The 60,910-nt window shown below is 39.6% G+C and overlaps 2 protein-coding genes across 3 annotated transcripts; both read left to right on the top strand.

The window, feature by feature from the left end:
• The first annotated feature begins 1,770 nt into the window (after positions 1-1,770).
• On the top strand, positions 1,771-19,116 carry LOC130153236 (inverted formin-2-like). The gene is made up of 12 exons (XM_056347786.1): positions 1,771-1,905; positions 1,998-4,025; positions 4,503-4,564; positions 6,020-6,122; positions 6,764-6,849; positions 7,888-7,988; positions 9,230-9,300; positions 9,395-9,502; positions 10,081-10,151; positions 11,699-11,819; positions 12,424-12,582; positions 17,054-19,116. Exons 2-12 carry the CDS (start codon positions 3,894-3,896, stop codon positions 17,162-17,164), a joined length of 1,125 nt encoding a protein of 374 aa, XP_056203761.1. The 5' UTR covers positions 1,771-1,905; positions 1,998-3,893; the 3' UTR covers positions 17,165-19,116.
• A 9,685-nt stretch (positions 19,117-28,801) lies between these two features.
• ADSS1 (adenylosuccinate synthase 1) lies at positions 28,802-60,610 on the top strand. Of its 2 annotated transcripts, none has more exons than XM_056347441.1 (13): positions 28,802-28,903; positions 44,352-44,454; positions 45,865-45,927; positions 46,702-46,752; positions 47,089-47,155; positions 48,276-48,383; positions 48,730-48,811; positions 49,763-49,889; positions 51,034-51,188; positions 52,362-52,486; positions 54,447-54,544; positions 55,728-55,877; positions 57,300-60,610. In XM_056347441.1, the coding sequence occupies exons 1-13, from the start codon at positions 28,874-28,876 to the stop codon at positions 57,350-57,352; spliced, it is 1,212 nt and encodes a 403-aa protein (XP_056203416.1). In that variant the 5' UTR covers positions 28,802-28,873; the 3' UTR covers positions 57,353-60,610. The 2 variants fall into 2 exon arrangements, with proteins under 2 accessions (XP_056203416.1, XP_056203415.1); XM_056347440.1 differs by lacking the exon at positions 28,802-28,903 and adding an exon at positions 28,919-29,369.
• The last annotated feature ends 300 nt before the right edge of the window (positions 60,611-60,910 follow it).

The following is a 60,910-nucleotide window of genomic DNA, read 5'->3' as shown; positions in this document are numbered from 1 at the left end:
ATAGCTTAATTAAAATAAATAAGCAGCAGAATTTTAACATGATTATTTCTAATAAGATTTTTTTTTTAATCAGCTCATTTTACTCCTAATATTTTTAGTAGAAAGTGGCTTATTTTTCATTAGGCTTTTTCATAGTGCTGAATCCCTCAGTTGTCCTGCTAGGGTAATTACAGACGCCTGTACAAGTTTAGCACAAAGATTGTGAAGTCCTAAAGGGATATATTAAGTTGTTTACATAAATTAAATGTAAGCTTGCTTTACCTTTGGGAAAGAGTTAGTGCTTATTTGTGCAAAAAAACATTTATGGAAACCAATAAATTAATTCAAGCAAACAACAAATACAGTTAATACTAATTTTCTATTGTAGGCCTTTGGCTTAGTTATTTTAACTGTTTCCATTTTTTATGTAAATCAAGTGTTATTTTCTGGTTGATTTAACATTTAGTAATTTTAATCTAAGTAATTCTTACAAAACTAAAATTAAAAACACAAATCAAAAGTTTTATTGTTTTCTTTTGCCTTGGATCCACTGGTTCACAATTTTACTGAGGCTGTTGTAAGAGCTGGACACTATTATCAGTAGGAACTGCTAGATTTCAAAGAGAAACTCTTTTAAATTATAGGAGATGCTTTAGAGGTGTGCTATGAACTAGAGATGCATCATTGTAGGTTTTAAAGCAGCTCCCTTAAAGAGTTTTGCCCGTGTAAGTCGTTACTTAAAATTGCTGTGTCAAGAGGAAAATGGTCATTCATAAGTATTAATCTATTCCTTTGGGAACATAACAGGGTGTATATATTAAATAAGTCTTTGATCCTGCACTAAACATAAACATGAAAGTGCCCATCCAGTTAACTCCATTAAAGTTGCCAACACTAGTAATGCATGTTCTGTTAAAAACTTGTGTAAGGGTTGGGATGATAGTGGTTTTATTTCTGTCTACATAGAGTCCCTAAAAAGGCTGCACCTACTGTGTCGTTTCTGGAGCCTTAATAGTTTGTCATTGCTCCCTCTTTAATGTGTGTTGTTGATGAGCATTGCTATAGAAGTTAGCTAAAGAGAGAAATCACAAAGCAGCTACAGCTGCTGAGATTGTGTCCCAGGATGCTGTTCCTCCGCAAGAGATGCAAGTGTTTGCAAAAGAACGTGTTCCTCCACAAGAGATGTGTTTGCAAAAGAATGGTTCACTCAGTCAAGCAAACAAAACCAAGCCCTGAGCCAGCAAGTACTCTACCAATTTCGGTAGGTCACTTCCATGTTTATAACTGGGCATACATACAAGATGGGAACATCTGCATAGTCTTTTGCAAGAAGCTCTGAGAGAAACCCTATAGTCTCAGGACAAATGTAAAGATTTGTGCTAGATAAAAATTTTGTTGAAGGGCAAAGACCACCTTACTCATGTTAATACTTCCCAGTCATTTCCCTGTGTGCTCACAGGTCCCTAAGCAGCTCAGCCTGAGTCCTCCTCAGCTGTAGCTTGTTTAATTTATTAGGCCATTTGGAGAGTTTTTACCAAAATCCCCACCCTTCTGCACTCAAGGTAGGTTGTGGTAACATGGTTTCTCAGGAACAACTGACTGTGTCCCTGCTGCTTAAGGAGTCCCCTCTGCAGAGTACCTGTAGCAACTTCCATAGGAAGCATCCATTTACCCCTGCAAAAGAAAAATCCCACTGAATGGCTGAGCAACACGGGGAAAAAAGCAACCAGGTAGGTTTACTATGCTGATAGCATTTGTTCTTCTTTTCTTTATGTGTCACAACAGGAAAATAGAAGGATGAAGAGAAGTCAAAAAGAAGCCTTATGGCCAGCAGTACTGCTTCGCTCCTGACTCACACAGCTGAAACCATGATGTGTAACTTGTGAATCAGAAAGAAATATTTCTGCCATTTACCTCAATGGGAAGGTCACTGTTATTTCTGTTTGTCTGTGGGATTAGCAGTAGCCAGCAGCTGCGAGGAACTTTGCTAATTCATGCACCTCCTCATTGTCTTACAGAGCATGACAATGGGACAGGAGCAAGCCACAGAGAACCTGCTATTGAGCATGCAGTGCCTAAACAACCACAAAACGCCGTCCAGAAGATCTGTTCAAAAGGTGAACAAATGCATTCAAGCTGATATGGACTTGGAAGAGAAGAACTCCAGTGTAGACCTGAGCTTTTCTCCAACTGGCCTTTTCAGGAAGCCACAGCAATGTCCAGGGAACATGTTACCTTCCCAGCACAGTGTTCCCTCATCCTCCCAAGGACAGTCTGGCATGCTGGCTATACTGCCACCCCCTCCACCCTTACCCCCTGGGCAGAAGGTGCTTCTTCCACCCCTTCCCGTGCCTGGCACAAATGATCCGTTGCTCCCACCTCCCCAGCCATGCAGTAATCCTGAATGCAAACATCTTCCTTGTGGATATGGGGGGCAGCCCCACCCTAAGAAGATGCCGACAGTGAGGATGAAGACATTTCACTGGCAGAAGCTCCCCTCTGATGTGGTGAGACGTATGTGCTTCTTTGTTACGCTGGGCTGATCAGGTCATTTAGTTGACAACCAAATAAAAACGCTAATGCTGTGGGCTAGGCCTTGACTCAGTAAGTCAGGTCACACAGCTGGTCCCATTACTGACAAAAAAATAGTAATCACAAATAATTATGGAAAGCCAGGCCTTTGCCAATAAATGGAGGAAATGGTAGTTTGGCAAAAGTGCTGAACTGAGGCTCTGTGGCTGCTAAAATTATCTTCTCTTAACCTTTCAGTCTCAGTTTGTTACTTGTTAAAGTGATATTGTGAGGCTGCACTAATTAGTTTGCAAAACCTCTGAGTGCGTTGAGTAGAAAGGTCTGTTCAACAATCGTGCTCTGTGGTTCTTGCTAATGAACTCCTGGTGCATCACTGATGTCTTCCCAGCTGAAGCTTTTACTTCTTAATTTTTTTTTCTTGCACAGCCAGAAGATGCATCAGCCAGGATCTGAGACTGAAAGTTCTTTGTCAATAGGGCTGGGGGATATGTACCCTCAGGGTAGGATGCAGCTTCCAACTTCATTTCATACCAGCCATGTAATTTGTGTGGATTTCTTCCCCCCACTCAATATAAGGTTTATGGTTAACACACAGTCTGCCAAAGAGGTTTGTAAGTTCTGCTCAACCTTCAGGGAGACAGCAAACATGTTTCTATTTTGCTGCAGCTTTTAATATTCATTCCACACAACACAGGTCTCATGGCTGTTCTCCATTGTGCTTATCACCAAGAAAGGGGGACATCAGAGGGTAAGAACTTGCTGCTATGATAAAGTGCATAAATACACATGTAAAAAAAAAAAATGGTTTGAGCCACAGTCTGATTTCTTGGGCAGAGATACAAAGTCAGATTCATTCCCACTTTCTTCAGTGCCGCTGTTGCAATCTCTGCTAAAGAAAGAGGAGGTGAGATCCTTTGTGAAAGATTCAAGTGATGTAGACAAACTCATGTTTTGAAATGCCATGGGTTCTGGTATGGTTCCTGATGATTCTGGTAATAATGCTGGACTTGGGAGTCCTTATCTCTTGCAAACAGCAACATTTACCTAATTGGATGCAACATCCCCTGCTTGGGTACCACAATTCTGCAACGTGTAGCCGGTCAGGAATAACAAGAAGGATTTGGAGCAGCCCATTAAGTTCATCTGCTGTCTTCAGTGAGTTGAATGTGGTGGTAGCTTTCCAGGTTTAATTAGCCTGCAGACCTTTGGGATGCTATCTGTAGGAGCTGCCACTCTTCTATAATTAACGTCCAGATTAATGAGTGTTATATTTCATTCATTCTCTGAAGTGTTTTCCCTTCCACAAATCACACTGCCTCGAAAGTATTCCTCTCTATCTGTGGTCCACCTTGAAGTGTTACTCTCTCCCAGAAAGCCGCTCCATGTGGACTATGATGCCAAGCAGCAGCAAGGGTGTTGTGGAGCCTGACTATGCAAGCCTGGAGCGACTTTTCTCTGTCCCACCAACAGCACCTAAGGAGAAAACTGGGCTAAAACCAGAGAAAACAAAAGAGGTACTCTAGACTGCTCGCTTTTGGTAGAGACTGGCAAAATTCTTCGAAGTGAAAAGCTTATTCATTCTTTATTGTTGTCAATTGTTTATAATAAGAAAGTTTGAAATATTTTTATATCCATTGCCTAAGTTTACCTTAAAGAAGCACAGGAGAAGTTTAGAATTAAACATGTTGAAGTAACTCTGCCGAGGGAAAGGTCTTCATCTGAGAGAGGGAGGACATGGGAATTTCAGTATTAATTCTTGTAAATTGGAATATTCTAGACAACTCAATTCCCTTCTCTATGCTTTTGCCTCTCTCTCTTTCTAAAATAGATCTAATGACCTGTACTGTTGTAAATAGCTATGAGTTTGATCAGTGACGATTATTACCAGAGAAGAAGGAATGTTGCCCAACAAACAAACAAAAGCTCTAAAATGTCTGTTAAAAATCAAGGTAAATGTATTTCTAGCTGACAGGGTTTTTTTCTTTTCACAGATCACATTCATAGGTCCAAAGAAAAGCCTCCTTCTGAGCATATTTCTGAAGCAATTTAAGTGGTAAGATTTGGAGCCTATCATCTGAACTACTTATTTTATGTGTCTATGTGTTTATTTAGACATTAAATGAAAAAAATTTACCAGAAATACTTAACAACCACTATCTTTCTTTAGCAAGGAGTGAACATTTTTCCTTTTTTTTTTCTTTTTTTTTTAACTAATGAAATGTGTCAGTCTCTTCCCAGACATTTAATATCATGTCTCAAACTGGTATTAAACCTAAAATGAACTACTAATTCCTAAAGAGACGGTATCAATAAATAACAGCAAAATCATGCGGAAACATATTTTTCTTTGTTATTATTGACATAAGTATCAACTGCCAGCAGCAACTATTAGTGAAGATTCCTGATTGGAAGTTTCAAGTTAGTGAACTGATTTTTAAGAAACCTCTCCAAGAGTTCAGATCCAAAATTGTATATGGGTTTTATTTGCAGTTTTTCTATAAATAGGAAATAGTTTCTACAATTAAACAAATGGAAATTTACCAAGTCATAGTCCTCATAGGAAGGGGGGGAGGAAACACAAGAAAGGAATCCGTACTAGTTCTTGGCAAAATACCTCTACTCTTCGATTCCCTGAAACTACTGCAGGATGAAGATAGATGTTCTGCTCTCTCTCTGCCCTTTGTGTAACAGCCTGTGTTACCAGGGCTTCAGAAAGAAACTCAGCCTAGAAGCTCTTTTGTGTTAAGAATAACTCAGAATCGGTCAGAGGGACTTTTTCTAACTTATTTTATTGTTTTTTTCCATTGCAAACCACTTCTTCGTGGGGAAGAGCTGTGCATAGCCTAATCCAGTTGCTATTTCCTCTCTCTGCATGACTCCCTGGGCAGCACTTACGCACTCCTGGGAGCAGCTGGTGACCGTGGGATCAGAGTTGAGCCCTGCTTGCACCCCCGAGGGATGAGGCTGTTCTGAGCCAGGTGCTGCCTCTGTCAGCGCTGGTGGCTGCAGGAAGCCAAGCTCTCCAGAGCCCAAACCAGAGCAGTCTGGACTCATTTCAAAGATATGTTGTCTGCCTAAGTTTCAGGCAAGGATTTTGGGTAAAACCTTCGGGGATCTTTATAAATGCTTCTCAGCAGGAGGAGAGCCGTTGTTTTTAGCCTTGGCTTTGCTGCAAGCAGTGGAGAATTTCAAAAGTAAATCTCTTCTCAGTGACGCTGGACACTCACAGGAAAATGAAAGCCTTCAGGGTTTGTTGTGTAAAGATGAACAAAGCCCGGAAAGCACAACTAAATTATGAGGAATATTGCTTTAGGCTTAAAAAAAATCCTTTGCTTTTTCATACCTCTACTGTACTTCTGAGGACTGAGATCCAAAAAGCAATGGGAGGCAAGTACATAAGAATGACTTCGTTTACTCTCACAGTGCTAGCTGAGAGATTGTTATGTTCTGTTTGTCAAGCTACTCCTCCCTACGCTGTTGCTCCATAGTACTTCTTTCTTTCCTACAGCTCCAATGAAGAGATTGTTGCCATGATTCAGAAAGGGGATAAATCAAAGTTCAATGCTGATCTGCTGAAGCAGCTACTTAAACTGCTACCTGAAGACCACGAGGTATCTATCAAATGCTTTATTCTGATTGAGTTTAGTGTGTTTTGTGCTCAGCTTGAAACACTTGCACTGCTAAAACAAGAAGTTATGACTGGATCCCACATCTTCCTGCACCATTTTGGACAATGACCTTCCCAGGCAGAGCGGTAGGAAGGTTGCCCCAGCAAGAGTCTGCCCTCTTTGCACAGAGGTTGGGCAACCCAACACAGTTGGAAGACCCAGCACAGATGAAGGCCAAGTACTGCTCGCTGTTCCCGTTATTATAATTAGGTGGATGAAGTACATGAGCATTTGTGGGTTTAGGTGATTAAAAAGCCTTTCAGAGCAGGTTTCAGTGAGGAGGAAGGACCCATCTTTTTAAAGGGATTGCTGGACTTCTATGGACTATAGCTTGCTGAATCTCTGCCTATAGATCAGGGATTCATCCTGCAAGATGCTGTACAGATGCAGATGACCTCCCAGTCAACCCAAAACCTACATGTTTGCCCTTGCAGACCAGTTATTAAATGGAATTTATTGTTCATCTGCCTCACTCCCATTGCCTGTGCACATAGCAAGTTCAGAAAATCCAGTTTCATGCCTGTGAAAAGCAATGAGCATCAGAAATATTTGTGTGGTTATTTTACTGTTTTATTCCCCATTAGATAAATAGCCTGAAATCTTTCAAAGAAGAAAAATCAAAACTAGCAAACACAGATCAGTTTTATCTCCATCTCTTAGAAGTTCCTAGGTAAGCCAAATTTTCCTTGTCTTCAACCCGCGAGTGTGGTTCTTGTAAGATTATTCCATAAGAATTAAGATCTGTTTCCTGTGAAGAGGGATGTTCCTGATATTCAGTCTTCAGAATAAATCATCTGACTGCTGTTTGTAGAGCTAGTTTGAGAAACTTTTCCTTTCAAAAGGCCAAAGAGGTTTTCAGACACCTTTTGCAAACTGCAGTTAAATTAATCTTGGTATTAAAAAAAAAATCTTGACTGTTGTACAGTTGTATGGCATGAAGTTGCAGACTGAATCCTGCCATCAGGCTGCTGATTCACTCCACCACTGGCTTAGATTCCAGTCTACCAAAGAGAGCCCACAAACCTGTGAGTGAATCACAGCAGCGCCTGTGCTTTCACCACCTCCCTCGTTTTTACCAAGTCAGATGAGGTGCACGCAGATAAATTTTCATGCTGTTCATAAAAACATGGTAATGTGTCATAATTCATAGCAATAGCCCTCCATAAATCTGATCAGTTGCCATGCCACAACCAGAGACATCTTTTTCAAAATGTCCTGGTGAAAATGTGGGTTTTCATCTTTTCAAACTTATAACTAGCTTGAAAAGTACTTTAGAAAATGTTTTCATGGTTCTTCCACAATATTAATCCATGATGAGGCATAAATATCATTAAAGGATACCACTGCAAAAATATTTTGAATTTCTTTTTTGGAATTTAAAAGGAGGAACAAAACTGCTGGCTAAGGCTGCCCAGGAACTGTAAAAAATTATGGCCTCATTATGCAAGGAAGTCACTGCCAGATGTCAGTGCAACACAGCTTTCTGAAAGAGGAGATAATTGTTTCTAGGACGCTTTTGGAAATATCTGAGTATTTGATTTATTTATAATTGAGTTCTCATGTCAGAGCATTAGAGAGGACATAACAATGCTGGTACTGCGCTTTGCCTAAAATAGGTGATTCTTTTGCTGAATACAAGGCAATTAATCAGGCCTGTGTGGAGGGTTTTGTGGTATTTGTTCAGGTTTTTTCCACTGATCTCTTTTAGCTACCAGTTACAGATTGAATGCATGCTGATTTGTGAGGAAACAAAAATTCTGCTGGAGTGTCTGTGGCCAAAAGCACAAGCCATCAGGACAGCCTGTGAAAGTAAGTACCTCGGTGCTGTGCCTATGCCCATGTTCAGTCATAGGAAGCCTCTCTTCTACTTCAATAGCATCAGTGGTAGTATATGCTATAATCTAATCAAAATTAAACTTCTAACTGCTGAATATGTACCAAACTTCAAAATGATTCTGCAGATTCCTGCTTCTAGAATTCATTCTGCAGAATTGCAATTCGTGCTGTCCTGCTCTGAAGGGGAGCTTCAGTTGACATGAATGACACAAACCTCTTTCCTCTCCATGGGTCTGCAGAGAAGAAAATTTCCTTTATGTCAATGCCAGATTCTGTTTGCCTATAGGTTAAACTTTTGTGTGAAGTGGAGGCTTTTGTCCATAACAATGAGCCGGTTCCAGTTTTTCCTCTAGTGCACACAGTTCACAGTCCAGTGTAGCTCTGTGTTGGAGTAGACCACAGTGATGTTCCAGAATCTGGTTTGGCTTCCAAAATGAACATCCCAGATGATGTTCACCAGCGTTTCAGGAACGCCCTCCACACAAAATTAACCTTGGTGTTAGTTTTAAATCAACTCTTTCTTGAAGTTACTCTTGGATTCTAGTTTCAGTTCAATGGTTTGAGGGAGTCATTAACCTGTTGAACATTTAAACTGCAAAACTTCTAAGTTTGCACATAAAACTTGGCTATACCTGGCTGTCTTGATGTCCATGCTATAGTTACTCTTTATTGTGTTGCAATCAACAGCGCTCTGCAGTCCCACCCTGTCATCCCCATCTCCCCTCCATCCTGTTGCATGGCACAGCATTTCTATTCTAGTTCTGCCAAAAACTTTATTTTACTCCAGATTTTCCTGTAAAATGCATTGCTTCTGGTTATCACTCTCACTAACAATGACACAGAGGCAAAATGCTCTTTGCTTTTCTTAACCTAGAATAATATGTGCTGGAAATGGGGGCTATAGACTTTTGCAAGCTTATACACTTTATCATATGTGGTTCTCCCTCACCAGGAGCTGCACAGATGACACATCTACCCCAAACTTGATGGGAAAACTAGTTTTCCATCTATTTGTAGAGAAGAGATCACAGTAGAAACATTCTGCTTCCATTCAGCAGATTTATTTCTGTACTGGTATATTTCTAAATCCATAACAAGGGCTTGACATAATACTGGATAAGAATTTTGTTACTCCCACTGTCAAACCTAAGGAAAATCCTATTTCAGACCATGTAATTTAATTTTTTGAAAATGTCTCTCTTTTTATTCTTCAGCACTTCTTACCAGTCACCGACTGCCAGTTTTCTGCCAATTGATTCTTAAAGTTGGAAACTTTATGAACTATGTAAGTAAATGATTTCTGTAATTGCTGTATTTCTAAAGATAATAGAAAACACAACTGGAAACTGAAGGAAGGACTTTTTTTCTCTATTTTCTAGGGGCATCATACTGGAGATGCTGGAGGTTTTAAAATTAGTGCATTGCTCAGACTAACAGAAACAAAAGCAAACCAAAGCCATGTTAATTTGCTTCACCATATTTTGGAGGTACAAGAAAATTGTGAAATTATTCCTCTGTGTGTTGTCCTCAGATATTCATTCCCCAGAAACTAAGGGCCTTTGACCTCAGTAGCACCCTGCTGTAGGTATCTGGAGGGTGAGCCTCTGTGTGTGGAAATATGATGAAAATTTTTCCACCACTCTCTATACAGATGGTATCAAATCCGTATGTAGTAATGTTTAGAGAGTTACACTGTTTCCTTCTTAAGTTCACTTAACATGTCTGCTTGTGGTTTCCTTTTTCTTTTCCAATTGTGTTGGCATGTCTCCCAAACACATCTGTCAAATTAATTTTAGTGGTATGAAGACAAAATCTCAGGTCAGCTTGCACACTGTGGCAGCACATGGGATGTAAGCCTGAGAAGTTAAAAGAGCCTTTTGCTTTCTTTTTAAATCCCTGTGGGTACCAACCTGAGAAAAAGAATGAATGAAACTAAATTTACCTCTATGTTTATAAGACTGAAAACTAAAGTGTTGATTTTTTAGTCCTGATGTTGTCCAGCTTAAAAACTTCCATACTCTTTGACTGAACTCTGCAAGGTAACCATTTTTCACTTTAATTTTAGGAGGCTGAAAAAAACCACACAGATCTGCTGCAGCTTCCCAGAGATCTTGATTTTGTTTCCACGGCAGCAGGGTAAGACATTGTTTGTTTTTTGTCATGTATGAATTGCCAACCTCTTTAATGCCAACAAGGACCTGAGTCATTTTATGGTGGTGTAACTAAGGTCACAGAAATTCTCTGCTGTAGGAGAGAGAGGTTCCCTTCTAACACCAAACAGTGCTGAGATTTATAAATCAACCTGTTTAAGACCTTTTTATGTGGAGCTCAGTGTGACTTGTCTTTTGAGGAGTAAAACTGTATAAATAGTGAACTCTCACATTTTCAAGGATTGAGTTCTTCTTCCACATATTTCAATAGAAACCTATCTTTCTGGAAATCTCTCAGTCATATTCATGTGCAAGCCCATCAGGAGATACGTGCACAGACCTGGTCTAAGGAGGTAATGATTGGAGTGACTTACCGGCAATTGGGGAACCTTAGGAGTCCCCAAGCTGAGTATAAGCACAAGTTTCTAATATATGTGGGTAGAAAGAAAAAAGTCTGTTTCTGCAGACTTTCCTGCACGTGCCTGAAAGCCTCATGAGTCTAACATCAGCTCTTTCTGTTTAGCTCAGAAGAATCACATGGAGATATGTTAAACTACACAACATTTTCTTAATCCTGTTATGAAGTCATAGGAACTTTTCAATGTTTTAGATTTCCTTGTAACTAGAAGCAGGGGGTACCTTTTAAATCTGGAGATGGATTAACATTTTTTAAGAGGTTGCTAAATTATTTTTTAAAAGTATTTTTACTCAGTAATACAACAGAAAAGATGGCTTTTGTGAGTTTATCTGTGCAGAATTGAAGTTGGATGTTGTTTTGAAACATGAATCTTCTTTCAGGTTGTGTCATAATAGAAATACTTTTGTTACCTGAAGTTAAGTCTTGCTGGTCAATGATATAAATGTGCTCTTTCTTATAAAATAATTGCCCTCTAGTTTAGTCAAACTCTCAAACTTAGAAAATTGATTTGCTAATCAACCTGTGGAGAACTGTTTACAACGCAGATCCTGCAAAGGACTTTTCTAATGCTGCTCACATCTGGATGCACCATGAACCATCGCATCAGGTTTTGTTAATTCAGTATGTTTTATCTGGCAGAAAGAGCAGGTCAGAACCATAGAAGATGTTGGTTCAGCAATGTACCACGTGAGCTAAATGAACTCTGAGAGGAGACACGGTTTTGGACTATAAATAGATTACAGAGAAAAGGCAAAGAAGGAAAAGAACCAACTAAAGGACAGTATTGGCACAAGGGAGATGACTGCATGTTACCTATGAATAAAAATAGGCTGAAATTTTGGGGGGAATTTTTTGAATACTATGACAGTGAGGTTCTTCCACAGCCTGTCCAGGGAGGTAGTAAGGGCAAAAGCACAGATTCTTTCTTAGATGAGGGTTTGAGCACATACAAAAGGGTTTATATAAAGGAGAACTACTTGCAAAAGCAGGGTCAGGGTTGGGCAATTAATTCTACATTCATTTGCAGAGATGATACTGTTCATAATAATATTTTAACTCAATGAAAACAAAAGGCTCACCCCTTCAATTTATTGTCCCTTTTGTGGACCTTTCAGAATCCACTTTGACGTTATACGGGCTGAGGCAGGTACCAATTTCAGGAAACTGTTGGAAATAGAGAAGCGTTTGGTTTTGTCGACAGACGATTTAAAAATGCAGCATGCAGAATCTGTTCAAGTAGGTAACATGGGTGTGACACGCTTCCCATCCTTCTTCCTAAACACTTAAAATCTCTTCTTAAAGGCCCTGTAATTCAGGTTGCATATGGACATAGAGCTCTATGGGAAAGGGATCATAACTATACTCACCCGCACCCTGGTGGAAGGAGCATCCCAAATTTTCCTCCACTTCTGTAATGTGGTATTGTGATAAGGAAGCAGCTGAGGACCAGTCACCTTTGTGTGTGGGCACAAGAAAGGAAGGTCCTAAAAACTTAATGTAGGATGCAACTATAAATATGTACCCTGCAGTACAGAAATATGTTTTGTCTCACTGCCCTTTGGGGGGGGGGGGGGGGGGGGGGGGGGGCGGGGAGCGGGGCAGGGGGAAGTGAGCAGATACACTTTTTGTGTGTGTACATACATCCACACACCCTAGGCTTTCATGTTCTCAAAACAGGATCACTTAACTAAAGCTAAAATCCTGGTGCTGTATCTCCCCAATCTTCATTGTCAGTTTTAAAAAACCTGACTAATCTGTGTTAACTGGCTTGAGTCTTCTGGGCAGCTCAGAATATGCTGCTTCTAAATATATATAAATTGTATTGCCAACTGTGTCTCAGGGCAGCCTCGATGCTTCAAAGAGCCTGTTGAAGGAGTTTGCCACCATTGAAAAGAAGAAGAAAGAACTTGCTGATTATCTTTGTGAAGAAAAATTGTCTTTGGAAGATGTATTCAGCACAATGAAAACCTTCAGAGAGCTCTTCCTCAAGGCCTTACAGGTGGGTGTGCATTTGTGACTGTTTAGAAATAGTTCGAGAACTTTTTTTTTTTTTCAGCAACCAAGAATTTTTTTGTTCTTCTACTCCAAGCTGGGCTACCTAAACCCTGACTGCAGGAGTAAATGAAAGTAGCTGTTCATTTGCTTGCAACCTGCAACATGAAATGACCATGTGGGCAAATATAATTGGGGGTGGGGGATGAGTAGGGTGTTTTGGGGTTTGGGGTTTTTTTGCTATGGAGAGCTAAGAACCCTCTGAGTTGTTGTTCCCACTGTAAAATTATTAATCAGGCCTCAGTTCAATAGGAGCTCGGTGATGTGTGAAAGAATGAGCAACCTGACATGCTTTATAGCCTTCATAATAGGCAAAAGGTAAATTTGCCAACAGCCAGCCTAAGTTTACATGTAGGTATTTCATTGTACTGGCTAGTTCAAAAAATAGGTTTTTTGTTCCCCTCCAAAACCATGAATCTCCCAAGAGATTATATTTGGCACTTCATCAACTTATAAGACTTGACTCCTTGCAATAAGGAGTACAAAAACAGTAGCTTCACCGTAAAAGTTGTGTAGAGCACCTCCCAACTAGTAAGCCCCCAGTAAACCTCCACTTTGCATCCCCTACTACATACTTCAGACCTGAACTAATGTACTACCTCTAGGGTTTTCTTAATGCCAGGTGATAGTGGCTTCACATTTATATATTTTAACAGCAACAATCGTACGCCCTCCTGTGCTGGTTCCAGGAGAGGCCCGAACTGGATCTGTCTCCTATAGAGGGAATCATGCATATTACAAGTAGTACTGCAGTATTGCAAGAATGCAGACAACTATGAAGGGCAATGTCAAGGCAAGAGAGGCCAAAGGAGTGCTTTAGGGCAGATTGTAATTTCAGATGAAAATAAAGGAGCTTCTGAGGAAGTGTTGAAAGATGAAAAATATATCCTGTACGGTTCCCACTACCTGCTTCTCTTGTGAGGCACTGGACTTCAATTTTGCAAGCAATGCAACCCAGGCTCCAAAATGATGTGATAGCATGACAGTCTGGAAAATAAACCCTACAAACCCACAGATCCTTTGGCAATGCACTTGATCCTTAAGAGTTCCTAAAAGTCTAGGCAGGAAGGAAAGAATTAAGAGAGTGAAGAACATAATGGCTCAGTATCTGTGAGCTATACAGGAAAACTGCTGTGAAGGGTAAATCCAGCAACTGCAGTTCTTCAGAGAAACAGTCCCAATAAAGGTTATGTAATGTCCTAGTACAGCTGCAGAAGATTAAAACTACTTTTTTGGGTGCTGCTTGTTCACAGCCAGGTTGGAGCAATGAGAAAGAAGCTTCTTTCTATCTACCCAACATGTAAACTCCCTTTCATCCTATTTTTGGTTCCATTTCCCATCAGTCCCTTACCTCAAAGGTACCACAGCTGTTAGCCACACTGTATGCATCTGTTACCTCCATTGCAGACCTGTAATATAATCTCCTCTCCCTTCTTCCCTTGCTTTCTCCCGATAAGTGTTGTAAAGATACTGTCTGTGCTTGAAACAGCAACATGCTGGTAGGTTGAAGGTTTTAATTTTTAAAGCATCTTTTTGTTCTGTGATTTTGATTTTACACTAGAATCAGCCACATGCATCATCTCTTTCCAGTGTTGTTTGACATAAGCTTTATGGTTAAGGTGTAACTTTTATTTTGAGATGAGTCTTCCATGTAAAGCAGGTCTCTTAGCACTTCCAAAATTGTTAGTGCTATCCTTCCATTCTTGCATCAGCTAAGAAGCAAAATAATTTGATAAATAGTGATCCTTCATGGCTCCTAAGCTTACCTAGAGAGATTTTGAGTTTATTATTTCTTGGTTTAAACCAAATGTTTCTCCATTCCATAAGGATTCTTTATGGTCTGTTATCCTTCAGGTAACAAAAACTGAGCTACACAAATCAATTTACTACAATAAAAATCTGCCCTCTTCCTCTCCATCTACTTGAAGAGGTAAAAAAAACCCAAAAGTTTTTCAAACATCCAAATGATCCCCAAAACTGACATAGTGAAAAGAAACTGGTTTGTCACCCAGGGCTGATGACTGTCTCATCAATTCTCAAAAAATAAAAGGAGCAGATGGCAGGAGGAAGGAGACAGAAAATAGCTTCCCAGCTCAAAGATAAAAAAGAAGAATTTGAGATACACTGTGAACAGAGTTGTAAAATTGTGGGCAAAAGAAACACTGTGTGATTATAGGGGACTGGGAGAAACATTAGATTTCTCTTGGCACTTGCAGCTGTTTGAACAGGGGAGCTCCCAGCAAAGAGGCTGTCTAATCTCAGGAAAAGGGGGGAAAAAATGTTAAACAAGATTTGCTCTAGGAAGTACCCAGTTGATGACAGAGGTTATACAGGCAGCTTTGCACAGGGATAGTTCCTCTCAGTGCTTCCCCAGGATAACTGAGCTGGAACAGCTGCTCCTCAGTAGGGTGCATATGGTGTTGGAACAGGATGTGCTTTAGATAGTGTGGGGATAAACAGTTGTCATGGAGCATCTTTTAATTCAAAGATCAAGCAAGTATCTAACATCCCACAAAGAGCAAATCCAAAGTGACACCCCTCTTTCATTTAATATCATTCAAACAGCTGCCTTCAATAACCCAGGAGATGGAGAAGGGATTGTGACTATTCATTCCTCTGCCTTGCTAGCACTTTACCTTGTTGGGCTTTCTTGTGTTGAAGTGACTCTTAAAAGTGTGTTTACATGGAATTGTTATATGTATATATATTTTTTTAATTGCTCTGAACAATTTGGTTCAGGCTTGCTCAATCCATAAATTTATTCCTAATGTAACTCAGTTTGTTCTCAGTACTCTCTGCATGTGCTGCTCAAGTAGCAGGACAACATGCCCCTCAATTCACCTCCTCTGTTCCTTGTGTTACAGAGACATTCCCCCAGGGCCCACAGATCTGCAAGTCTCTTAACAGCCATAACATCTCAAATTCCTGCTGTGTCTTAGTGTGATGTCTTTATCAGGCAAGCATGTAGGAGGCATACGGTGATGGAAGGCTTTTAGTCTCCATAGGACTTCACCGCCTGTACCTCATTCCTTCAGATGCACCTTTGATTCAGGGCAAATATATCCTTTTCTTTCTTTGTCATGAGTATACCATTTTTCTCCTGTTTTCTAGGCATCCAGTGAAGGTCCCCATAACCTTGAGCCTACAATGTTCCTATATTTCAGAGAGACTAACTATTAATGTTCGCAAGTCTTCTTTACTTGTCTGGAACTTTCTTTGGACCAAAGAATCCTAGGTTTTTGCTTTCTATAAAAGCTCTAAGAAACTTGTGCATGTTTCCTGGGGTGACTTCAGTACATCTAACGGAAATAGTGGCAGATAATCCACAGCAATCAACAAAATCTATCACTATACTGGGAAAATATCTTTCTGCTGCTAAATAAACACAAAGGAGACCTGACATGTCTCATCAAGAATCATATCTGCACCAAATAATCCACATCTTCCTGGAAATTATTAAATTTTATAATATCACACAGCAGCACCCTCCTCTTAACATCACAAATCTTTGACAGTAGGCCCAATACCTACTCATCTACCTACAACACACAGACTAGCTACTGACTGGTTGCAATCAAAAGCAGGCCAGCTTCCAGGTGGTGATGGCAATGTTCTGATGGTCATTGCAGCTCTGGAACAAGGGCTGCATAAGCTTTTAAGAAATGGCTTTTGTCATCTTGGTCCTTTGCTACAGTTGTCCCAGTTGTCCAGAACTATCCTCTCCTATGATTGTGCTACTTATCAAAAGCCAGAAATACTCTTTCACTGAGTAAGGGTCTTCCTTTATTAGGAGTAATTGTTAACTTCTTTCTCCTCTGTTAATCATATCACCTTGGTACCAGCAGCTCTGTGGAAAAGAGAGTCCTGCCTGCCTGCTTAAATCCCAACAGAATTTTGCAACTGCTATCAACCAACATCCAGCTTGGATTCTGCCACTGAACACTAGTGCAGAAATATAGCTGGCAAATTTAATGGGTCCCTGAACAGAAACTGTGAATTGCTGCTTGACACAGTTGAAGAGTTCCTGAAATTTCCGTTAGAAATCCCTGAATACAAACAACATAAAATCAAGGTTGCTATAGGATAAATCTCTAGAATAATAATTAAGCTAAACTAATGTTCTGTTTTGTGGACAAAGGGACTAATTGAGAAAAACGCATTTCAGTCCATAGTTGAACATTGCAGTTAAAGCTGATGAAATAGTTTGCTGGTAACATCATCATATGGAGAAGGTCCAAAGGATTGACCAGGAAGCTTTGTTCTGCTATTTACCCTCAAACCCCAGCAGCTGAGATTTTAGGTGTGCATAGGGCATAGTCAGAACAGTTATTCATTGCAAACTGAGAGTTTCTTAACCAGCTTTTCCTTCAGTAACTCTTTTTAAAATTTTTTTAATTTGTCATTCTGTCTGAATGCAGGAAAATCAAGAAAAGAAGGAGAAAGCTGCAAAGGCTGAGAAAAGGAAGAAACAGCTTAAAGGAGAAGATGCTAAAAGGCTAAAGGGAGAGTATGGAAACAGCAGTACATAAACAAAAATTAATTCTGGTTTTATTAGACAGTCTTTTGTTAATTAGGAAGATTTTACTTGTTTAGCTGTGGCTGATCTAACACAATGAGAGTGATTTGGCCATGGATGTTGTAGTAGTCAAGCAGATAGTATAGCAAGACATCAATTTTCAAGTGCATGGGAATACCTGGAAGAAAACATGATAGGGATGTTAGAAAAAATCACTCCCAATGAGCAAGGTATTACTATTTTGCTTAGAGGCGGTGATAGCCTGCTATTGCTCTGAATAGCTGTTGGAAGACTTTCAGGGATGTACGAAGTTGCACATACTTGAACTTCAAGCTGTGCTGTGTCACTGTGGTAGGCAAGTTGTGTCATGAGTTACTGTCACCACAACATTTGCTTTTCTCTGATTAGAGGTCTGATTCCTTAAAATGGTTATGCGTGTGCTTAAAGGAACATCTGTGCTTTGCTAAAGAATGGCTGATTGACATAAATGCAGAAAAGCATTTGCTGTGCTGGGCCTCCTGGGTGTCAAGCATTGCTAGTGCTAACATTGGCGCATGTGTGTTTTAAAATTTTATTTTGGCAAATACTTGTCATCCAGTTTTCTTGAAGATTTCAGCCAATAACGTTTGGTTATGATTCTTGATTCTTCAGATCACCACTGCAAAAATAGCATTAGTAACTCTGAGTAGAGTTCATGTAAATATTTCACTTGATTTTCACTCCTTGGAAAACTGGTTTTCCATGTATCTGGTGTCTAAATAAAGGGCCTTCTTTTAGCTGCTCTTTCACAATTACTCACCTTTAGAGATACATACTAAAAATACGTAAAATTCAATGAAAACTGACCAAAACAAAGTTTTCAATATTGTCTTGACAAGCTGTACTGCAAATGTATTTTACGTACTTTGCAATCATAACATGCTTAATGTAAAGCTGCAGATTAAAATAATAAAACTTTTTGCTGTAAATACAGAAAAGTTACTTATTATATGGTAAAATAAAATTATAAAGCAACATTCAGCAGCTGTCAGGATTAAAGGTGTGCTTCAACCCTGTGAGAAGAAGGAGCACCAGACCAGAATAACCTTCTGCATTTCCAACACACAGTTTAGATGGAAATACCCTTATTTTTGGTCCTTTGCGAGAAGGTAGATTTAATTCTTGGGATATAAACTTAAACATAACTAAGCATTTAGACTCTGAATTATTTCTCAGTACTTATTTTAGAAAACTGTATGTAATACTGATGACAATGAGAATCAGGCATTTTTTTAATTCTATTTTAATCTCTATCAGGATATGGTGACATGAATTACAGAGGGTATCAGATGGCAAGATGCTGGAAGTCAACATTCTTCAGACGATGTAAAACCTTGTTTTCTTTTTTCTTATCATATAATTAGCAAGTTATTTCCTGTATTTTCTGTACTTATTTTCTGAAGGAGGGAATGAAAAGACAGTAAATCTGGTGAAACCCTATTAGCATGTGCTAACGGGATTATCAAAGCCTGGTTCCATAAAGAATTAGGTACACCTTTAACTTCACACGTATCTCCCTTGGAGCCAGTGATACACAGCACACAGGGTCTCCTCCACACAAATCTTTAAGGCACCAATCCTACAGTCTTTGAAGCTCTGACCTTAACTCCAGTCACATGCTCTGTCAGTGTCACTGTCTGGTTTACCCAGTTGTCTGAGGATCATTTCTCTGCAGTTGACAGATCGGCTACGGACAGCACACAGCAGCAAAATCTCTCAGGGCAGGTAATAATCTTGCTCTCCTGAGGTCAAACAGAAGAGGTGAAGGTAGACACACCCGTCACTGATATATTAACAGATTACAAGGGAGGGCTTGCAGCTACTGAAACTGCTGAGAAATAAGCTGAGTCAGAAGTTCTTACCAAAATTCAAATGTATGGCATGATTAAGAACATATAGCAATATCCTACTTGATTCCACATATTAAAAACCTCCTTTCTGTGAATAAAATTTAAGATAGGATTTCCAAAATAATTTGGTGGCAGGGACTCAGACATCTATGGGTTTTTTTAACTCCTCTGAACATGTTTACATACATATTTACAGTAAGGTATTTTTTTCCCCCCTCTGCTTCATAATGGATTAAGCAACTATTCTGCTTTATTTTCTTCAGCCTCTGTTGCAGCAGTTTCTGTTACAGCGCATTTAAATTCTTCAGAAGAATTGTATCAGATACCTGCAAAGATCAATTCTATACGACATTTCATGAAAAATCTCATATAATATATTACAGTGCTATTTCAAGAGAAATAACATATAGGGGTTTCTTTAGCTAACCAAGTAGAAAAATGAGCTGCTGCTAATGGAAATCTGGGGACACAGCTTATGACCAATGTACGCAACAGAACAAAAACACTTAAGAATAAAATATAGAACTATGCAGTTAAATATCTGGCGAGAATTTGTGTATAACACTCTAATACTGTAACTGCAGCAGAAAATGAAATGCTATAGAAAGATGAAGAGCAAGTAAATTTTGATGATCAGTACAGGAGTTCCACAGTATAACCACCATCATTACTTAAAGAAACCAACTGCAAAAGCAGACCCTCAGTCCAATTTCTTATGTTGATATATTCAGGGTCAAATACGAGAGCTTTTCTTCGGCAAAATTCTTATTGTCTGTACTTACAGAGGACTTATTCATTTGGCTGTAAGTAACAAATTGGTATATAATAAAATGTCATCAGCATAAATTGCTCTTGCAATAATAAATGCATCTAGTGCTTAAGAAATGGAAAAATAAGCAAATGTTCTGCTACTAAAAGCTTCCTGGTTACTGGGTTACTGTTGTATTGCTTGGATGTGCTTTTTTAAAGCACGTAAGAATGGTTTTAAAACTGTATTAAGGGTAAGTACGACTTTCAATGCAACTGCATTGTACTCCAGCGTGTATTTGTAATCCAGGATGTATTTCACTTTTGTATGTTAACTTTAGTAAACCGAGCTAAACAAATGTACCTGAATCTGTGAGGCTTATTAGTTGTAGTTTTACATCACATAGTAGCAAATAAGATCCTGAGTAACTGCTTTCCCTGTGCTGCTTGTGAATACAGTCCTGGTATTTTTATTTTATTTATTTTTGAGCACAACTGAAAGGACAGACTATCTGGCTCTTAATCTCTGAAAGAAGATGGTGAATAAATGAGAAAAAGCTTCTTAATTGCATCTGGCAATATAAAAGTTAAGCAGTTAATTCCACATGAACTCTAGAAAAATGCAAAGATTTTTAATTAATTTATTTTTTTTTTAAGCTTGACCCTGTGCCCTGGAGTTCAATGAGTTTGCCACAGTCCTTTTACTGGGAGTCTGGCAGACTTCAGGTCATGCTCTCACAGGCATAAAGGAGCATAACCATATAGCAATGCTCCTTTAATCTTTTTTAGAAATATACATCCCCCTGCAGAATCTCCAACTCCTTATATTAGCTGGAGAGGATTCAAATTGATCTCATTTCATTAAAACATGTTTTAAAATCTTTCCACAGGCTTTATGCAATCTTACTTCTGTACACATTATTTAGTCAGCTGACATAATGTGAATAAGTTTCTGGTTTTGCTATCAACTTGATTATTTTTGGGGCAGAGAAAGATGCTACATAATTCAACTGTTGAGGGCTCACTCAAGGATGCCAGAGACTAAATAAAGTTCCTGTTCATATCTCTAGTCAGGAAAAACAGATCTGAAGCAGTGTCTGTCACATCCCATCTGAGATCCTTAATTCCTCAGTCAATCTGCAGTGACGGTGCAGATAGTGTTTTTGTGGGGCATTTGCTCTAGTTTATACATTTGCTGTTCATGAGAGAGGGACCTGGCAGAAAAGCAGAAAACCTGATGTGAGACCCCTCTCATAGCTTGACACAACAGGCTGAACCATGGGATAAATTGCATGTGCCCACTCACAAACATGTAAGTGATTACAGAGTCAGGTGGCAGCTGAGCAGCTCTTTTAAGTGATGCTTAAGTATTCGACCTGGGCATCTAAGCAGGTGAACATGTACTTTTTGAGGGTTTGGGCCAAGGTCTTCAGAAAAGATCTACAGCACTGGGATGCACACAGTTAACTGTAAAGTTGGTCTAACTCAAAGCAGTTTATGTTGAATCATTTTTGCCTAATCTCTTCTCAGAAATGTCCAAGGACACAGGAATCCTGCAGCCTGGACAAGCTGCTACTGTGCTAAGACAGTGCTAAAATGCTGCTGTGCTAAGATGCTGCCCTTAGGAGTAGTGTTGGAGCAAAGCTGGTCTTATTCACAGCTTCCGTTTCAAGCTTAATAAAGCTTTATATGTCAAGTTAAGTCCATGTTCATCAGATCAGTTGGTTAGTCTAATAAAAGATGCAAACACTTTTCACCCTATCCATCACAGAGGAAACATGTTACCACTTTGTTTTAATTTGCAGCATCCTTTTACATATTTGGAGGCTGCTACCACCTCACTTCTGGTCTTCTTTTTCCTAGACTAACAACCCCAGTACTTTCAGATGTTCACCCTGGTGGCTTTCCTAGTTCTTTCATCCTAGGGTTTTCCAAATCAAAAACAAGTGTTCATGCACTTGTGGCTCTCTTCCAGATTTTCTTCAACTGGATCTCATCTTCCTCACAGCACAGTGTTGGATCTCCAGCAGGGCGGTTCAGCAAGGTTGAGGAGAGTGACATATTCCTGAATTTTACAGGTTGTTCTTCCATCTCAGCATGATGTTTGACTCCTTTTGCAACCATGTAACATTTTGACTCCTATTCAGAGAAGCATCTTGGTCTCCAACACAATACTTGTCACTTCCAGCTTTGTGCCATCTGCACATTCAATAAATGCACTCCATTGCACACTCCAAGTCTTTCATGGAAACAGAAAAACATGAACCTCAAACAGAATGTCTGCGATTTGCAATGCACTTTGTCCAAATAAATGATTCTTTACTACTCTCTGTGTGCTTCTGCACCTGTCATGGTCCACTCAGTGGACTTGTGATGGTCTGTTTACTATGACCTCAAAGCACAAAAAATATCAAAGCGACCACGCCAAGGGGTTTTGTTTTGATCAAACAGCACAACATTACTGTTTGCCCGTAAAGCGGCGTGCTATAGATAAAGTGACAGAAAGGGAAGAAAAGGTAAAGCAAAAAGAAAAGGAAAGAAGATTATAGCTACAACCACGGGTCCAAGGCGACCCTATGGTCCCAGGTCCAGGCAGTGTCCTGCCGGTCCAATTGTCGTGATCTTTGCTGGGGAAGATTTCCAAAGTTCAGTTGCTAAGGAACCATCTTTTATGCCAAGCAACACACCTTGCTCCTCCTCTGGCCCATGGATTGCTGTCAGTCTCCATCTTCTCAAGCAAGGTTACCACGCATGTCCAAAGAGGAGTGCCCGAGGCATGGTTTGCCTTAAAGGCGGGTAGCTTCAGACCAGGAGGTGTGTTTTTGTATTATAATGCTATTATAATGAAGAAAAGTTCACCTGAAGTTCAAGTTTTCTGGTTCATGCTACAACAGTGGTTGTGATCCATCTTCTGGACAGCAGTTATGCGGCCTTATTCTAGTTGTTCCTTTCAATCCCAGGTAGCAGGGAACGGCACAGTACTCCTTGTACCATGCAGTTCTCTTCCCAGAGTATAGTTGTTGCTTTCAGTCCCAGGTAGCAGGGAGTGGCATAGTACTCCTTGTACCATGCAGTTCTCTTTCCCAGGGTCTTTGTGTCTTGGCGTCCATGAGGGCCGCATTCCATCTCCAGGTCTCTGTTGGCAATGTTGAGACAACATTGTTCTCTTTGGACTGACTCTTACAGCACCATTTTGCTCTTTTTATCAGGGCTGTGAATAAACAAGTACCTGGTAAAAATGTAGTGCTGAAAAGAAACAGTATAGTTTTGGTTACTTTATTCTGCAGTAAATCTAAAGTGCACTGCTTTAATCATGTGGACATATTTGGCTCCTATTAGTTGCCTTAAAGTAAAAAGCATTGCATTTTTTTATCTGAGAAGGCAAATACTTGAAAGTTGTTCTGTGAAACTGCAAAGGTCAAGCATTTTCAGGAGAATTGGGTTTAATGGAAGAGTGCTGAGGAGCATGGAGTTCTTCTGAGAGGCTGATACTGATTACTGAACTAATGGTTCATTCCCTTCTTTGTCAGTACCCAGCACTAGTGACTCATTAGGGCATGGGGACAACTGCATATCTGCAGCCCCTACAAGTCTCACACCACACTGCATGACCTCACTCTTAATTTCATGTATTACTCAATTGAAAAGTCAAGCATTTGCTTTTAACTGAACAAAATCTACCTTGAAGATTTTTTTTCCATCTCACACATCAAAACGGATTTAAATCCATTGATTTCAGCAGACTTGAGTTTGCTTTTAAATTGGTATAAGAAGAATAATGAATCCCTTCAAGTAATGAACTGCTTCATATTATTTCTATGCTGAATTACATAGTTTGAACTTTTATAAAGAGAAGTGTTCCCCTGGTTGATTAGTTTGCTTGCAAAGTGCTCAGTAATTTATGTAAAACTGTTTACAGAAATGGAAGCTTTGACATTGTTGGCACTGGAAAGAAAATACAGCTGGAGTTTTTGACCATCTCAGAATGACAGTGAATCTGACTACAGAAACGCTGAAAAGAACATAGAAAACTTTTCAAGTTTGCGACATCTGAAATAACATAAGAAAAAAACCCAGAATACTTTAGAATTCTTTCTGGCTATTAAGAGGAAAAGAAACTGCACCTTTCTTTGCACAAAAAACCCACAGAAATTTCCACCAAGCCAGTCACTTTGAAGATAAATGAAAGTTATTAACATATTCTTTGTGGCTAAGGGTCACAAAGAACCAATAGCTGAAAACACTGTCATCTTCTGTTAAAAAGGCCAGATTCTCTCCTTAAGCAGGACAATTTACATGTAGTCATATTAGGACAATTTGCTTTTTTTAAAAAAAAAACCACAGGTAAAGAGTAACCAAAAATCAGCCAAGCAAACAAAAAAAACCAGCAGTAACATTACTCTGGGAAAAGATTTGACTTCCTATGCTAATAGAGGTACAGTACAATAGAGAGAAAAGCCATTCAAGAATGACAATGCTGAATGCCATGATAAATACAACTCTAGGATCCTCTCTGACTTCAAAATGTAGCTGTATGCAGCTTCTTCTGCAGACAGAGCATCAGGAACATGTATTTCTTGCAGCAAGGGTATTTTTATATTCTAGCTGTTTGGAGCTGACCCGCAAGCCACGAGTTTTGAGAAGAATTAGTGTGTGTGTGAGGAGGGAACCAGTGACACCACTGCTACATTTTGCTGTCTTTGGTGCTCTTGATTTCAAATTGTAAAAACAACCATAAACATAATGCCTGACAAATACTTATTCCACAACAAGATGGCACAATTTCTATTATTTAATGGACAAAATTATTTTGCTATTATGCAGCATAAAAAATCTGAAATATTTAATGGAACAGTAAAGAAAGCTTTAGAGGAAATTTTGAAAGACAATAGAAGCCAGAAGGGGAATGAAACTGGGGTAATGTACAAAAGGGACAAGCAAAAGTAGAAACAGATCACTCTGGCTTTGGCTTCCTTTACCAGTTATCAAGATAGACCAAAGCCAGCAGACATGGATTTCATTAAGACACCCAACATGGTACATAGTATGGGGTGAGTACGATTACAAAAGGTGGCTAAGGTATCAAGTAAAGAGAATTGAAGTCATTAACAAGAATTTCTGTTGCATAGCAGGACCAGGCTATCTGCAAATGGTGGAGGAGATGATAGACCAGTGCAGAATTTTTTCAGACGAGGTCGGTGAGCTGTGAGTTCATGGCTGTGAAGAGAAACATGGCCATTGCTGGCTGTTCCCATATCAGATGGAACAAGTTCAGGTGTGACTGGTCTGGGATGCTGGGCAGCTCTAGACTGGCTAGTACCAGGGCAAGAAGCCCAAAGAGTTTGGTGTAAAGCCTGTGCTTGAGGAGTTGTGCCCAGACAGTTGATGAATGTTAGACCACAGGAACCAAATATCTTAAAAGACTTCACAGTAACCTTCCATCCTTACAAATGAAATAATGGTTGAAATAAAAGTAAAGTTTAAAATTCTATAATACAAAATTCTGAAACCCCAGCTGGAGACTTGTCTTTCAGGCCATATTAGATCACATATGGCATGTGGCTGTGATTATATACAAGAAATGCCAAGTAGCTGTATTGTGCATGCGAAGTGTCAATGGCAGAAAGAGGTAGCAATATTTCAGTGTGTGAGATACCAAGTAGTGCAGTAGTGTGGGAGAGGAGCTGACTTTCATCGCATATGTGAAACAAGTCCAGGAATATTTTAGGTGAGGTATTTCCAGCTGAAAGGAGAAGACATTAATTCCCATGCGTGGACCATAGTGTACAATTCTAGCTGCCCATATTCAAGAAACATGAATCAAATTCAGAACAGGTGCAGGGCAGGCAGATGGGAACAACTAGCAAATCGAGAGCCAGTCCTTAGAGGAGAACAGTAAAAAATTTTGGCTTTTTTCTGCCAAACAAAAGAAAGCCAGAGACTAGATGCAATTCCTTCTAGAAATATATACACAGGAAAGGGAAAGGAAGAAGTATTTAAACTAAATGGCAATGTCAGCACAGAACATATGAATATAATTTTGCCAGAAAGCTGGAAATTAGCACAGGCTTCTCACTAGAACAGCTCTGGAACAGTTATTCAGTAGGAACAGCAAGGTGGTGTATAATTTAGTTGACCACAGTAGCAGGGGAAACAAGTCTCAGATAGTTGGAGCTCCCTTGCAGTCTTCTCTTCCATATTTATCACCTCCACTGATCAGTGCTAAATACTCAGCTGCAGCATACAGAGTGAAAATTTAAATTTTCCCTAACTCCTTTTCGTAGAGGAAATATTGCAAACACTAGAAATTAAGTAGAGCAAGTATCTACTCTGTTTGCCAACATGAATGCTTAACAGGTGCAGTCTGCAGTATGTTCTATACTATTCCTATACATGCACATATGTATATGCATACATGTATGTGTATATGCATGGGTAGATGCTTGTGTATATGGATACACGCACACATACAGAGCCCACATATGCATGTTTGAAATGTGCTGTACATTCTGCTATATTTTTATTTTTCAGGAGTGCATTCAAGTATTCCAGTATTTTCTTTCCATCCTTATAGCAGAGTAACAGATTGTTACAAGCACTTTTCTGCATTTTGACCGCTGCATACACAATGTATTTCAGTGATCTCATATATATCATGGCATCTCACCTGAGCCACAGTTCGAGAGAAGGAATGTGTCACTTGAAAATGCTGAATTTCTGTCACTTGCTTTCTTGGTAGGAATCACATGCATGCATTTGCTAGGAGGAGTGTGCAAGCAGCAGCTGGCGCAGTTGCCCCTGCCTGAATATGCAACCTGGTATGTTCTGCTGGTGTTTTGCTTCTCTGCATGCTTGTGCTGCAATGTGCGTGCATATATATGCCTCATGCTAACAAAGTTGCATGTGCCTCAGGCAAGTCAGCAAGCTTACACTTTTCAAGTTGCATTTTTTAAGCTCCATGCCTGGAGCTACAGGACACTTTAAAGAAAAAGTCAAGCCTAGGGTATGGCTCATGCATGAGGAAGGGTTATGGGTGCCAGGTGCTGTCTGTTCACCTGTGGCACCAGGGAAGTGGGCACATAAATCTGTCCCTGTGACACAGCTCCACGCGCCTCACTTGTTCATTTGTCTCACAGCGATGGTCCTGTGTTTTTTCAGGTCACTGTGTGAGTGTACATGTGGGTGTGCATCTGTGCCTCATCAAAACAGTCCCGGGTATCTCAGGCCACTGGGACAGGGTCTGTATGTGCCTGTCAGCAGGGTACGTGCCAGTTCAGTAACAACACTCATAGATATTTTAGGCTAGCATGCATGTCTGTCAGACTCAAAGTGCGCCTGCCCATGTTTCTCAGGCCAGCGGGTAGATGTTTGTGTCTCATGATCCACGTGTGCCAGAGCAGCTTGTGTGCCTGTCCTTCTCTCTCTGACTGTTATGTTTCACAGGATACTCTGAGTGTACCTCTGCACATGCCAGGTTACTTTGCATATGCAATTCTCTGTGTGTCTGACAGCAACAGCCCAAAGTGCCTCAGAGCAACATCTTTGTTGCAGTGACCACAGCCCATGTTCCTCAGGCCAGTGTCTGTCTGTCTGGCAGCGACACAGGCTCATGCGCCTCAGGACTCTGTGTGTATCTCACAGTGACACAGCTCCTGCGCCCAAGACCAGCGCATGGGTTTGTCTCATGTCACTGTCACACACACCTCAGCACTGCTCGTGCATCTCACAGTGACAGCCATGCACCTCAGGATGACACATGGCCAGGTGTCCCTGTGACACGGCCCCACGGGCCTCAATCTGCCTCAGAGCCATATGCTGTGTCTCACTGTCACACAGACACATGCCTTAGACCCCTGACAGAGTGACACAGCTGCATGCCTCAGACCCATGTGTGAGTGTGCCTCTCAGTGACCCAGCCCCACATGAACCAGCGCAACACCTACTGCACGTCCATCTGTACCACAGGCCCGGCTGACTCAGACAAGCGAGTCTCGCTGAGTGTAACACAGGCCCATGTTCCTCTGAGGCGTCCCTGTTACAGACATGCCTCAGGACTGCATGTGCTCCACAGTGCCACTGCCTCTGTGCCTTGGCAGCTGGTGTATACATGTGTGTGGGGAGACCATGTATGTGTAAGGAGGCTCTGAGTGTGCAAGCAGACTGCATGTGAGGAGACTGCATGTGAGGAGACGCCACATCTGAGGAGACTCTGCGTCTGAGGAGACTATGTGTGTGAGGAGACTGTGTGTGTGTGAGGAGACTGCATGAGGAGACTGAGGAGACTGCATGTGAGGAGGCTGTGTCTGTGATGAGACTGTGTGAGGAGGCTGCACATGTGTGGAGACTGCACATGTGTGAGACTATGTGTGAGGAAACTGCGTATGAGGAGACTGCATGTGAGGAGACTGCATGTGTGTGAAGAGACTGTGTGAGGAGACTGCATGTGAGGAGACTGCATGTGTGACGAGACTGTGTGAGGAGACTGTGTGTGTGACAAGACTGTGTCAGGAGACTGCATGTGTGATGACACTGTGTGAGGAGACTGTGAGGAGACAGCATGTGTTACGAGACTGTGTGAGGAGACTGCGTGTGAGGAGGCTGTGAGGAGATTGTGTTGTGTGTGTGGAGGCTGTGTGAGGAAACTGCATGTGTGTTACGAGACTGCGTGAGGAGACAGCATGTGAGGAGACTGTGTGTAGACTGTGAGGACACTCTGCATGTATGTTACAAGACTGCATGAGAAGACTGCATGTGAGGAGCCTGTGTGTGAGGAGACTGCATGTGTTATGAGACTGTGTGTAAGGAGACTGTGAGGAGACTGCATGTGTGACAAGACTGCGTGTGAGGAAACCACGTGTGGAGACTACATGTGTGAGGAGACTGTGTGAGGAAACGGCACATGAGGAGACTGTGTGTGTGGAGACTACATATGTGAGGAGACTGTATGAGGAAATGCGCATGAGGAAACCACATGTGTGATGAGATTGCGTGTGTGACAAGACTGTGTTTGAGGAGACTGCCGGTGCGTGGAGACTGCACATGTGTGAGGAGACTGTGTGTGAGGAAACTGCGCATGAGGAGACCGCATGCGAGGAGACTGCCTGTCTGACGAGACTGTGTGTGAGGAAGCAGCGCGTGCGTGGCGGGTCTCTGTGAGGACACTCCGCGTGTGAGGCGACTGCGCGTGGGTGACGAGGCCGCGTGTGCGTGCGCGGGACGGTGCAGCCGCTGGCGGCGGCCGAGGCAGCCGGATCCGAGCACGTCAGCGCGCCGCGGGAGGCGGGCGGCGGCGGCGCCGTTAAAGGCCGGCAGCGGCGCCGCGGCTGGCGCGTAGGGGCTGGGCTCGGCGCCGGAGCGAGGCAGCGTGAGGCGGCGGCTCCAGCCACCCTCTCACCCACTATGTCGGGCACCCGCGCGTCCAACGACCGCAGCAGCCACCCCGGCGGCGGGCTCAAGCGGGCGCGCAGTGAGCCGGGCGGTAACAAAGTGACGGTGGTGCTGGGAGCGCAGTGGGGGGACGAAGGCAAGGGCAAGGTGGTGGACCTGCTGGCCACCGAGTCGGACATTGTGTGTCGGTGCCAGGTGGGTGCCGGGCCGGCTGTGCCCGCCGCTTTCCCGCCCTGTGCTTCGTGCTCTCCTCGGCCCCCGCTATACCCCTCGCACCCCTCGGCCTGCGCCGTCCCTCCCGCGCGGTTTCCCTCTCCCTCCCGTGCGGGTCTCCCACCACCCCCCAGCCTCTTTCCCCCCGCCTGCCTTTATCTTCTGCCGCTCCTCGCTCCTGTTGGTTTTCTTTCTCCCCTCCTTGCTCCTTACTCCTCCTCCCTGTCCCCTCTCCCACAGCCAGCGGTGGGACGCGGCTGTACCCCGGTGGGCAGCCGTGTGCCCCCCACACCCTCCCAACCCTCCCCGGCTGCGCCTCGAAATGCCATTCGGAAAGAAAAAGCCCTGAACTATAAATACAAATAGCTGACCCTTCACGATAAGCGACACAAGATCCCGAGGTACCAGGGGGCGGGGGGGGACGCCCGCCTGGGGCGGGGCGGGCAGCGCTTCCCGGGAAGGCCGGGCCGGCGGAGGGCGGCTCTGCGGGCGCTTCCCGGCGCATCGCGGCTGCGGAGCCGCCGCCGCGGGGCCTGGCGTGGGGGCTGCTGCTTGCTTGCAGGAGTGTAACGCTGCTTGCAAGGGCGGGGTGTGTGTCTGCGGGCTTATTGCTGTTACGGGAAGAAAAGGTTATGAGTCGGCTTGAGGAGCAGCTGCTAATAAACCTCATGAGTTTTCCCAAGTTTTACTGCGGGGGCTTTTTGGGATAGGGAGGTTGTGTTCACTGTGAAACGCCTGGAAGCGTATTCTGAAAATCTTCTGAAATGGAGCGTGAGTAAAATGGAAAAAGCGAGTTAGGTAAAAGTATAAGATTTAAACAGTTTGATGAAAACGGGAAACATCTTATATGCCTTTGCTTATATGGATTTTTGAATTGAGTATAACACACAGGTTCTTAAAATGATTGATTTGCCTAGTATAAACCAAATTAGACACAAAGGTGATCCCTAATATTGGTAATAACTTTTAAAAGACTGTTTTAAAATATTAATTATGAATGTATTAGACCAATACAGGTATAATCTCTTCAGTTGTCCCTGTAAACTCTGACCACATTAATAACTAGTCCGCTTAGTCCAGCTCAGTTGGTATATACCTCAAAATGTATTCTGCTTTAAAGTGGATGATAGCTACTGAAAAGCTCCAGATATCCTTGAATCTGAGATAATAAATCCAAGGATGTTTGTGTAATTGAGTGTATTACATAAAGGTTGTCATGCAAGTTAAATATTTAGAAGGTAGAGGAAGTACTTTAAATTGGGACATTAAACTAGTAAGAACTTGAAACACCTTGGGCAGAAGTTTTCCTGCAAAAGTTAGCTAATGAATATGTATTACTGGGGTTATAGCTACTTTCCCATTTTTATTCCCCCCTATGTGTTGCTAGGAATTTATAAACACGGGGCTTGGCTTGTAAGTGCTTTGGTGAGAAAACAAAATTGAAGTTTTAGCTGAGGTGCGTTTTGTATAGACCCCAATCAAACAGTGCATTCTTGTGGGTTTACTGTTATTACTGCAAGAAGTTGTATTGGTTCTTTTTAGATCCACTTTTGAGGGATGCCCTGAGGCTGCTTTCAGGATAGATTTGCTGTCCATCCAGAGAAGTCATTTGCTAGTGTGGCTCCCAGGTGCAGCCTCAGAATACCCTTTGAAGGATTAGTGTGTTAACGACAGGCGAGATGGCTTAGAGGGTTTGATATGCTGCTGGGCATATCTGCATCATCTTTCTGTAGCCTGATGATGAGACCAGGATGGAGGGAAGGCTGGTGGATCTAGAATACCATGGGACTCTTTTCAGTATAGCATTTGCTGATACATGTGCATACAGACTGTGTATGAGGCCACAGTAGTATTACCAATACACTGATTTAATGGAAGTGTCTTCAGAATTGAGTTTAGGGAAGAATATAATTTGAAAGAGAAAATGAGTAATCATTTACCTTTGAGTAGCAAAAATTATGCAACTGAAGGGAGGAATGGGATTATTTATTTTTTTAATACGTAAGTGTCATTTCTGTGCATTTGGCAATTTTGAGGATGCATTTTAAAAAGATGCCATTTTAATAATTTCGTATTTCATACTTTCAAAGCCAATCATGCAAGCAGATGATGTATGATTTTTGCCTCTGCTAGAACTCATGGGACTGTTAGTAAAGAGATGCACGTATCTGAGCATGTGGACAGGGCTGATGAGTTCTGTCAGTGTGATAATGGTAGGTCATTAACTTACAGATGTAGTTGGTTTGAGAGGGCCTTCATTAATGCTGTGTACTACCATGAAGAACCTCAGTGTCTGAACCAGAATCTTGCTTGCTTTACATTCCTCCTAGGAACTAAGAAAAACTTGTAGTGCAGTAGTGCTTGCTTAAAGGAGATCCACCAAATGTCTAGCCTACAAGATTTAGATAAAAAGTTGGGACAAGTTCCATCAGGAATTTTTTGTGGTTTAGAATATGGTGATTGGCAAGGTTTCTCATGCCCTGTCCACTCCATTTTCTGAGGGATTGATGAAAAACAGTGTTCAACAGCTTGTTTTAGCACTCAGCAAAATGGAAGTAGGGAAAGGTAGAAAATGAATGTCTGAAAGAGGGGTGTTTGTCTTTTTAAAACAAGTCTAGATTCATCTAGATACATCGCAGTAGAATACTCCTTGAGCTAGCATTTTAAAAAAGGTGGGATCCATCCTCCTGTCTGAATGGGAATTTAAATTCAGGACCAAATCTGAGTTTGAAGAGCTTTCTCAGAATAGTAGTTCCTTAATAGTTCTATGAAAGGAAATAATTTTCATTAAATATTTCTCAAGTATTTTTAGTGATTGTGTTGATTCAATGAGAAAAATCTGTGACAGCTAGATTGCTACAGAAGAAATGAAATTGTGTTTCCTGGGACACTGAAAAGAGAGGCAAGCAGTCAAATGGGAAGGGGAAGCCCTTCACAGGCACAAGGGAGGCTTCAAACTCTGTTAAAAAAAAATCTGCATTAAAACCTTGGCCTTTTTTATTTTCCTGAGCTTTCAGAATTTAATTTCACATGTCTTGAGTCTCCATTTGTTGATCATGTTGTTTCAGTTTTTCTCAGTACTTAATTATATATAGTCTAAGTCAAAATGAATTAGTCACACAGCATAATCCACTTTTCACATTAGCAATGCTGAAATATGTGTCATAATTTAAACATGAAATCTGAGTTCACCTGAAGTAATTGATTTCATTTCACCTGTATATTTGAAGCTTTCTTTGTGAAAGAGGCTGTTCAATTAAGGGTAAAAGATCTCAATATTTTCATAGATGATGGTGAACAAAACTTTTCACAGGCTGCTTTCATGAAAATACCAGATACAAGGGCACACATACCCATATAAACAAGCAGAAAAAGTATAAATAAATTGGTAACAGGCAGTTTAGGTTGTTAAGGAACTGAGTAGTTTGTCTAAGTTCAGGTTGTTAATTGAGAATATCAAGAACATTTTACCTCTAAATCGCTCTTTCAGCAGGCAAAGGCATTCAAAAGCAGAAGGATGGAGGCCAATATTTATTTCTTATTGTGGCCTCTTGGGGCGTAGAACTGTCACATTATGCTGTGCAATACTTTTAATCCCTGGTAGATGTTCAGGGAAGGGTACACTCAAAGATTTCAACTGCAGATGTCTCATTTATATGTTACCTTTAAAAACAGGTTTTGAAGTTTAAGTCTTTTAACTGACAGAGTATCAGACATAAAGAGGGAAGTTCACTTTGTACTTAGCTTCTTAGCATGTTGTCATGGAAGAAGTCCTAATGTAAGCTTAAGTAATTTGAATATAACTTAAAAAGAGAGGTTTGGCATTGTTCAAAATGTGGGTTTGGATTGTGATTTCTTTGGTAGCAGCTCATACTTCAGCTGTATGTTTCTCAAATCACCTCATGTGTCGTGTGGCTATCTTCAACTTCAAAACTAGAGCTTGTGGCTGGTTTTACCTACCTGGGTTTTAATTAGATAATTTCTCAGATATGGTTTGGAGCACAATCAAATAGTCAACTGTCACAACTGCTGAGGTGATGTGCCTCCAGAGGCACCACTTAAACTATGTCTGTTCACAAAAAGTAGTATATAGGACTGCTGTAGCAAGCTCAGAGTTAACTGAGGACAGCTGGTGGTTGTGCAGCTCTGTTTCCTTAAAGTGAGAGTACGTAAGGTACACTTGCAATAATAACTTTTGGCTGAATGTATTTATCGTGCCATTCTGTATGGCTGTGAATGGAAAAGGAAATGGCCTGCATTGTCATATATTGCAGAAGTACTAGGCATATTTGTCAATAATGGTAAATTACTCATGAGGCACTTTCTCTTTTATAATTTGTGTGTGCCAAGAATATCTAGAAGTTCCAGTTGTAATGAAGAGTAAGTAATTCTGCCTTTCCTGATGAAGTTTTCTTGTGCAATAAATTGTTTTTCAACAGAACATCCAAAAATACTGTTAGGAAAATGTCCCATAAAGAATTTGATAAAATAATTGAAAGGGAGAAGAGAGAAAAAGATTTTCCAAAGCTCAATGTGAAAGATACAAAAAGTATTACTAGTACATTAGTAGAGCCACTGTGATAATAATACTTACCTGCGGTGGGTTTGATTTCAGTTACTGCATAGATTGGTAAAACAGTTGTGGGACAAATGCATGTCTTTCCTTCATACCAAAACCAGTGACTGTGATTCAGCTGTAGGGACTAGTCCAAGACAGTTTTTAAGATTTTTTTCAAGCCTTCATTTGTCACTGCTGTTTCAATGTTGCCCATGACAGTGCTGTATGTGTCAGACCTGTGACACTTCTGCCTTCTGAAAGTCTGGAAACAATCTGCCTGATGTTATCAGCATTCCCTTCACAACTGGTATTGAAGAAGCAACACCAAATAGTGATGGCAGTAAGGCGAGCTGTTACTAGATTTCTTGATGCTCCTTATATTAATGTGCTTTTATTTTTCACTAAATGTGCAGCCACTTCTTGAAACATTTCCTCTGTTGAATTCTGTTTGCTTTCAAGTGAAGAATTGCTTTGGTTTTAAAAAGGGATCATCTGATCTTTTGAGGCAGATGGATAAAAAATACAGTTTATGTTAATACTGGAGAAAAGCTGAGGAGGCTGAAAAAGGTACCAGAAAAACTTGCTGTTAAGGTCTTTTGTGGTTGAGTAGTTCAGTCATTTGGACCAAAGAGATTTAACCAAGTCATGCACCAGGGATGCTGAGTTGCTAGTTTTCTTGTAGTGGATGTTAACAAGTAAGATTGAGAGGGGCTAACTGGTGAGGAAAGGCTAGCAAAGGTTTGGGTTTCAGATACCACTGCAATGTTAAAGAACAGTCTAGGAAAGGGTGAAGGGATGTGCTCAACACTTACCGTACAGATAAAGGTTGCATATTATTGCCAGTTTTCTTATTCTAGGTTTTAATGAATGCAAAGTAAATACTATATATTTTTTTTAAAATGGTACTTTAAGGAATACAAATGAATGTAGTGTGAGCAAGTAACTGAGTAGTAAAACCCCAGAAGTGGCAGAAATGCCAGATGAGATGTTTTTCGCAGTGGTTTAGGTATGAGACAGGGTGGTTTCCTTTTGTTCCTCTGTTGTGCTGCTGACATGGCAGGGCAAAGCAGCCACGTGTTGTGACTGTCCCTGTTGATCATGGGCTGCTGGAACTGTTTGCAATGGGGATTAAATTAGGGCAGTTTTATGTGATGATTATGTGGGGTTACAGGGGCTTGTTGGGTACTGTTTTTCGCTGTGTGTATGTTATCATGTGTTACTCTCCTTTCAGTGAGATTTAACCCTGATATTTAGCATAATTTCTCTCTACAGGATAAAGTAGTGTGCAAAGACTTTAATCTCCTAATGATTTAGTGCTTGATGATCTTCAGTGAAGAGATTGATGACCTTGGAGTCATGAGTGTGCAGTGACTGCAGGACTGTAATTTTTGATTTCTGTAGTGTGTGGGAAGGTTGATAATCCTATTTGCACATACATGTACAATCATACAGGTGTATTCCTTTCTAAGTATTTTTTGCAAGATTCCCTGCAAAAAAGCAAGTAGGTTTTATTTTGCTATTCAGCACAGGAAAGGGTTCATTAAGTGCGAGTAGTTTCCTTAGCTACAATAAAGAAGTCCACCCTTTCAAAATTGAAACTTCTTTATAGCAGTCTGTCACTTATAAGGTATTTTATCCCAATTTTGTTTTTCATTCTGCTTATACATACTTATGTACTATGTTACATCATTTTAGACTTTAGAACAACATGGTGACTTTGCTATTTTAAACTAGCCTCTCCTTTGGGCATCAGCGAGATCATCTCAGGACCACCAGGATTATAAATACTGTATGAGAAGGTCAGGTTTAAAGTTTCCAAATCTCCATAAGAAAGCAAGCTTAATTTTCAATCCCCTTTATAAAGCCTGATGAATTTATTATCCTCTACAAGCATCAAAAGAAAGCAGTGGAAAATTAAGCTGAAGTGACATCTGTTCTGTTTCATTCCTGCTGTAACTCACTAGCTGTTGTTAACTTTTCTTATATCTGTAAACAAGTTATGTTCATATCCTTGGATCATATTACTTCCCACAGGGACATGACTACACTTCAGAAGAGAGGACTAAAGATGAGCAGATCTGTCTGGGTTTTTCATGTTTGATTTCCTTTATTTTAGGATTCTGCTAACATTAGTCAGAATACTTTTTCCACTATAGAATTTTCTATCAATATACCTTGAATTTGTTATTTTCTTAATACCTTCTGCTGGAGTTAAGTGTGTGTGTGTTGCTGTAGTAGGTTTTTACATGGTTTTACCACATTTTAAATTCAGTTTGAGAGCAAATAGCTAAAGTTTAAGAGTGTCTAGTTTGCCTACACTGACTGCTGGTTAAAATCTGAGTTAAATTTGACCTGCCTTTTCCAGTTGCATTTTTCAGATACTTAGAAAGACCAAAGCATCCATATAAGTTAGGGTCACTTTTCATTTATAGTAAAGGAAAAATAGTACATTATTGCTACAAAATACGATATAAGCTTCAGGTCTTGATATTTGCACTAAAATAATTCTATATATTTCTTTAAAAGGTCAAAAGTTTTGTTCAGCTCTTTTTTCAAGAGTGTCTGCATTTATAATCATACTAATGATCTCATTAAGCTTTAGGTCTCCTTCCATGGAATTCAGGAGTTTTTGAAGAGATCATTACTTTAATAGGGAAGGTGGGATCCTGTGAATTTTGTTCATTGTAAGAGACAGTGAGAAGAGACACAGCAGGAACACCCTCAAACAGAAGCAGGAACGGTTCTGTGCAGAGTTGTTCTTACTTGAAACCTATGCAAACATTCTTTGGAAAGAGAAGCAAGGCAAACTAGGTTTGGCTGCTGATGATTCGTCTTAGGAGACTAATACTTGCAACTCACTCCAGCTCTTTGTCACCACTGTAGCTTTAAAAATCACCGCTCCCTCATTTCTTCTGCTCTAAGTGTACTTTGGGTTATTCCCTAACCCAGTTCTTGCCAATGGCTTGAGTTAAAAAAAGTTATGATCCATTTCTTGGAACTAAGTTGGGTGCTATCAGGCAATAGTTTAACTGGAAAAATTAGCCAGAAATAAATTCCCATAAAGGAAACTGTAACAAGCACCTATGGCAGCAGCCTCCCAGCTGGAATGTACAGTATTCTCAGTCATCTGACTGAGGCTTTCACACACAGGTGATTTTGTGATGTTGTGTCTAAGGGTCTGAGTGTTCAGAGCACTCAATGCATTGCATTTGTCTGTGTTCATTGGTTTAAAAAAAAAAATCTATGTTCTAAACTCATTTGCAGTGGTGTAAATCAAGAGAAATACCATGAAAGGGAATGGATTGATGTTATTGTAAAGTTCATGTCAAAGCCACTTATGTTGGTAACACTTACTAGCTACATTTATACAAGTTCCAGGCAGTTGCTGCTGTAAATTAGAAATAGCCATCATTAGATTGTCAAGAGAAGAGACAATTTCTGTAACAATGCTCCTTCTTGTTTATTCAGAAATACATACAAAATGCTATAAATGGAAGAAAATTACTCAGTCCAGATAAGAAAACTGCAGTATTTTGTAGTCTTTGTAGTATGATGAGAGGTATTTGGCCTGCAGATGCAGCTGAATTTCAGAAAATTGGTGGATGGAATTAGTAGAGCAGGGACACTTCCAATAAAGAGATAAACAGGAATCATAGCAATTGTTTCCAGATGCAGTCTTCCCAAACTGCTGGTTTGTGGCTGGTATTCCAATTTATACATTTTAAATTTATAGATTATAATGCCAGAGGGGATCATTTTGTAATCTTGTCCGAGTACCAAGGACACAGTATTCTAGTAGCAGTTATACCACCGCCAAAAGGAGAGGTAATACAATCTCTCTACTCCTACTTGATACTCCCATTTACACTTGCGAGCTTTGCCTTAGGCGTATCAGCCAGTACTGCAACTGTGTTCAGATACCTCCACAGGCTTCCAGCATAGCTGTCTCCCATCCAAAGTTTGGCCTACCTTTTTGTTTCTAATTCATTTATTCTAAACCTGTTCATGATGTTTTATATGCTCACTGCATGTAACAGTTGGCTAGAGAGCTCAGGCTGCTGTGTGCTGCTGGTATACCACTCAAGTGATAGTCTGTTGGCTGCAGATCTTCAGTTAATGAGTTTGGGGTTTCCCCATTGCATTGATGGATGTTGCTAATGAAGAGGATGAGATCTGATCACTGTGGGACCCATTAGAAACCTACCTGTTCTGTCTTCATCCTCTAGTTACAGTTTGAAACTATCATCAGGCTTTAAGGTGTTCTTTGTGTGCTCTGTTGATTTTTCATACCCATCTAGTTAATCAAGTTATGTTTGGGCATTGTAGGGAGCACTGAGCAAATGAAGGATGTGCTAACCAGTGGAAACCAGTAGAGCATCTGGAAACATTCCTCCCGCATGTGCAGAATGCAGTCCCCTGCAGACTACCTGGCTAGCAAGAACAGGCAGAAACACATCTGAGCATGAGGACACATTTCATTCCTATTCAAACATGTATCGTAAGGCTAGCTGGGAGGAAAGGGTTCCTGCTGCAGGTACTGAACAGCCTCTTTGCTGCTTTGAACAGAAATTCTGTTTCTACTTTGGGATGTTTTGATATCAGAGAATAAAGAGATTATTTTAAAAACAATACAAGACAAAAAATACCCCAGCTTTTAAATGGCTGAGCACTTTGAAAGATGGATTTGTTTCTTCATCTTTTTTGTAAGTTCTGCCACAAAGATTGTGTTCTTTTCTTCCGAAGTGTTCATAATTATTAGTTCCCTGAAAGATAGTGTTTATACCAGCATACAGTTCTTAACACTGGTAAGATGTAATACTTCTCAATTTAGTGTATTGATTCTGTTCTTGTGTTCACATACTATGGAATAGTAATCAAAGCACATCACCTCAGTGCAAGAATCCAATATCGCAAGTAGATCAATACATAAAAAGCATGGAAATGCATTTTCTTTTTAAATAAAGTGATGTACTGAAAAAATATTAAGCTGTTTTATGAGGCAGCTTAAGTTCCTCTATCTCCTGGTACTGGGGACAATATGTAACTTTACACTTCAATTATTGGAAGTCTGAAAACATAAATTAAAATCTTACAGAAAAAAATCCAATTTATATTCAAGTCCAACTGAAACATTCTTTAAAAATAATTAAAAAAAACCACCCCAAACCTTACCATATAGGATTACTTTGCTCTGAAAATAATGTCTAGTATGTTTTCTATTGGTTAACTCTTGAAAGCATATTGCAGCTCTTTCTATTAACTTAAAGGTTGTTTTCCAACCTGGAATGATGGGCATTTTAGGTTGTTGAATTTAAGCCACATTGCTGGTGGTCTGCTGGATTTTAGAAGAAAGGAAGCATAGCTTGCAGCACCACAAGGTAATAGAGCGTTCCTTAGGCAAAATAAGTTGAAAGTACACATATTTAATGCTTTTAATAGAGCCTTAACTTCTAGCACTTTCAAAGTTAATAACTGATCTGTTAAGCAATGTAGGTACTTTGAAAAGGCTGAATGCTAATTTTCTGCTGCAGGCTGTTGTGCTGGGTTGACCCAGGTTGGATGCCAGGTGCCCACCAAAACCACTCTATCTCTCCCTTCCTTAACCAGGCAGGGGAGAGAAAATACTACAAAAGGCTCGTGAGTAGAGATAAGGACAGGGAGAGGTAACTACAGTTGCTGTCATGGGCAAAACAGACTTGACTTGAGGAAAAAGTAGTTTAAAAATTAATGAGAAACAAAACCAAATCTTAAAAATACCTTTCCCTAACTCTACCTTCTTCCCAGGCTTATCTTTACTCCCAAATCTCCTCCCCCTGCAGTGGAACAGGGGGATGGGGCATGGGGCTTGCAGTCAGTTCATGACATATCTCTGCTGTTCCTCATGCTCTTCCCCAGCGTGGGGTCCCTCCCATGGGAGACAGCCCTCTGTGAACCTCTCCAATGTGAGTCCTTCCCACGGGCTGTGGTTCTTCACACACTGCTCCAGGGTCGGTCCCTCCCATGGGGTGCAGTTCAGGAACAGACTGCTCCAGCCTGGGTCCCCTGTGGGGTCACAGGTCCTGCCCAAACCTGCTCCAGTGTGGGCTTCCCTTGGGTCACAGCCACCTTCAGGCACCCACCTGCTCTGGTGTGGGGTCATCCTTGGGCTGAGGTGGGTATCTGCTCCACCATGAACCTGCCTGGGCTGCAGGGGCACAGCCTGCCACACCATGGGCTTCACCATGGGCTGCAGGGGAATCTCTGGTCCGGTGCCTGGAGCACCTCCTCTCCATCCTTCACTGGCCTGGGTGCCTGCAGCGTGGTTGCTCTCACATATTCTTGCTCCTCTCTCCAGCTGCAGTTGCTGGTGGTTTTGGTTTTTTCCCACCTTCTTAAATAAGTTATCACAGAGGTGCTACCACTGTTGCTGATGAGTTTGGACCTGGCCAGCCGTGGGTCTGCCTTGGAGCCAGCTGGCATTGGCTCCATTAAGCGTGGGAGAAGCTTCTAGCAGCTTCTCACAGAAGCCACCCCTGTAGTCCCTCTGCTACCAAAATCTTGCCACACATACCCAAAACAGCAATGCATGACTTCAAAGAAAGTTATATTTTTTGAGGTGCCTGATTTCAGTGTGAAGAACTGTAACACCTACCAAATAGTTAGAAACAAGCATTTATCTGCTCTCGAACTTTAATGTAGTTGATAACAGAGAACAGCAGCTATGGCTGCACAGGCAAAAACTATTGCTGTTTCTAGGCAGTGCCTCAAAGAAAGGATTTTTTTGTGCTCTCTAGAGATGAACTTCCTAAATGATATTTTGATCTTTTTATTGCTATAATGTGTTACCTGTCCTCTTTTCTTTGGCATGCTCAATACTTTCTAAAGTCCTACTTCATTGCTGCAGTTTGCTGTACTTGATAGCCCCAATCACCTGCATCTGGTAGGTTTCCTGCATTTGGTACATCTCATACTAGAGTGGCTAGAGATTAAAGTAGATTAACAGAGGGACACAAGTGTTGCTAAACATGTTGGAATCACTGCAGGAGCAGTAAGGAGGGTTTTGGATTGAAGTGGATGCTAATGTTCAAGACCCTGCTGTCATCCCAGTTGAACTCTTAGCCTTTTGGAGCTTTAACAGCCTTCCTAATGGTTCCTTCTTGGGAACAGAACTTTCCGCACCAGAATAGCTTAATGAGGATGCCCAGGCTTTCCAGATTTTGGAAGTGAATGTTAATTGTTATTTCTGGTCATACCATTTTGCGATACAGATGATGCCGCAGTGGCACTGATGATTAGTCTGTCAGAAGTTGTTGCCTTAATGTTCCCTTCATTGGAGAAGTTCTTGAAGAACCACAAAAGAAGGTAGATACCATCTCTAGAGGTCTAGGAAAGTTCAAATAATGAAAGATAAATAAAATTCAGGGGAGATCAGTGGTGCACAGCCCAGATTCTGTGAGCTGGGTCTGGGTATTAAACAGAAGCTCATGCAGAGGTATATTTGAAGCAAGGTCCAAGCAGAGATGCCAAAGGTCTCTTGATCCAAGTTGAAGCATCTTGGTGGTCCAGAGAATACTTACTGGGGGTGTTAGTGTTGCCATCACTTTAATGAAATACCATTTGAGGAAAAGAAGTGTAGTGTACCAGGTAGTTCTCTGCACCTTCAATCATGTAATCTTTAGGTTAAGCCCATGCAAGTTTTTAGGTTTCCCTTATGCTTTGTAAGCAAAAGAAGTGGCTCGTGTAGACTCTCAGAACTCAAGTAAAATTAGAAAAGGAGTAGATACCTTGTAATATCTGAGCTATTTGACTGCCAATATGCTGTTAGAATAGCTATGAATGTGAGAAATTACTGAGAGGACTAGATAACAAAGTATCTCATCACATCAGTGGTATATTTTGTAAGTTCAGTCCTGTCTGTTGGGCAATTCAGTGCTCTGCTACAACTTTATATTGCAAAAATGTAATGAATTGAGCTGTAAAAATACACTCAGAAGTCACTTTTTTTAGGAAATGCAGACCAACATGAGCAGTGCACGAAAACGGTTCCAGAGTTATCAACGCTAGCTTTAAATTAGAGAAGTGCTGTTTTATAAGGTCAGTCACTGAATTCTTGATTTATATTATCAGTCTAGAGGGACTGAAAGTGGATTCAGAAATTTTGGCAATTAAAGGATGTATCATAGCTGCTGATGTTTCTGTGCTTCAGCATTTTTTTATGTATGTCAGCTTTCACAGCTGATTGATCAAATGTCTCTTTTTAAGCATTTGCCAAGGAAAGAGACTGCATTTGTCTGGGTGTCAGTTATTCAGGAAAATTTTCAAAAGCATAAGCATTCTCACGCAGGTATATCTCACCTTCTAAAATTTTAGGATACAAGAAAACACTTCTGGCTATAATTTAAGAATGCTGTTATTTCAGATTGTGAATCCTCAAGCCTGATTTCGTTTGTTCATATTCATGTTGATTAAGGAAAGCAGCTTGTAATAACTGTAGTATGAGTTGACAGCAAATAGTTTTGATGAAGCCTGGTTCCCCATTTTTTGGGGAAACGTGAAAGTTGTTATTTGTAGAAATTACATCAGTATTAGATGGAGTTCACTCTTCTGAAGTTTCCATCTTGCTGCTGTCTATAGGCAAGCAGAAAAGGAAAGCTGATTGTCTCAGATATTACTACCACTTTCTCAAGCCTGATTCTGCTATAATAAAATTAACTCATGTTTCAACCACTGCATTCCATCCAGTCTCAGGCCTCTTAAATATCACGTAAAGGAGTCCCTTGCATGATTTAATAGCCTGCTAGATAGTTCAGTACCTTAAACTAGATCCGGGTCCTACAACTGACTTAATGTATCTGGGAGGCAGGCTGAATACCCAGGATGGTTCTGCTTTCTTCAGAAGTCTCTGGACAAGTTATAACTCTGTATTAGCAGGACACTTGGGAGTCCTTTCCAGCTCAAGGATGAGCTATGCAGCAGTTTGCTAAATCAAGTGAGATCTGTGCATGCACCAGTTTGTTACAACTACTCAGCTGCCACTTAGCAAGCAGATTATCTGTTTAAACTTCATTGTTGAGCTGGCATCTTCCAAAACATGAGGCTTACTTTTGTCATATTTAAAGGCATATTAAAGGCATCCCATTACTTTAAAAAAAATTGATTTTTTTTTAAATAACCTGCAGCTTTTATTTTCTTAATGTTGTGTTTCATTAGATATCCACATTTTGAAAGGAATGTCAGTTGCTATTTTTCTGTATATTATATGCAAACAAATGGGCAAATGAGTAAATGAAGAGTAGATGAAACTGTTGAAGAACATGTTAGATTATTAATTTTTATAGATGACTGTCAGTTTTCAGAGTTTTCATAGAACAACTCTACGTATTCAGCCAACACTCTTATTTATTTGCAAATTACCAGTGACAGTTTCAGTTCTACTTCCAGTAGATGACTTCATTCTAGACACTTATACATCATTCATGTATAATCCATGAAGATTTGTAATCATTTTGAACAATGGAAGGCCTATAGCACCAGGGCAGACAAGTACTCAGATTTCCCAACCTTATCATTAGGAGAAAAAGTTACATCATGACAGAACAGCAGCAAACATCAAGCCTGTTGAGAAAACCAATTTTTAAAACTCTTTACTCTTTCTGTTCAAATCAGCTCATGATCTTGATTTACTCACCTCTTCCCAAGTTTGTGTGTTCAAGTCATCATTCTCTTTTAAAGCTGTTTCTGAAAAACTAGTTTCTTGAGGAAAATACCAGCTCCCATTCTCAGGTCTGGTAGATAGTTGTGTAAGGTATGAGTTGTAGCAGACACCATACAGTGGTGGTGGTGTTAACTGGGAAGTTCATACCTTGACAAGGAGATTTTGTGAAGCTGCAAAGACTACGTATACTCCCAACTTTATGCAGACCTTCCATCTTGTTAGAAGCAGTAGCTGTTTGCAGGTGGGCAGGCAGGAGGAGCTTCCATTTGGAAGGAAATACTGGGTGTTGTAGGTTTAAACCTGAAGAAATGACCATGCACAGAAGATGCCCTGAAAAGATGGGACTGTGTAGGCATGTCAGAGACAGGACTCTGTGGGTGGTAGTTCGATCCGGTTTTGTTCCCAGAAAGTTTCAGTTCTCTTCTAGCTTCTGCCACCACTCCTGCATTTACTCTTGCTCTGCCCCAGTCCTAATGGTGTCATTCTGCTTTGTAATTCTACACAGTCCTGCTGAAATCTGTCAGCCCCCTAATTGTCCTGTCTGAGCCTTTTTTTCAATACCACAGCGTCTCCAGAACCTATAAGGTGGAGAAAACAGTGACCTAAGACATGAATATATAAAGACAGAAAGATGATCTTCTCAGATCATCTGCTGAGAGTTCAGAGTGGTGATATAAGACTGTTAATCTTCAGGTGTTTCTTTCTGTTGCAGGGTGGGAATAACGCAGGCCATACTGTGGTTGTTGATGGGAAAGAATATGATTTTCACCTATTTCCTAGTGGCATCATTAATCCAAAGGCAATTTCTTTTATTGGTAAGACTATTTTGGAATTTATTAAATAAAATAACATCACATGGTGGGTAGCTGCAACCATATTTTATAGTAGCAAGCAAAGAAAGACATATAGGTAACTGTTAGATTTGCTTTAGCTTCAGCTGTCTGACGTTTATTTCACTGCTGCTTTAACATGAAGAGTTACACTACTTCCAGTATCAGTTTAGTTTCTGCTACTAGAAGACTGGAAGTTTCTTTCTATTGTGTTGTTCTTCCTTATACTTCATGGTACAAGTTTGGAATCCATCCTCTACTTGTGCACTCCTTTTATACTTGCAGAAATATATATGCTATTCTTTGAGGACACAACCCCAGCACTTAAGCTAAATAAATAACATAACTTATGTCTGGCATCTCCTTACTGACTTTCCAGAAACAGGCCCCAAGATACAGGGCTCTGCTTGGAGGGCTGTCATCCAGCCTCCTTTTTGTTCGCATTACCAACTGTTTAAGGTGATGTTGTATTTCACTGTAAAGACACTCAATGCAGATGGCATCATAAAAATGTTTGCATTGCTTACTGGACCTTAAGCTCGTATTTAAGTGGTAGGCAAATTTAAGCCTTTTACTTGTGACAGAAAAATATATACAAAATGTGCAAGAAATGAGTGTTAAGTTTTAGTGAGTCATGGTGTTTCAGTTTTGTTTCATTTTATAATTTCCAAATGGATGATTTAAATGCATGAAACATACTTTTTCTGTCTGCTAGATATGGTGTATTGTCTTGCTTTCTGATTTACTCCCTTGCCGGTTAGTAAAGACTATAACTTAAGTTGTCCTAAATTTAGGGTGAGGCAGGCTCTTGCATATATTTCTGACGTTCCCAAGAAGGAAGCAGCAGCTGTTTCCAGCCCACTACATCACTAATTTTCCATGTCTCATCAGCAATGCTCTGTATTGCTTGTGGATTCGATATTGTAGCTCAAAAACAGGGAGAAGGCATTGCTAATGTATTACAGCACTAGTTTGAGCTGAGTTTAAAACAAATATGTGAATATTGAAGAAAACTTAAATATTGTCACACAGGCTTGTCAGTGTTGTAAGGCCACAGGCTTCTTTGAGCTTTTACAAGTGAACAATTGAGGCTGAAGTTGTGGTTGAAAGTCCACCACAAAGGCAAGAATTCGCTTACCTCAGCTGGCTTCAGAGCAGGCCCAGCATTCACATCTGAAACAGGCAGGCTCTGTTTTCTCTCTCTTTTAGCAGGCTTGTAGCTGCTTACCCAAGATGAGGATTTATCTAAAAAGTTCTCAAGATCGCTTTGTGAGAAATATGAGAAACTTGGTCTTTTTAAATAAAACTTCAGGCAGCAAATGTTTAACATGCCTTACATCCTACAAATGAGTATTTTATTTCCTGCTTTAAAATAAATAATTTATGTTCCTAAAGGTAATGGAGTGGTTATACATTTACCAGGCCTGTTTGAAGAAGCTGAAAAGAATGAAAAGAAAGGTTTGTATAGAGTCATTTTTAACCTTTCTTTATACTGGCAGCAGGTTGAGGGGTTTTTTTAAGCCTTTGTTTCTGACCATAAATACTCAATGCAATAACATTCTGGATTTTAAATAATGAGGAAAACCATATTAAAAATGTTGAATTGTATTGTAGTTTTCAGACAGATTGTCAATAGCCATCTTTTAATGGGTTTTCAGGGAGTTTTATAGCATTTGATAATACTTTAGATAGTTAATAAATTGCCACACACTTTAGAAAAGCTTCCTGTCACCTCAAAGTGAGATGACTTAACCCAGAGTTTCTGTGTCCCCATTTCTGTGCCCAAATGTAAACTCACTTGGTTCTACTTTGGGCAAGGCTTTGGACCAGATGACCTTCTAAGGTCCTTTGCATCGTAAATCGGTTTATGATTGTATATATAAAAATTCTCTACTTTCTGAGGCACAAATGAAGTTTAAGTGATTTATCATATAGTGATTATGCATTAAATAAGAATGTTTCCTTAAAATTAGAATTATGTGTAAGCCACACAATTCTGGCATTAAGAAGAAGTGAGTATCTTTATCCGTAACAAAATGAGAAAGCTGGAAAAGTAAAAAATGAGAAAAGTTTAATAAAAACATTGCTGATATTTGATACTATGGTTTATCCATTTTGTCTTTAAGAAGCTATGTGAACTAGAAGAAGGACATAGAAAAACTGAAAGCAAACCTCAAAAGTCTGGCCAGTCAGCACAGCTGAAATCCTGCTTTTCTTTATATCTTCTGACAGGTTTAAAAGATTGGGAGAAAAGACTGATTATATCAGATAGAGCACATATAGGTAAGTGATGATGGAAGGGGAGAAAACTCACAGAGGTTTGCTTAGCTTATGGTGCTAAACTACGTTATTACTCCACAGAGCGGTCATTTATTTGATCTAATACGGCTTCTTTATATGTTGTGTATCTAAAGCATAATCATAGAATTTGTATTCACTAAAGAGTAATGTTTTACATGTTTTCACAATGTTTAAGGAATACTTGCTTTGTTTTCATGTAGGGGAGGCCTGTGCACTATCAATGATAACAAAGCCTTTCTCTTGGAATTGTAGATGTCTGTGATTTAAATATTGTTTTTCTTTGGTCTCCCACTGTGTCCATTTGATTTTCCATTGCAGTGTTTGACTTTCACCAGGCAGTAGATGGGCTCCAGGAAGTGCAACGTCAAGCACAAGAAGGAAAAAAGTAAATATTTTGAGCACCTTCATTTAATGAATAAGTATGCAAATTTGAAAAACTGGTGTGATTTTGGAAAGCAGAAATGTATCTCTAAAGAGCCTTGCTGATGTTAGTAATTCTGTGACTTTGTCTTGCTCCTGTTTATGTTAGTGAACAAACTGAGGTATTACTGAAAAGGCAGGGTATGAATTCTTTTATTTCCTTTTTCCAGTTCCCTGCAGCGTATAGAGAGATTTTGAAATTCCTACCAAATCCTCACAACTGATTTCCATTAACATGATGCTAAACATCCAGTTTGATATCAGGCTAGTGATGCTTTTTTGAATCAGGCCCCTGAAGCATTGATGCAATTTACTGTATATTTGCTTATACTTCATGGAGATAGTAGTTTCTATTTCAATTTTAATCTTACACTTTAGCAGAGTATGTAACTATTTGTACTTTGTTATTCTGGTTTCTGAGAGACAAAGGGTAATGTGGACACACTGTATTTTTCTCTGTCTGTTAGGTTTTGATCCCATTGGACAATTTCAGCCAAACTTAAGATACAAATAGAGATCTCAAAATTACTGTATTTCTAAAATGCACATGAAAATAGGCATGCAGGTAGGGAAACAGTTTCATTTTTATCCTCATCAAGGTAAAGACTGCAACAGTTCATAGGACAGAGATCGTTTGAATAATGCAAAGCCATAGGAAACCAGTTTGATCGCTCACAGAACTGGTTGTTGTTTATAACTGTAGGCAGTGCTGCAACTGTGAACATGTGAAAATTACATTTGTTTCCTCTTGTTTGTGGTAAGGGATGTAGTAGTACCACAGGGAGAGTACAGTAACCATTATTACTGTATAATACATGTATATACACACATCGTTTCAACTAAGCTTGTGTCAGTCAGACCCGAGGCTTAATGCTTTACTGCATGCTGTGAATATTAGCAATATTTATGCAAATCCACTGGAGCATGAAAAATGCTATATATTATTATAGAACTGTAATAATTCTTTTATGTCTCAGACTTCCTGCCCAGTATATGATATACTGAAGAGCTTTAACAAAATTACTTAGCATAGAGTATATTTTTAAATATATTTATACATGTTTGGGGTGGTTCTTCTTAATCAGTATTGGCACAACAAAGAAGGGGATTGGACCAACATATTCTTCCAAAGCAGCACGAACAGGCCTTCGAATTTGTGACCTCCTTTCTGACTTCGACGAATTTTCTTCAAGGTACAACTTTTTTAATTTCTAAATGTTAATGTTAGAGTGATACATTTTGGCTGATAGATGTGCTTTTAAGAAGATGTTTTTAAATACATCTGAATTTTATATATGAATTGTCTAGAAGGAGAAGAAAACTGAAAAGAATGTGTGTATATTGATACTACTTCACAGAGTTTCTCCTAATTTAAAATACAGTTTTCTACATTGAGAAATACACTGGCTGATGTATTGAAATTCTGGGTATTTTTCTCCCTATAGCTCTCAGTATATACTGTGTATAATCCGAGTTCTTGCCAAAAGTTCTATGAACAGTAGCTATGTCCTTCATAGATACAATTTCAATATTTTACAGATTTAAAAATCTGGCACAACAATACAAGTCAATGTTTCCCACCTTGGAAATAGATATAGAAGGACAATTGAAAAAGCTAAAGGTAAGGATTTAACACTTGTAATATTTGTTCAGTTTCAGGGAAAGTATAGAAGAAAATAGTAATATTTGTTTTCATTAATAGAGTTAAAATGAAATGACGAGAACAACTACTTACAAAACCTAATTCATTAATTTAAATTAAAAATGCATATCTTCATTGTTTGAAGTGTTTTAATAGGCAGCAGCTATGCACTGCAATAGAATGTTCTCTTATTGTGGGCATCAAAATAAATTTAGTGGATGATTTAATTATCTATAATATTTTACTTAACATAACTGTTGTGTTAAAGTAGCCAAGTGAATGCAGGGTGACACTTCCAGTTAGCTGTCTCCAGCCGTGACTGATCTAGTCTGTCTGAGAGACTTCCATCGTTATTGAAGAATTTTTTGTGGAAGCTGTGTTTCAAGATCTTGCTGTTATAAGAAAAATGTCTATTTATACATAAATTCAAAAGAGCCACTATAGTAGAACATCTTCTTTTGTGAATATGGAAGAAAAAGGATGTTAAGAAAATTTCTTACCTTTCCCAAGTTTTGGCTGATAATTGTTCAAAGCTGACACCCTACCTTTAAAGATATTCTTTAATATTAATGAGTAGTGGTTTGGTTTTTTTTTTCTTTTGGAGCTTGCACTACTAAGTCCCCCTCTCTGTCTAAACTTTACACACATTATATAGAAACTATATCAATAAAATAAGTAGACGTACAACATCTGTGTGAATAGAAAAGGTGCAGAAATTATGGCATTCTAATGCCATAACAAGTCATGTTTTCTTATGTGAGTAGCTCAATACACTGAACCTTTAACTAAAGGTTGTATTTTTCAAGTAAAATACAGTTATGGAGGCTGGTGTGTTAGGGTTATCTGTATGTTCCATGTTTCAAAAGTGAACACTGTTCCCTGCTTCCCACCATTGTCTGAGGAAGCTGACATTTCCACTCAAATTGGCAGGCGTATGCTGAAAAAATAAGACCCATGGTTCGAGATGGTGTCTATTTTATGTATGAAGCCCTTCATGGCTCTCCAAAGAAGATTCTTGTTGAAGGAGCCAATGCAGCATTACTTGATATTGACTTTGGTAAGTTAAATTCTAAACTCAATTTAACTCTGAAGAGATGAGTTTTATTTTGATTTGTGTTTATATAAGCAGGAAGTTAAAGAAACAAAATAGTACAGATCTTCCAAAAGTAGAGTAAGGCAGAGATTGTATCATTAATGGGATCGAATGCTTAGGGTTTAAATATCAATTTTTACTGAAGTTTATTCCAGTGGAGTTGAAATTTCACTCTAGATATTGTCTTTATTGCTTCTAAATGTGTGTACGATGCACATTGCCATACATTCCAGGCATTCGTAGTGCTGCTGAGATAATTCCCCTGCAGTGGAGGGAGGATTAAACTGGTGCAGATAACCCGTAAGCCTAGCTTCTTCAGTTGATGTCTGCTCTGCTCTCTTACCAAAAGTCTAATTAAATGACTTAGGTCTCCATGAAGACGAAATGAAGAGCTGGAGAGATTTTCTAAGATCATTAATAACCTCTTAAGTCTTAGACAATTTGCTGCAGATACAGAGAGTTACTTGTGTAGAGCGCTGGGAATGTCAGACTGTGACCTTTACACCAGGCTCTCCATGGACGTAGTGAAATATTTTCTCTGGTACACAGGACAGTGGAAAAAGCTTTGCACAGCAGCATCATCCTATAATAGATCCAGTGCCTAATGGAAGTAGTATGGAGATGCTTTTAAATTTATGCCTTGTGGGCATTCCTCAGTGGAAGCTGGAAAGAATGAATGCAGAAAAGCTGACACATTGGAACAGGTAGCACATACTTGATAGATCTGTAAATATAGGAAAATACTGTATTTTCTTATTTGTCTTTGTGAACTTCTTGCTCACTAATAATATGCTTATATAAATTGTCAGGATGAGTAAGCTATTTGAGTGGAAAAAATCCTTCATTTTAAGGGGTTTCTGTGGAGCATAGAAATCTAAATACATATTATTCACTACAGGAGGAAGCAGTTTAGGTAAGAATGGGTAAATTTGTTCTCTTAAAAGCAAAATGGGAGCATGCAGTAAGAAGAATTTGCCCCGCTTTTTGGCTGCTGTTTGTTTAGCTGTAAGCAAACATACAGGTGAAAATCTCCTTTTAACTCAAAGGAAAACCAGGCTTTGTTTCTTATCATTGCTGAAACGGAGTTGTGCTGTTGTGTGTTTGACAGGCACGTATCCTTTCGTGACTTCATCGAACTGCACTGTAGGCGGTGTATGCACTGGACTTGGTGTTCCTCCTCAGCATGTTGGTGACGTGTATGGTGTGGTGAAGGCATATACTACTCGGGTGGGAATTGGAGCCTTCCCCACTGAGCAGATTAATGTAGGTTTAATGTTATGAAATGCAGTATATACAGTTGCCAAAAAATAAGGTCAATGGAATGGGATAAGGGTATACCAATGATAAATAAGCACTGTGATAATAATGTCGAGCAATCGCACTCGGAAGAGAGGAGAATTACATCATAAACTTAAGGTTTCAGAGGAGAGAAACAATAGAAAATGATGTTACATTACAGTGACCACGCTTCTGTTGTAATGAATTATGTGAAAACAGATTTCATCATTTTATGTAATATTAGGTGCATTTTTCAGTGGCAAGAGTTTGTTGTGGACTGAAACTTGTCAGTGCATCACAGGAAAACTTAAACTACAAGATACAACTTCTGTGCTTAACAGCCTGTGTTCTGTGTGATTTGGAGAATAAATGTGTGTGCATCAGCCAGTCATGCACAAATAGATCAATAAAAAGAAGTGGAGAGATTCTGATTCTTTTAAACTGTCTATTGTATTTTCATTATCAAGAACCTAAAAAGCTCAGGGTATCGATTATGCGCTACACACAGAGCAATCTCTAGGTCAGTGGTCTGAATCTAATGTAAGGATTTAGTCACTATAATCCTTTCTCTAACGGCTCAAATGAATTGGTGATATCCTTCAGTTTTATGAATCATGAGAGTAAAGTTTCTTCTTCATTTTTAACACATAATAAATGCTGCCAGCCAGAAGGGAACAGTCAGCAGTCTTCTATTGTGGTAGAACCTATGAGCCCTGGGCATGGTCAAGGAGTCTGTTGACCTCGACGTCATGCAGACATTGCTCTTGTCCCAAGCATTTACAGTCTTCCCCCCCCCCCAATAGATGCCAAAAGACCAAATGAAGAAATTAAACACAAAATTAAAAACAGGGCTGAAATGTCAAGGAAATCTTCCTGTCAGGTGAAGGAAGGAAAGTTTCTCCTTATAACCACTTCATGTTCTGTTAAGTAAGTGTTTTAGAAACGCTAGTGATTGAAAAACAAAAATCCTCTGCATGAAGGGCTTTATTCTCTGCCTTAGTTCTCTCCTAATGAAACTTAATTATTTTTTCTTTTTCTTTTTGTACAAAAAAGCCTTGGAATTGAACAACTGTATTTTTCTTGTTAGTAATCTATATTTATATTGGTTTTCCTGCTATTTTTCAGTGAAATACCATCAGTATTCTTTCTGTCTTTTAGGAAATTGGAGATCTTTTACAGTCCCGTGGCCACGAGTGGGGAGTAACGACAGGCAGAAAGAGACGCTGTGGCTGGTTAGATCTTGTCATTTTGAAATATGCTCATATGATCAACGGATTCACTGCGTAAGCATCACAGATTTTGCGCTACATTTGGAAGTGATAATTTTGTGCTTCGCAGAATAAATATGTAGGTAACATTAATATAAGTCCAGTAAAGTGTTACATTTTAAGCAGTAAAATAATTCACAATGGGCAACTGAGAATTGTCTTGGTGCTATTAATAATCTAATTACTTCGACTTGTTTTTGTTCAAATCAAGTGATTTTACAACATCGTAGCAGTGACTTTTTTCACATATGTTTCCATTTTGCTTACATCAAATGGCCAGTGTAGATGGGACCAATATAGTAGTTTTCTGACAGTATGCTCTAGTATTCTTGATACAGTGCTTTTGTATTGACTTCTGTTGTGATCTAAAAGCTGCTGGTTTTGAGCTTTGATTGACTCTAATGGATCATACCTGTAGGGCCCATTCTGTATCATTTGGAACCCCTACTTCTTTAAGTGAAATAAGTGGGATGACATGAAGGGTATGGCAACTGACACAGCTTTCATTCCAATCCCAACAGGTTCATGTCTTTACAAAATGCAGTCTGATAATTGCATTATAAATTCTGCTTTTAATGGGCTAAGATTTATTCTCTTCAGGACTAAGTGACATACTTGGTTGATATATGTACTTTGAATTATAAAATAATTTTAAAATGACATTTTAAAGGAAAAATGGCGGTTTAAAAGAAGTGTTCAAGACCATAATGCCTTCAAGCTAGCTTATGTCTAATGCTAAAATGCGAGTAACTGTCACAAGCCATTAATTTATAACTGATTTTCAGAAAGGTTGCAAAAGTTTCATTACAGGTTTGTTCATATAAAGTGTAGGCTTATTCATGCATCCAGGCAAACTTATTCACATATGCAAACACGTGACCTTGGGCATCTTAATGTCTGAGACTTATGCAGGTGATGTCACAAAGGAACAATGATCTTTGTTTGTTGATTTATCAGAAGGGTTTTTAATTTTTTTTTCCATTGGATTTATATTTCTCTTTAACTTACACAGCTCTAGTTTATATGGAAATAGTATTAGGAAGGTGTCATGTTTCCTTCCATTTCAGTTCTATACAATTACTGCACTTCTATCAACAAAACTATTTCACCTCTGGTAACTGTGACAGCTAAAAAACATGGGGAGATAAAACTTCTAAAAAGTTGGATGAACTGGCTCTATACTGCTTCTTTCCCAAAAGGTCTTTTTATTTAATCATTGTGCGCATCACATGCTTACTGAGCACATATAGCATGGACTATTATGCCCATACCTGTCTAAATCCTGTGCTACTCATATTCTTACCAGACAAGGTTTGGCATATTGTTTCTAGAAAAATTGACTAGTTTTAAAATGCAATTTTATTCTGATCAGTGAATGCTACAGTGTCTTTTTGAGGTTCCATTTCTGTGTTCAAATGTGTTCATTCACAAGATGAAAAAGGTTCAGAAAACTGACAACCCTGACGGCACGGCCCAGGCACTGAAAGTCAGGCTGGGATCCTTCCTACTGAACTGTATACATGATTTTAGTAGCCACGTTATGCTTGTGAAGTATGTTTTAAAAGTGTAGTTTAGTAAATAAGTCTGCCTTATAGTTGGTGTAAATTAGTAGGAGTAAAAGAAATACTCCCTTAGCAGCGATGTAAATGCCATCATGCACACCTAAACCAAGTCCAGCAAGTGCCACTTTACATAGTCAGCTTTCACTGTGTTTTCATGCAGTGAATTGAGTACTGGGCCCCTGCATGAGCAGCTAAGCATTTGGAAATGTCTTTGTAACTCAGTCGTGTATTCATCCTAGAAGCGTGAATTCAATTAACAATGTTCATAGTTTAATATATTTGTGTACTTCTGCTTGCTGGGTTGCCTGAGCTGGATTTGTGAATTCAAAACTAGAAAGGAAAAAAACACCAAACTCTTAAAGAGGAGATTAATCATTTGTGTATCTAACCAGTTGGTTTTTTTTTCTGTTCAGTTTGGCATTAACAAAACTGGATATTCTTGATGTCCTTGATGAAATTAAAATTGGTGTTGCTTACAAATTGGGTGGAAAAAGAATTCCCTATTTTCCAGGTATGTTGTTAAATATGTATGTTCATTTCTCTCTTTCCTGCCTGTTAAGTCACACCTGTTGGGAAAGGCTGTTTGCTTTTTAAAATTGGGCTCTATTTCTTTTTCATTAGACCTTCTGTAGAAATTTGTGGAACTGTAGTATCAGTATAAAGACTTCTGTATCAGTACATTAACATTTTCCGTTCACCTTGCATCTCTATGTATAATGACAAAGTTCAGAGCAAATAAAATCTTGTGTTAGGGCCTCTGTGTCTTGTCCCATTAGATATTTTTTGTACTGACAACACCAGGGATATGAAAGTCAGCAGGACTCAAGTCAGTGACTGTATGTCATTGGCAATAGCCTTTAATGAAGTAAAGTAAAAATAAAAGCAGTGCTTAAGCTGTCCAGAAATGAGACAGATACAAGCAGAATCAAGCTGCTCATGGTGTACCATCATATAACTGTAATTAACTGCAGTAACATTCTGGTTAATAAAAATATATAATGCCTCTCAATGCGATTCATCTTAAAGTTTTAAAGATGTAGTAATACATAATCTTCTTACATTAGTGATGTTTTCAAGATACCTGTAACAGTCTGTGTCAAGGTGAGGGGTTTGTTCTGTTGAGATGGGGGGGGTTGGAGGGATGGGGGGGTGCTGGTAGCAACCAGCTTTCCCACCAGTGGTGGTAGTTCCTGGCTGTGCACACAGTGAAAATTCCAGTGGGGAGAAGCTTGAAGACATCTAGGTTTTTAGCAAGCCTGATAAAACCCTAATTAAATTAGGGTTACTTAGATTAATCTGTAAAGATAAAAACATTTAAAACAGTAGTGCCTTGTCTACAGGAGGACTTCTATTATGTGTAAATCTGAACCAAAGCGGAACTACTAGAAACTTCAAATAATTTGTTTCCTTAAAAATAGTACTGTAGCTTTCTGACAACATAGAGTACATCGTATGGTTTTTAGAAAAGGAAACTGGATTCGTGGGTCCTCTTGAATCGGTTATCTTTCGAAGTAATAAAAATTATTATTAGTTAAGAATGAATGAAAATGAATGAACCAACCAGCAGAAATACTGGGTTTTTTCATTTACCAGACAGTAAACACTCAAAAGACTTTGTTGGTCAAGAACCATAGATGCGTTGTTTTGAGGTAGAGCAGCTAAAATCAATGATGACAAAAATTGTTCTCCCCCAGCTAATCAGGAGATACTACAGAAGGTGGAAGTAGAGTATGAAACAATGCCTGGGTGGAAGACTGACACAACTGGTGCACGAAAATGGGAGGACCTCCCACCCAAGGCCCAGAATTACATCCGCTGCGTGGAAAACCATGTTGGAGTACCCGGTAAATCTTCCTGTAGACGTACATGTGAGGAACACCTATGTAGAAGTGCTCAACTCATTAGTCAGGGAGTGGCTTGATCTGGGCAGGAGGCAATGGAAGTACCTGTAGTTGGGCTGATGATGGTAAATGACAGCTTGCCAAGAAGCAGCAAAGGGTGATGTTCTGCAGGAAGGTTGGCAGTGTTGCAAAGAGCTCCAAGCTGCTGCTGACAAGGATTTAACAGGAGGAAGGTTAAAAGCATATTGCTTTTTGGCAAACTGCCACTTTCTGACAGTGAAAACTTTGGAATCTGTGCACCATGCTTCAGTGCAGTTAGTCTAATGTCCTAATCTCTTCCTTTCACTTCACTTCCTGCACTACATCCCTGTTTGAACATAGACTTTCCCGGCCCCCTTTTCCATACTTACCTGTATAAGGAGATGTATTGTGTACATACAGGATTGTTTAGCCCAATTCTGTCACTTTGGTCACAGTAAGATTCTCATTTTTTCAATCTCCAAAGGTTAAGCCATCCAGTTTTCTTCAAATCTAATTGCTAGAGCTCTCTCTAGAGGCACCAAGACTGAAGTATGGCATGAACAGTGGAGTTAGGAAGGGAAAATTTCTACAGTAGCAAACTTAAAAAGCTGGCACGTGTGCTGGTTTTTTTCCTCCATAAAGCACATCAAATGTCACATCTGGGGAGTACAGCCTAGTTCCAACTGTGGCAATTTCAGTATTTTTCATGGATTAGGAAGCAACTGATAGCAGAGCCTGAAACTCAGTGAATGGCCCGTGTGTGGTCATGGACACAGATGAGGGCAATGGGATATGTAAATGAAATTCCCCTTACTTTACTTTTCTGGCTGTCTGTGAAGGCAGGGTGCCTTGGTGGGTTTGATGGTGAAAGGAGACCTACCTACAGTCAATTCAATAGTATCTATGGGCAATAAAAACTGTAGTGGAACAATTACAATATTTGGGGTGACTGCTCACACTGTATAATGTTTTTAATTGCAGCCTTATATATTTAAGAATATTTTAGCATGTGTGCGTCACTATCACCTGATCCACATCATGAAGACTTCAGTCTGGCAGAGCTCTTGCTTCTTTGTGAAGGGATTTAGCTAGTCATCCTATCACTCAAGACCTGCAGTTAAACCTGCAACAAACATAGTTGACCTTCCGTTAAGCCTTACATCTGCAATGCTTTGTTTATGATATAATTATTTCATACTTTCAAACTTCAGTATATTATACTTCTAGTCTGGTAGGGCAGCAGGAGTAATGCTATTTTTGACAGTAAAGCTTCCTAGCATTGTATTTCAGTACAAAGTTGGCCAGTTTGTGGTGAAGCATCATGAAAGGTGAAAATTATTCCAGCTCATTGATTATAATATTTACTTTCAGTAATTGTCCTAATAGACGTGTTTTTCTCCCTAGTTAAATGGGTCGGAGTTGGAAAATCAAGAGAGTCGATGATCCAGCTGTTTTAATCAAATGAAGAACTTCAGTGAGAGAAGCACAATTTGGCATTCATCCGTTCCTTACTGCTTCCTCTTTGAATGGAGATGCTATTTAAAAGAAACATGTTCTTCTAAGAATTGAATAGAAACAAAAATATATTCTATATTGTAACATTTTATTTATCTTTAAGTTCTTAGTAAATTCAGGGTAAAATCTTGGTGGCCATCATAAAAAAAAAGTATTCTTAAAAAAAAAGGAAAAAATTTTTTTTTTTAAATTTGAGCCATGTTACTATTTGAAAGTATTTTACATCCATATAGTCATTTCTTCTTGCTGAAACCAGTATTAAGCCTTTTCCAGTAGTTACTGGGTAACTTTAGAGTTGTGAAGCTTGGATTTGTTCTTCAGCTTCAAATGTTAAAATGTCTATGTATCTGGGTTGGCACTGGTAAGACAGATACCATGTACTTAAATTGGTTGGATTATACAGATTCTCAGTTTCTAAAATACAGCAGAGTTGGGTAGGTATTTGACTGCCCAAAGCAAAGCAAACACAATTATCTATAGTTCTTAAATAATGATTTTTTTAATAACCCACTAAAATGAATGGAGACCAGCTAAAGTATTTTTATCACAGAGCCTGTCCTAGTAACTGAGGTAACATCTGTAGAAAGGTCGAACTGGAGAAAGTTGACCTGTCTTAATAATTCTTCCAAATATCCTGGAGACTGTCAGATGTGCAGTCTTTACTTTATACAGTGGAGAAGGAGTGAGTGAAGGTGGAAGGAAGAAGAGTCCTCAGGGTGCAAAACACATGGGAAGCGTGGAACTGAGACAGCATGCTGTGTTTTCTCAGTGAACCTGAGACATTTCTTCCTGCTTGTGCAGTGATTTCCAAAGTTTTACTGTAGTTCTCTGTTGAGGAACTTGGGACTTGTGGCTCTGTAAGACACACTTGCTTCCACAGCTCCTAGGTTTCCAAGAATAAATCAATGCATGACATAATGATGACTGCTGCAGTATTTACACCCCTCACATATTTTGACCTTCCTCAGCAAAATGCAATGCCTATTTATAGAAGGGGATGACATGTGGCAGCCAGGGTTGAGACATGTAGAAGCTGTGGAGAGGTCCAGAATCTTCAAGAATACACTTGGATTTCTTTGTGGATCTTCTAATTCATAATGGTTATGCATCAAGAGCTCTCATAAAAGGCCTAGCTCTTGCAGAGGAAAAAAGTTACACTAGAAATGGAGTTATTCCCTAACTGCAGAACTTTTTGAATAAATGTTCCTTTTCTATATATGTCTCGGAGAGCTATAACAATATTTTTGTATCATTCCCAGGGACTGTGGAAACAGCATCACAACCCCAGTAATGCCATTATGTAGTATGTGAAAATAGCCCTTTTCTGAGATGATAACTCCAAGGATACAAAATTACATTCTTTGCATCAGAGATGGGGGAAAAGTAAAAACCTGTGCAGAATATAGTCATACTCATTCCCCTTGTTTTTTATCACTCAGTAGTAAGTAACAGTTAATGTTCTAACCCATTTGTGTCAAGAAGCAATTACAGAAGTACCTGTACAAGCACATAGCGAGCACTAAATTTAACTGATTAAACTGATTTACAGATGTCTTGCTGCTTGTAAAGCAGAAATTTTACACCTTCTGGCTGCAGTGCTGTCTCTTCAAACCCCAGTTCATCACAGACTGTGGCTTTATGCTACAAGCAAATACCCTTTATCTTGGGGCGGGGGAGCCAAAGCTGTGAATCCTTAATTCAGCTACAACTCCTTTGTCCATCTTTGACAAGTTGTTTAATCTCCTTGCTACTCTTTTTGCAATTTGTGAAATGGCAGTTAGGAATACATCCTCACCTCTTTTTACACTGTTTTTTGGAGTTAAGACCTGCAGTCCCTGCTCTGACATCGATGAGGAGGCTCTCCCCATCATATTTGTGGGTGTTGTAATGAAAGAGCAATGAGATTTCTGACCTTATTTAATGTTTGCAAAGCACTTCTGAAAGATGCTTGGTAAGTGCTAATTATTACAAGCACTGTGAAATGTGCCTCATTTATAGTGAGGTAATTTAAGCATAAGGATGCTGGGAGGTACAGTAATTTTTTGTGTTCACATGGCTTAAGCTTGTGCCATTGGCCCTACTGGATGATCCAGACCTGTTCCTTTTCTGGGCCCCATCTTCATCAGTGCATTTGTACTAGGAGATTGCCGCTATGTTTAAGCTTTGGTTGATTTATAGGCAAAGTCCACAATGACTAACAAGGCACTCAGTGTGCTGAATAACTGGATTAAGTGATCAACTCTAAATGATGTAGTGGGCATATTGAAAAAAAATTATGGTTTATGGCTTAATTTTCACAGGATTACTTTCTCTTGTTCACCTAATCTTTTTATTTTCCATTAAGTAATTTTTCCATTAAGTCTCCATTAGATCTACATTGCCTGTCTTTCCATGCAAGGATTTATCAAAAACCCAGTGATGTTGTCAGTGGGCATGATGTAATGGGCAATCCTCCTGCGACTTATCTGTCACCGTAACGAATAATGTCATGCATTTTATTTCATAGCATGGATTTTTTTAAATGAAATTTCTACTCCTATTGAATTTCATGTGTTGTCATTGAGTTAAACGTGAATAAGTTCAGGCTTTTACTGAAAAGCTCTTTAACCTACTGAGTGACACAATGCTTAATAAGAACATTTTTATGTAAATTTGCTTTTACTGTGGCTGTTTCCCATGTGTATTACTTTGTATTGAATTTCATTTTAATAACAATCACTGTGATGCATTTAATTTCTTCTTTCTCCCCAGCCGAATGCAATAATAATGATTAAAACTGGTTGATGCATCATCCTGTTAGATATCTGGATGGAAGAATAAGCGTAAATGTCTACCAAAGTGGCGTAATTTGTAGTAAAGATTATAGTTTTTTAGAATTAGCAATTACTGATTCACTCATGCACATTAATGTATTTGACAAATTTTCTCACACTTACCCTTACAATATGGCCTTCACAGTCAGGTATATGCTTCCTAACACATGCAGTATAGGATTTTGAAGCTTATGTAATTTTTAATTTGGCTATATATAGTATTACAGTTCTGGTATAATGCACTTAGAAAAGAAAAGAAAATTAAGCATTTCCATAGCAATGTACAAACTATAGTTACACCTTATGCAGATTTTTTCAGATGAATTTTGGATCCACACCTGTTTATTCTGTCCTGCAAAGACATGTATTAAAACCAATTTAAAGTAACAGTGCTTCGCCTCTATTTCTCCCTTCTTTTTTTTTCTTTCTTCTTTTTTTTAAACACGATGCACTTCATACAAAAATCTGGTTCAATATTTCATAGATTTTAAAAAGTAACTAGTGGCATTGCTGAATGAATGGTGATTTTCTTTCGATGTACAGATTCTATGTTTGGCTTTTTTTTTTACATATTGTATAAACTTTGTTACACCATCCCATTTGCAGATTGACTGGCGATCCACCTTTACCACCAGGGATTCATGGTTAGTCATCTTTAGTTAGCTCACCTGAGCGAGCAATAGTTTT

The sequence above is a fragment of the Falco biarmicus genome, chromosome 7 (assembly GCF_023638135.1).
Source record: "Falco biarmicus isolate bFalBia1 chromosome 7, bFalBia1.pri, whole genome shotgun sequence".
NCBI lineage: Eukaryota > Metazoa > Chordata > Aves > Falconiformes > Falconidae > Falco > Falco biarmicus.
The sequence above is the reverse complement of the archived record's forward strand: the minus strand, read 5'-3'. Positions and strand labels throughout refer to the sequence as shown.

What these genes read in the sequence shown, in the direction of transcription:
- LOC130153236 (XM_056347786.1), top strand. Translation starts at nt 3,894, where the DNA reads ATGTGGACTATGATGCCAAGCAGCAGCAAGGGTGTTGTGGAGCCTGAC. An exon ending in TTGGAAACTTTATGAACTAT is followed by an intron (nt 9,301 to 9,394) that starts GTAAGTAAATGA and finishes TCTATTTTCTAG; the next exon opens with GGGCATCATACTGGAGATGC. An exon ending in AGCATGCAGAATCTGTTCAA is followed by an intron (nt 11,820 to 12,423) that starts GTAGGTAACATG and finishes ACTGTGTCTCAG; the next exon opens with GGCAGCCTCGATGCTTCAAA.
- ADSS1 (XM_056347440.1), top strand. Translation starts at nt 29,187, where the DNA reads ATGTCGGGCACCCGCGCGTCCAACGACCGCAGCAGCCACCCCGGCGGC. An exon ending in CAAGCACAAGAAGGAAAAAA is followed by an intron (nt 47,156 to 48,275) that starts GTAAATATTTTG and finishes CTTCTTAATCAG; the next exon opens with TATTGGCACAACAAAGAAGG. An exon ending in ATTACTTGATATTGACTTTG is followed by an intron (nt 49,890 to 51,033) that starts GTAAGTTAAATT and finishes TGTGTTTGACAG; the next exon opens with GCACGTATCCTTTCGTGACT.